Source organism: Lithobates pipiens, unplaced genomic scaffold (assembly GCF_037356315.1).
Source record: "Lithobates pipiens isolate NorthernLeopardFrog02 unplaced genomic scaffold, aLitPip1_a1.2 Scaffold_27, whole genome shotgun sequence".
In the NCBI taxonomy this organism is placed as follows: Eukaryota; Metazoa; Chordata; class Amphibia; order Anura; family Ranidae; genus Lithobates; species Lithobates pipiens.
The window spans coordinates 184436500-184508588 of record NW_027507788.1 but is presented as its reverse complement, the minus strand read 5'-3'; the positions used below and the strand labels follow the sequence as shown (position 1 = coordinate 184508588).

Here is a 72089-nt window from a genome sequence, read left to right as displayed (position 1 = left end):
CGACAAATCCCAGGCGCCAGGTCGCCGTTGCGACTAGAAATTGTGCCCTGGCGCCTGGGTTTTTGTCACTGACAGGGGCCTCTGCTACAGGGCTGGCTGTGGGGTCTTGGAAAGTGGAGGCCCTCCAGACACAGAGCACTGTCTGGTAGTCGGGATGGAGCAGGAAGAGAGCAGCTTAGCAGCCGCTGACATCCTCCTCCCTTCTCCACACACTGTTGGCAGAGCAGCGCCGCAGTGTATGAAAATATATGTAGAGAGGAGCTGTCGAAAATGAGGCTGGACAGGACCCAGCTATCCAACACCAGCCAATGGGATGGGATCTGGGCGAGCCGATACGTGTATGTGGCCACGCCCCTTTCTTAAGCAGCCCAATCATTGGCTGGATAGCTGCTGGGTCCCGCCCACCCCAGGTCCCACCTACCTCTGACATCACGCTGAATTTGTCAGCTCCTCTCTCTCCCTACAGTTTCACACACTGCAAAGCATTCAGTTTCACAGTTACACTATCGGCTGTGAAACATTCCAGTGCCACCTGCCAGTGCCATGTGCCACCTGCCAATGCCAGTTAGAGCCACCTGCCAATGCCAGTTAGTTCCAGTTAGTGTCATGTGCCAGTCAGTGCCACCTGCCAGTGCCACTTGCCAATCAGTGCCACCTGCCAGTGCCATCCAGTGCTACGTGCCAATGTCACCTGCCAGTTAATGCCATGTGCCAATGCCAGTTGGTGCCACCTGCCAGTGCAATCCAGAGCCACTTGCCAATCAGTGCCACCTGCCAATGCCAAGCAGTGCCTACCAATGCCACTTGCCAGTGTCACCTGCCAGTTAGTGCCACCTGCCAGTGCTACCTGACAGTGCCACCTGCCAATGCCAGTTAGTGCCACTTGCCAATCAGTGCAATCCAGTGCCACTTGCCAATCAGTGCCAACCAGTGCCACCTGCCAATGCCTACCAGTGCCACCTGCCAATGCCAACCTGTGCAATCCAGTGCCACCTGCCAATGCAATCCAGTGCCACCTGCCAATGCAATCCAGTGCCATCTGCCAGTGCCACCTGCCAGTGCCAACCATTGCCACCTGCCAGTGCCAAGCAGTGCCAATTGGTGCCACCTGTCAGTGCTGCCCATCAGTGGCACCTCAGTGCTGCCTATTGGTGCCCATCAGTGCCACCTGTCATTGCCCATCAGTTCCAACCTCAATGCCGCCCCATCACTGCCCATTAGTGCAGCTTATCAGAGCACATCAGTGAAGGAGAAAAAAAAAACCCTATTTGCAAAATCTCATAACAAAACAAAAGTTGTCAAGCCCTGCCTTAGCGGGTTTAGGTATGACCTTAGATAATGTTGGTGTGACCTCAGACAGCCTCAGTATAACACCAAAAGGTTGCAATGTGACCTTAGAGGACCTTTGGGTGAGATCAGAGGGCATCGGTATGATCTCAAAGGGTGTAACGTGACCTCAGAGGGCATTAGTATGACTTTAGAAGGTGTCGTGACATCAGAGGGTGTCTGTATGACTTCAAAGGGTGTCATGTGAACTCACAGGGTGTCAATATAACCCCTAAAGCTCTCGTTGCGACCTTAGAGGTCATCAGTATGACCTTAGTGGACATCTGTGACCTCAGAAAGCGTATGACCGCTAAAGGTTGTCAATGTGACCTCAGAGGACATCAGTATGACCTCAAACAGCATCATGTGACCTCAGGGGTGTCAGTATGACTTTAAAGTGTGTCAAGTGACTTTACAGTGTATCAATACGACCCCTAAAGGCCATCAGTGCGACCTTAGAGGTCATCAGTTTGACCTTAGTGAACATCTGTGTTACCTCAGAGAGCATATGACCTCTAAATGTTGTCAATCTGACCTTAGAGGAAATGGGTATGACATTAGACAGTGTTGGTGTGACCTGAAAGGGCATTGTTGTGATCCCCAAAGGTTGTCAATGTGACCTTAGCGAGTGTAAGTATGACCTTCATGTTGGTGTGACCTCAGCATCAATATAACCCCTTAATTTTGCAGTGTGATCTTAGAGGACGTTTGAGTGACCTCAGAGGGCATTGGTATGACCCCTAAAAGTTATGACATCAAGGGGTGTCGGTATGACCTCAAAGGGTGTCATGTGAACTTAGAGTGTGAATGAATGAATTAATGAAATATTTGTATAGCGCACAACGCGAACTGAATCGCCTCAAGGCGCTGTGATGAGCTTTGGTCATCAGCTAGAAGAGGAAGGTCTTGAGTTTTTTCCTAAAATTAAGGTGGTTTTCTTCCAGGCGGATGTTGATTGGTAGAGCATTCCATAGCCGAGGTCCTTGGACAGCGAATCTCCTATCCCCCGTAGATTTGTACTGGACTTTTGGCACGAGGAGGAGGTTTTTGTTGGCTGATCGAAGACTGCGGTTTGGTGTGTAATGATGTATTTTCTCAGCTAGGTATTGAGGAGCTTCTCTATGCACACATTTGTGGGTGAGGCAGAGGGTCTTGAATGTGATCCGATTCTTTACGGTTAGCCAAGGTAGGCTCCTCAGGGAAGGAGAGATTGATTCCCAGGGTTTTTTTCTTGTTATCAGCCTTGCCGCCATGTTTTGGATAAGTTGTAATCGTGCAAGTTGATATTGTGGTAATCCTATGTAAAGCGAGTTTGCGTAGTCCAGTCGTGAATTAAAGAGGAGCTGCACAAAAAAAAAAAATATTAAAAGCCAGCAGCTACTAATATTGCAGCTGCTGACTTTTAATAATATCACACTTACCTGTCCCAGGTTCCAGCGATGTCGGCGGCAGATGACGAGCGATCGCTCGTCTCGCTGCAGCCACCGCCGCCATCCTCTGTCAGGGAATCGGGAAGTGAAGCAAGAGGGCTTCACTGCCCGGTTCCCTACTGCGCATGCGCGAGTCGCGCTGCGCTGGTTCCCCACTGTGTCTCTGGGAACTGTGTGTTTCCCAGAACACAACGGGGGGGGGGGGGCGGAGCCATGCGGCGGTGGGCGGAGCCATGCGGCGGTCTGGCCGGAAGTGGGTGCAGTTACCTGGATTATCCAGGTAACTGCACCCCCCTCCCCCCCGAAAGGTGCCGATTGTGGCACCGGAGGGGGGGAGGGATAATACTAGCGGAACTTCCCCTTTAGGGTGAAGAACCGCTTTAATGATTGTTCCAACTACCACTGCTTTGTCATTCTTTGGGATAAAAGGGATGAGTCTGCATAGCATGCGTAGCAGATGGTGAAATCCACTGACTACTGCTCCTATTTGTGCATCCATTGACATTTGTGAGCCTAAAATAACCCCAAGACTCTTGGCCTTGGTCTTTGGGGAGATGGTCTGCCCAAAGACGGTGGGTGGAGTCCAGGAGGTTTTGGTTACGGAATTATGATTTGGGTGTAAGATAAGAAGCTCTGTCTTTGATTTGTTGAGTTTGAGGGAGTTGGTGGTCATCCAGTCTTCTACTGAATTGAGGCAGTTTTCAAGTTGTAGGTGGTGATCTTTTTGTCCAGTGATACGGAAATAAAGTTGCGTGTCGTCAGCGTATGAGTGGAAGCAAAGGTCTGAACATCTGATGATTTAGAGGAGTGGGTGGATGTAAATGTTGAAAAGAACTGGTGAGAAAGGTGATCCTTGAGGGACTCCGCAGGCAACTGCCCGGGTTTCAGAGAAGAATTTTCCTAGTTTCACTGTCTGTGAACGATTTCCTAGGAAGGACGGAAACCATTGGAGATCTACGTCTTGGACTCCGGCTACTTCTGTGAGGCGGACGAGTAGAGTTTTGTGGTCTACTGTATCAAACGCTGCGCTGAGGTCTAACAGTACGAGGAGACACGGCTCTCCGTCATCCGCTGCTTTGAGGGCATCGTCCCAAATCTTGAGGAGAGCTGTTTCTGCTCCATGACCCGGGCAGAAGCCTGATTGCAGCGGGTCCAGGAGTTTGTGTGTATCCAGGTGGAGTTGTAACTGTTGTACTACAGCTTTCTCCATGATCTTCGAGATGGTGTTAAGGCTTGTGATTGGCCTACGGTTGTTTGGGTCCTGAGGGTCCAGGTTAGGTTTCTTTAGCAGAGGTTTGACGATGACTTGTTTGAAGGTGCTGGGAACGATCCCTTCTTGGAATGATCGGTTTATCAGGTGCGTCATAGTGGGAGCCACGATGTCGGAACATTCTTTGTGCCAATATGGCCCCTAAAGGTCATTAGTGCGACCTTGGAGATTACTTTAGTGGACCACTGTGTGACCTCAGAGAGCATATGACCTCTAAAAGTTTTCAATGTGACCTTAGAGGATGTTGGTATGACCTTTAGGGGTCATCAGTGTGACCTTAGAAGGTGCAGGTATGACCTCCATAGTGCACCAGTGTGACTTCAGATGGTGCCAGTGGGACAAAGGATTTTAAAGCAGAACTAAACCCAGCCCCCCCCCCGCTTATCTTTTACAGCCAACTAGGCAGCCATCATAGCCTCTGTTTGATCTGCAGTTGTCATAGCGTAGCGTTGCTCCTATGCTCAGTTGTGACTCCAGCATTTGATGACTTGACGGATAAATCACAAGCAACTGCAACAATATTGACTGGGTGTAACAAGACGTCAACTGCCACCTTCTGACAGCAGGCATACTATGGCTGAGTGTAGGGTGTACCAAGATAGCAGTGCGGTGTTCTGGCAGAATGTCACTTCCGTTACTGAATCTGACGGGTCGCCAATTCTGAAGGAACACCCAGCATTTGTCTTGGGAAAACAAAACAACATAAAACTATTATTTAATATTTATTATTATAAGTTGTAGTGAGGCCAATCTGTGCCCATTACTTATTATGTCAATTGCCAATCAGTGCTGCCTTTCAGTGCCTGCCCATCAGTTCCCATCAGTGGCCACCAGTGCCACCTATCGGTGCTGCTTATCAGTACCACCAATCAGTTTGGTGCTGCATATTAGTGCCTCCTCGTCAGTGCCCATCAGTAGACTATTGATTGTCTGTATTGTGCTTTTAAAACTGTCACATGACATTATAAATAAATAGTATCAGTATCGGTACTTGTACTCGGTCTTATAGTGGTATCGGTGCAACGCTACCATTTACTATGATCAGCTGCGTCCTAAGGACGCAGCAATCACATAGTGCTCCGCCGGGACATCCTCCCAGAAAAGTAAGCCCGCGCTTTTTAGCCATCTTTCGGCTATATGGCATGCATGAGCTGGTTAATGCAGATGTGTGAATGTTTGTTTTCATTCGAAAGCAACTACAGCCAAAGTCAACAGCCTGTACCCTACCAACGTGGCTTTCTGTGTCTCATTCATGGTGGGACACGTAGAAACACGGCATAATTTCACCACCTTGGGTTAAAGGAGACTTCCAGCCTGAGCTCGTTTGGCTGGGCTTCTCCTTGGGCTGCTTTCACACTGAGGCGCTTTACATGCGCTATAGCGCTAAAAATAGCGCCTGTAAAGAGCCTCTCCTGTCAGTCCAGTGTGAAAGCCTGAGCGCTTTCACACTGGAGCAGTGCGCTGGCCGGACCCTAAAAAAAGTCATGTAAGAGCGGTGTATACACCGCTCCTAAAGTACCCCTGCCCATTGAAATCAATGGGCAGCGCCGCCGAAGTGGCGGCAAAGCGCCGCTTTTGACCCCTTTTCGGCCGTTAGCGGGGGTTAAAAGCGTCCCGCCATTGGCTGAAAAGGGCCGCAAAAACGACAGTAAATCACCGCTAAAAATAGCGGCTCTTTAGCGCCAACACCCCATTGTGAAAGTAGCCTTGGTGTCACAGGAGTGCAATTTGTGTGACCCGTTTTCAGCAGAGAGCGGTCTGAAGTTTTTGCTCTCTGCTGACGTCCCACAGATCAGTCCAGGCACCGCGGCATCCCGACTCTGGGAGTCTGGATCCGGTGTAGTGTCATATTTTGCTCCCCATCGTAGAATGCTCCGGAAGTGACATTGCGGACAGAAATTTCACACTGCGCACGCGCGATGCGTTCCAAACACTTGCGCCATGCATTCCAGAGGATTTACGACAATGCCGTTCAGTGAAACCGTCAGATAATGTCACGGAAGTGAGGGGAGGTAATTGTTACGTTAACTTTAGACAGAACGGAGAGAGAGCGGGTAACCGTGGCTCGGGGAGGGGGATTACCTCCCCTCACTTCCGTGACATTATCTGATGGTTTCAATGGTCTGCATTGTCGCAAATCCTTGGGAACGCACGGCGCCAGTGTTTGTAACGCATCGTGCATGCGCAGTGCGACATTTCTGGCCGCAATCTACGATGGGGAGCAAAATATGATACTACACAACCAGGAGCCTGGACTGATGGCAGTCTCAGTGAGCCGCTCCCCACCCCTCCACAGCTCAGCGCTCCAATGAGCGTGGAGGAGCAGGGCAGGAGAGCTGCTGATTGACAGGCAGCAGCTCTCCGCTCTGGGAGCTGAGAGAAACAAGCTATCGGCGATGTTCGGTGCCTCGGTTCTCAGTGCAGAGACGCCGGGGGGACAGATGCAGCATCCACCTAGTATGATTATGATTATGGGGGGAAAAAATTCCCATACTTCTCTTTTAATGCATCTGTGTCAGCTCTGAATTGAGCTAAGCAGAGCTGTCCACTATTGTGCACAGGAAAATGAAAAGGAGAAACTGGTTGTTGCTGTAGAATCCCAAGGAGAAATGGATTTGTTTAGATGGTAGGAACAGTTCTTCCTGCGTGAGGCCAAGTTGAGGGTGATGCACATTAATAAAAAAAAATCCTGCTCCTAAATAAATGATCAGTTTACAATGGTTACATTCTTTGTTTTCATCATTAATAAGATACGACTGGGCACCCATTAGCTAAGAGAAGCTCGGCTCCTGCACTCCGTATTCAGCTGTCACCTAAGGGTGCAGCTCTGGTTACCTCAGAACTGGATATGTGGAGGCAAAGTTCTAAAGTGTTACATCTCCTCCGTCACAGAGCGACAGAGTAACATTTCAGGTTAGAAGAAAGACTGTTATCAAAGACTGAGCTACAGACGCAAAGCACAAAGAAAGAGACGACATGCTGCAACTATTATCCAGATTGCACAAGGTTAGGTGTTGATTGGATAATGGGGTTAGTCTCAGAATTAAGGAGTAGCTATGGGCAAAATGTAAAAATGACATACAGCAAATATAAAAAGTCTACACCCCCCCTTAAAATGTAAAAAATAAAAGAAAAAATGAGACAACGATAAATAATTTCAGAACTGTTTCTGCCTTTTAACTGCTTCAGGCCCGGTAGATTTTACCTCCTTCCTGACCAGAGCACTTTTTGCGATTCTGCACTGCATCGCTTTAACTGACAATTGTGTGACGCTGCACCCAAACAAAATGTATGTCTTTTTTTTTTTTCCCACAAATAGAGCTTTCTTTTGGTGGTATTTGATAACATAACCTCTGTGTTTTTAATTTTTTTGTGCTATAAACAAAAAAAACACAATTTTGAAAAAAAAGTAATATTTTTAACTTTTTGCTATAATATCCCCAAAAATTTATAAAATTGTTTTTTTTCCTCCATTTAGGCTGATACGTATTCCTCTACAAGCATATATTGATGGGTTTGCGCAGAAGTTATAGCGTCTGCAAAATAGGGGATAGATTTATGGCATTTTTATTATTTTTTTATTATTATTAGTAATGGCAGCGAGCTGCGATTATTATTTTTTTTATTATTTATTTATTTTTTTTATATATTTTTTTTATTGTGACTGTGACACATCTGACACTTTTGTCACTATTTTGGGACCATTGTCATTTATACAACAATCAGTGCTATAAAAATGCACTAATTGCCGTGTAAATGACACTGGCAGGGAAGGAGTTAACCACTAGGGGGCGATGAAGGGGTTGTGTGTCCTAGGGAGTGATTCTAACGGTGGCGGGGGGGGGGGTTGGGCTTCAACTCACATGACAGCGATCACTGCTCCCAATGACAGGGAGCGGTGATCTCTGTCATGTCACTAGGCAGAACAGGGAAATGCCTTGTTTACATAGGGACTTTCCCTTTCTGCGGCTCCATGACACGATCGCCGGGAGACCAGCGGACATGGAGTCCGCTGATTTCACGGGCACGGTAACTTAAAGGCCCATTAGCTTGCAGTGGTCAGCAAGTGGTTAATCTGACCTATAAACTGTACAACTCAATTGAAAAACAAACTGAAATCTTTTAAGAGGGTGGGGGGGGGGGTCTCTTATAACTGGGGATGTAGCTGCGTTCAGAATTAAGCAATCACATTCAAACTCATGTTAAATAGGAGTCAGTACACACCTGCTATCATTTTAAAGTGCCTCTGATTAACCCCACATAAAGTTCAGCTGTTCTAGTAGGTCTTTCCTGACATTTTCTTAGTCACCTTCTACAGCAAAAGCCATGATCCGCAGAAAGCTTCCAAAGCATCAGAGGAATCTCGTTATTAAAAGGTTTTAATCAGGAGAAGGGTAAAAAAAACAATTCCAAGGCATTAGTTATACCATGGAACACAATCATCAAGTGGAGAAAATATGGCACAACGGTGACATTACAAAGAACTGGACGTCCCTCCAAAATTGATGAAAAGACAAGAGGAAAACTGGTCAGGGAGTCTGCCATAAGGCCTACAGCAACATTAAAGGACCTGCAGGAATAAGTAAGTACTGGCTGTGTGGTATTCTTCTGAAGAAAAACATCCAAGCCCGGCTAAAGTTTGCAAAAACACATCTGAAGTCTCCCAAAAGCATGTGGGAAAATGTGTTATGGTCTGATGAAACAAAAGTCTGATCTTAGTCCAAATTTCCAAAAGATATCTTTGATGCAAAAACAACACTGCACATCACCAAATGCTGCCATCACCATACCCACCGTGAAGCATGGTGGTGGCAGCATCATGCATTGGGGCCGTTTTTCTTCAGCTGGAACAGGGGCTTTAGTCAAGGTAGAGGTTCCAAATACCAGTCAATATTGGCACAAAACCTTCAGGTTTCCTTCAGGCTTCTGCTGGAAAGCTGAACATGAAGACAAGGTTATGGCAGCAGATAGCTGCCATAACCCCGGTATTTTCTTAAGAGGTGGGCGGTCCACTTTATGATAAAAGTGGATTCGCCGCAAGATCACTATTACTTCCCTCCACCTAAAAAGATTTCAGTTTGTTCATCTGAGTTTTACAGTTTATAGGTCACATGAACCACTTCAATACCTTAGGGCAGCCTTTCTCAACCTCTTCAACATGGAGGAACCCTTAAAATAGTTCTTCGGTCTCAGGGAACCCCTGCTAAAAATTAGAAATCTACAACTTATCATACATTAGTGTGATGGTCAGTGGGAAGAATGGTCCTTACACTTGTGGTTATTGGGAAGAATTACCTCCTTACAGATAGCTAAAAAGATCAATGATGTCAGTGGGAACTTATCAGAGAGGCAGAAATTGCCAATGCTGAAGGAACCCCTAGCAACCTCTGGAGGAACCCTGGTTGAGAATAACTGCCTTAGGGTGTCATATTATGTCCTTGGCATTGAGTGGGGATATCTGATGCTTGCAGCTACAGGCATCATTCAGATATTATTTTTTTCAAGCCGGCCATTCTGTGCATGATAAGAACAATTATAGCGTCCGTTCCACTGCTTGATCGTTCTTATAGGCGATGGGAGGGGACTCTCGCCGCCATCCGGGGCTCTTCCGTACCGATGGGGGCCTGGAGAAAGAATCGGCCGGCGCCGGATGACGACGATAGAGATTTCCGCTGACCAGATGATCACCAGTCATCTCTATGACCGTTGGAAGTAAACAAAGCCGCGATCGAGGCTATCAGCATGAGATTGGTGAATTGTTAACTTTTACTGTTTTGTTTTTTCATTCGTGAAACCGTTTTTATTTATTTTTTAAAAAGGCGTTTGACCACCATTTTATTCCCTAGGGCACTGATGGCGAACCTTGGCACCCCAGATGTTTTGGAACTACATTTCCCATGATGCTCTTGCACTCTGCAGTGTATTGAGCATCATGGGAAATGTAGTTCCAAAACATCTGGGGTGCCAAGGTTCGCCATCACTGCCCTAGGGTGTCTGCTAAAAAAAAAAACATATATAATGTTTGAGGGTTCGGAGTAATTTTCTAGCAAAAAAAATGATGATTTTTTACATGTAGGAGAAAAGTGCCAGAATAGGCCCGGTATTGAAGTGGTTAAAGGTGGAAAAGTTCTGAGATAAGTTATGTTGGCTCATTTTTTTTAACATCATAGAATTTTACATCGTAGAATTTAACGGGTGTGTAGACTTTTTTTTTTTTCAATCTTCCCAATGAGTGAGCCAACCGCCCCCACTTTCATCCACATACCCATCATATAAAAGTCGGCATCACTGGGACTAGGGTTCTCTATAGTCAGGGTGAGTTTCATTTGTCGCCCCCCCCCGAGCATGTACCTGTCTTCTGCAAAGTCTCCTTATCGGACTTTCCATTTTCATCTTTCTTGTTTGGCTGCTGCTGCAGCTTAAAGTGGATGTAAACCCAATGTTCTCCTTTCTAAACTACTGCCATAGGGGTTAACTATAAGGATATACATGCCTCCTGCATGTATCTTTACCTGTCAAATGTCTCCCCTGTCTGTTATGAGACTCTAAAAACTGCAGATTCTGTGGGTGGGTCTGTTGTCTGGAGCTGGGTGAGTGGAGTCGTGATGTCAGTAGACTCCCCGCCCACCTCTACACTCCCCTTGTCAATATGCATTTTCTCCTGTGTATTTCTTACACTGAACTTCTGCTATGATCTCTAACATCCAGTGAAAAGACAGGAAAGTAACCACATGACTTCAGCATGCCCAATTATGCTGAGGTGTGGAACATCCAATCCTGGCAGAGCAGCAGAAGAAAGGAGTGGGAGGGAATTAACAGCAAGGGGGAGGATTTGACAAAGATTTTCTCTGTTTGTCAAGATTTATCTCACTGAACAATAAAAGAGAATTGCTCGGAGCTGGATTAAATCTTTGTGGCAAGACTGGGCTCAAATGATCTTATACTCTACATCAGTGCTCGACAAAACCCGGGCGCCAGGTCGCATTTGCGACTAGAATCAGCGACCTGGTGCCTGGGGCAGCATAGCTGGGGGTATCCTGTGTCCGTGGACCCCCCCCCCCCCCCGGCGCGATCGCGTCGGGCCGCGCCGCAGGCGGCCAGTAATTGAGCCCCTGGCTTTGAGGCCTTCTGTGATCCTATGGTTCCTTCTGGAATCTGGCGCCCTCTTGTGGTGGCCGTTGGAATTACAACCAACAATGCTTATGGGATTGCCTGCCCTGCCTGCCAGTCTTTCTCCTTCCCTCTACCCCTTTACTTAGAACCCCTAAACAAAAAACAAAAAATATATATATACATATATACATATATATATATATATATAAATTTTTTTTTTTTTTTTTATTATTTATTCTAACACCCTAGAGAGTAAAATGGTGGTCGTTGCAATACTGTCTGTCACACTGTATTTGCACAGCGGACTTACAAGCGCACTTTTTTTGGGGAAAAATAATTTATTTAATAAAAAAAAATAAGACAACAGTAAAGTTAGCCCAATTTTTTTTTTATATTGTGAAAGATAATGTTACGCCGAGTAAATCGATACCCAACATGTCATGCTTCAAAATTGCGCCCGCTCATGGAACGGCGACAAACTTTTACCCTTTAAAATCTCCATAGGCGACGTTTAAAAAATTATACAGGTTGCACCTTTTGAGTTACAGAGGAGGTCTAGGGCTAGAATTATTGCTCTTACTCTACCGATCGCAGCGATACCTCACATGTGTGGTTTGAACACCGCTTTCATATATGCGTTCGCTTCTGCACGCAAGCTTGGCGGGACAGGGCGCATTTAAAAACATTTTTTTTTTTCTTATTTTAACTTTTATTTTTATTTTTTTTTCACTGTTCTGTGTGAATGTGTGTCACTTTCATTCCTATTACAAGGAATGTAAAAATCCCTTGTAATAGAAAAAAGCATGACAGGTCCTCTGCTGGGACTGTGATGTCATAAAGGGGTGGGGTCACCATGTGACATCACCCGGTGACCACGCCCTATACCTATATAAGTCACTGCGTACGTCGCACAAGCCAGTACAGCAGAAGACAGCGCTGTGTCAACATTGGAAGAAGGACAGGAAACTGGGCTCCTCCGCTAGTAAAAGAGCTCAAAGAAGACAGCGGAGGAGCCCGGAAGAAGACGCCGGAGAGCGGGAGTAGAGGCCCGAACAGAGCGGAGAAGTCGGAAGAAGACCCCCGGAGCTGATTAATTACTTTTAAAACTTGTGTTGTGTTTTTTTATTGACACTTTTTCCCCAGGTGAATGGGTAGGGGTATGACGTACCCCTTACTCACATAGGGTGGGGTGCCTTATTAAAGGGGGCTCCCGGATTCCGATAAGCCCCCCGACCGCAGACCCGACAACCAACGGCCAGGGTTGTCGGGAAGAGGCCCTTGTCCTCATCAACATGGGCACAAGGTGCTTTGGGGTGGGCATGCAGCCTGGTACGGTCGGGGGGGGGGGGGTGCCGCTCGCTCGTCCCCACCCCCTTCCTGACCGGCCAGGCTTCGTGCTCAGATAAGGGTCTGGTATGGACCTTGGGGGGGACCCCCACGCCGTTTTTTGCCCTAGGGGGGTTCCCCCTAAAATCCATACCGGACTTAAGGGCCTGGTATGCTCCCGGAGAGGGAGCCCATGCTGGATTTTTTTAAAAAATTTGGCGTGGAGTTCCCTCTCGGGAGCTGATTATTCTGTGAGAGTCTCCTCAATATAGATGGAGATCCAACTTGCAGGCGACTTCCATTGAAATCAATGGGTACCAGTTGCCTAGAAGTTGGATAGGAGTAGTACAGGAACCTTTTCTAAAGACGGAGCAACTTCAGTAGTGTGCATTAAGATGGCTCTCATTCACTCACATTGATTTTTACATGTAACGCGACTAGGGGCGACCTAAAGTCGGATCCTGAGTTTCCCCTGTGTGAACGGGCTCTTAGGGGTGTACTCACTTTTGTTCCCAGTGGTTTAGACATTAATGGCTGTGATTTGAGTTATTTTGAGGGGACAGGAAATGTAGACTGTTACACGAGCTGTACACTCACTATACATTGTAAAAAAGTGTCATTTCTTCAGTGTTGTCGCATGAAAAGAAAAGAATAAAATATTTACAAAAATGTGAGGGGTGTACTCACTTTTGTGAGATACTGTATATTTGCAAATATGAAAACGAAACCCTTTTGGTTTTAATGTGAACTGTAAGACCCCATGTAGATGGGATGTTTTTACAACTCTCCGGAACGATTTAAGTTGACAGATAGTAACCCACGTTTAAAACATTTGTTTTGCGTTAAATTATAAGCGTTTCAAAAATGGGCAAAAACTCCTATAAATGAAACGCGCCTAAATGCTGGTTACCGCGTTTAGGCCGGGTTCACACCGCTGCGATGCGGGAACGCCGCGAATCCGCGCAGTTTTCCCGCATCGCATTACTCCCGCCGGCAGTTCACACTGCCCTATGCGGACGGCTGGGAGTGTCAATGATATGTTAATGACACCCCCAGATCCGTCCGCATATTGCAGTGCGGTCTGCCGACTCGCACAGGAACCGGATCGCATGGTGTGAACCCCCATGCGATCCGATTCTGTTGCGGACCAAAAAAAGGGTCCCGTGCGAGTTTGCTGCGGGAGCGATGCGAATTCAGCCATACTATCTGTATGGCTGTGCTCGCATCGCTACGGAGATCGGATGTGATTTGCGGTGCGAATCACATCCGGATCTCCCCCCGCAGTAGTGTGAACCCAGCCTTAGTCGCGTTTGGTGTCTGGAAATCTTCGCCGTCTGAACCAATTATTATTTTTTTTTTCTTTAAAAGAAACGCTGTTAAACGCAACTGCCTAAAAACCGCAATAAGCGAGACTGTGTACATGGTCACATAGGAAAACATGAGTGAGTTCAGGGGCAGTTGAAAAAAGCGTCCAACTGCCTCTGAACGTACGTTTAGCAGCGTCCCATGTACATGGGGCCTTAGACAGGGCAATTCAGTTTATTGCAGGCTGGCTGGTAAGTGAGCTGGGAATTTTCGTTTGTTCTTTTTTGACATGCTTCACCTTTCCATGGTCCCCTTTGCTACAATGGCTAGTCATAGATTTGGGTGGTTGCCATTTGTTTGTACACACCTGGCACGACATTATATTCTAACAGAGGGACAGCCTGCTGTCTAGAATATACTGATCACCATCTGCAGGCAATAGACAAAAGTTTATTATTGTGTCTATTCAACATAAGTTGATCTAAAGATCGACTTTGGTTGAACATGGATAACCACACGCAGATTGAAATTCATCATTATTCCTGCTGATCCAGCAGAATTTCAATCCATCTACGCCCAGCTTAACCCCTTCACGTCAAGCGTACGTCAATATGTGTCCCCACTGGACTTTTTTTACTTAGGGCTGCATATTTGCGTATCCACTTTGTGTTGGAAGCATGCCACAAAGTCTTACCAAGAGCCCTGGGCCCCGTACTAAGGATCGGGACCTGAAATTCCAGATTCTGGGTCACCTGATCGCTGTGATAGTCTCTGATTGGCTATCCTAATGATCAGACATTGTGAAGCCCACTCCTGTGTTTTCTCTCTCTGTGAATGAAGGAGAGAGATGCATAGTATCTTTCTCTCTCCTTACAGAGAAAAAAAAAAAGTTTTATGTAATAAAATACAAAAAAAAAAAAAAATACCTAGGTCAGTGCCAGGATTAGTGTTTGATTCAAGGTTAGGGTCACTATTTATTTTTTTGACAGGATTTTATTTTTTAAATTAGTATCAGTGTGTTTTTAGGTAGGATTAAAAAAAGCAAAATGTGCACTATTGTTTTTGAGCTGTACAAACAACAAATAACATACACATATGAGAGCTGCACAATTAATCGCCAAGAATCGTTATTACGATCTTGACTAAAGTGTTTTACAATTCTTTCTATGCAAAGAATTCTCTCTTTATATATATATATATATATATATATATATATATAATTTTTATTTATTTTTTAGTAGACACCCTAGAGAATAAAATGGTGGTTGTTGCAATATTTTATGTCACACTGTATTTGCGCAGCAGTCTTTCAAATGCAATTTAAAAAAAAATAAAAAATACGTTGCGAGAATCTTGAGAGAATCATGATCTTTTTATTCTAAGCAAAAAAATCGTGATTCTCATTTTGGCCAGAATCTTGCAGCACTAATATGTGGTATGGCTGCGATCATCAGGAACGTGAAAATTTATTTTGAGTTCTTGTTTGGTGGAAGGTTATATTAGTAGCAAAAAATATACTGCTAAATTAAAAAATATATATATTCCGTATTTATCAGTGTATAACACGCACTTTTTTTCCCCCTTAAAATCGGCAGAAAATCGTGGGTGTGTGTTTATATGCCGATTTTGAGCCTGTGGGGGGCTTTTGGCCGCCAAGGCTGTTCTCGGTGGCTTTCGGCCAAAGGTGGCTGAAAGCAGGACATCCGGCTCTGTATCTCAGCGGCGCCATTTTTAAATGGCAAAGCAGAAAAAGACCCTGACAAGGCTGCAGATGAACACTGACGAGGCTGCATTAATGGACATTTAAATGTAAGGTGTTTTTTTTTTTTTTTTCCTTAAACTTATAATTTTTTTTTTTTTTTTTTTTTTTTTACTATTTTGGGCCAGTTTTCCTTTGATGATTAAAAAAAAATCCAGAGATATTCATTACCGTTTACCACCAAATGAAAGCCCACTACGTCCTGAAAAAAAAAACGCATTATAATCCACCTGGACACACACAGTAGTTGTGATGTGTACAGTTTTGCTAACACATGTCAAAGTTGTAAAATTGTGCTTAGGCATTAAGATTTGTTTTACCCTTTATTTCCCATCCCGCGAGCGCACCTCCCCTCGGGCTTTCACACTTGGAGGCTGGAGAGGCGCTTTTTAGGTGCTTTACAGGTGCTATTTTTAGCGCCAAAAAAAGTCGCCAAAGCGCCTCAGTGTGAAAGGGGTCTTGCGGTGCAGCAGGAATGCTAGTGGGAAAAAATCTCACAGTTGGAGTCCCCAAAAGAGATAAGCCGGCATTTAATTCACTTGCCAGCAACCATTCAAAAAGAGAAACGGCTGAAACCTCCGTTTTGAATGGAGTACGGTTTTATTCCAATTTTTTTATTGCTTTGGCAAGGTGCCATTACTTAATCAGCTTACTTTGATAACCTTAGTTCCAGATATTAATATCTCCCGGAAAATGAAGACTTTGAAAACAAGGTTTCAGGTTAAGAGCAGGAACTGTGAACCTCCTCTTGCATTATAAATTAAGATGGGACAACAGTATGCAACAGGAAACACGATAAAGGCACTCGGGTGAATTATTCAGAGGGTGTAACACGAGCGTCGTCGTGCATTAGTGTAAATGGATGATGGAAATTTTGAGCGCATTCCATCAGTAGTGATTCCGTAAACCAAAGGGCCAGCAAGGAAGCGAGACCTCTGCACAACTTCTCTTTTGGAGGATTTTTCTGCAAGCGAAATGGGGAAATGGATTATGGACTGAGAGGAAATTGTCATCTCAAGGCAATCTTGATCGTCCTCTGTGCTTTCCCAAGTCTTTCCTTTGGTGAGTAGCTTATGGTTAATTGATTTATACAGAAGAATCTATTTGAGTGCCTCTTGCAGAAAAAGTGTAAAAGAAAAGAAAAGGCGTCAGGTGCCAAACAAATGAGGTAGTCAGGTGCAAATGATTATCGTTTAATATAAGTTTATATCAAGTGCATTTTGGGGGTAACAGAATCCTCCTCCTTCAGGGCTTGGAAATAGGGAAGCCTGATTGACTTGGAAGTAACAAGTACATCCACTTCAGCAAATGTCTGTCTGCCTTTCTGGTTATTGAAGTTTTGGTTGAAAAGGTGAGTCAGCAACCCAGAATGTGACATCTGTATTGACCCTCTATAGCAGCCTCTCTCAACCTTTTCAACAGAGGAACCCTTGAAATAGTTCTCCGGTCTCAGGGAACCCCTGATAAAAATTTGAAATCTATAACTCAAGATACATTAGTGTGATGGTCAGTGGGAAGAATGGTCCTTACACTTGTGGTCATTGGGAAGAATTACCTCCTTACAGATAGCTAAAAAGATCAATGGAGTCAGTGGGAACTTATCAGAGAGGCAGAAATTGCCCAATGCTGAAGGAACCCCTAGCAACCTCTGAAGGAACTCATAGCAACCTCTGAAGGAACTCATAGCAACCTCTGGAGGAACCCCAGGGTTTCACGGAACACTGGTTGAGAATCACTGCTCTATACAGTAATTGTTTGTTGTCTTGTACTTCCAAACCCCGTTAATCCCAGAAATGCATTAAATATCAACCAAAAATTGTAATCAAACAAAATGATTTGCACTTGCCTCATAATTTTTTTTTATTTTATTATTTTTTTTTTTTTTTGAGACTCTTTTTGCACCTGAAATTTTCACCCAAGGTAAGGTAGCTCAGTGAGTAGAGGAAACCCCAGTTTGGAAGCATCCTAATTTGGATACGGACACCTTACATCAGTGGTTATGTGATATGAGGGACCTTAACTTTGGCCTCTGGCATCACTAATGGACCACACCTAATGTTCATTGTGTGTGTGTGTGTGTATATGTATATGTATATGTATATGTATATATATATATATATATATATATATATATATATATATATATATATATATATACACTATGTTAACAAAAGTATTGGGACGACTGTCTTTTTGCGCACATGAACTGGCACCCCAGTCTCAGTCCGTAGGGTTCAGTCCGTTGAGTTGGCCCACCCTTTGTGGCTATAACAGCTTCAACTCTTCTGGGAAGGCTGTCCACAAAGTTTAGGAGTGTGTCTATGGGAATGTTTGACCATTCTTCCAGAAGCGCATTTGTGAGGTCAGGCACTGATGTTGGACAAGAAGGCCTGGCTCACAGTCTCGGCTCTAATTCATCCCAAAGGTATTCTATCGGGTTGAGATCAGGACTCTGTGCAGGTCAGTCAAATTCCTCCACCCCAAACTGGCTCATCTATGTCTTTATGTGGACTTTTGAGTACAAAAGTGGTAGTAACGGCGCTCTCCTACTATTAATTATGCCTGCAGGAGGCTTACCTGCTATTAATTGTACTTAATCTTTACGTGGGGGGGTGTAAGAATAAACAGTGTAACTAAGAGCTGCTTATGTGCCAATATCTCACACCAAATATTATTATGATATTGTTATAAAAAATAATTTTTTGAAACAACAAATAAATTACTAAAAATCGCTGGCAATATGCGTAAGGAAACCCTGATTCACATTACAAGAACTACAAAGTAACTTATTGCAATATTAAAAGTGCAAATGTGCATGTGTGCAAAAAAAAGCATTTTTGGCTGTGCGTCTCCTGGGGATCGCAGGAGTGCAGTGCAGTTTGTTCTGCTAAAGCCCGCTGTCAGCTGATGTCACTCATCTGGTCCAGGCTCTGGAAAGATCCCGACTTTAGCCTGGGTCCACCCAGATGCCTAGACTAGCAGATGGCTCAGCCTCTCGGAGAGCTGCTGAGAGACTGATTCAACCAATCCATCCCCCTTCACAGCCCAGCGATCCACTGGAGACGGAGAGCTGAGTGATCAGCGGTCTTTGATCGCTCAGTTTTTGGTCTTCGAGCCAGTGGGGGACTGATGCTGCATCCACCTAGGCGAGTATAAATGTTTTATTGAAAGCCATGCTTCTCTTTTAAGTCCTGTAAGTTGTGAGGTGGGCCTCCACGTATAGGATTTGGTTTTCCAGCACATCTCACAGATGCTTAGTTGGGTTGGGATCTGAAAAATCTGGAGGCCAAGTCTATACTTTGAACTCGTCGTTTTCCTCAAACCATTCTGGAACCATTTTTGCAGTGTGGCAAGCCGCATTATCCTGTCAAGAGGTCACTGCCATCGGAGAATATTGTTTCAAAGAAAGAGCGTGTATTTGGTCAGCAACAATGTTTAGGTAGGGGGTACATGTCAAAGTAACAGCCACATGAAGGGCAAGACCCAAGGTTTCCCAGCAGAACGTTGCCCAAAGCATCACACTGCCTCCGCCAGCTTGCCTTCTTCATCTCTTCCCCAGGTAAGCGACACACACACACACACACACACACACACACACACATACACACATACACACATACACACACACACACATACACACACACACCCCAATCTTCATGATGTAAAAGAAAACATGGAAATTGAGAAATCCCTCAAAGGGTAGGACTATAGCTGCACTGGTCAATAAGTAGTAAAAAATATATCAAATTTTATCACAAACTATACAAATACAAACCACCAAGTCAAAATGTAATTGATGGCAACCATGCATCGATTTTGAAAAGAATGGATACAGACAACTAACGCATTTCGAGACTCCTTCTTCAAAGGGGTCCTGAATTTGACAGTACATATAACTTTCTGCAAGATAAAATGACATATTAATATCCACTTATATTTATCAGCACATATATAAGCAGAACCAAATAATGCAACTGCACTGACCCAAATTTTGAGTGATATGTCATAAAATTATGTCCTGAAGCTTCAAAGCATGCATCAGCGGGCCAAGCGTTGTTGTTCTCTGGCACCACACCTGGTATGACCGAAAGTCCACTCAAAATGGTCCCACAGAGATTCACCCAAAATGCAGCCCAGAGAGACAGGAGATATATGGTGTTGAGAAATGGGTGTTGTCACAATGGGAAAGAGCAATAGGACCACTGTGAATGTAAGAGATCGCATAATCCAGGTTGAAGTCAAGTCCAGATATGTTGTTAACTAATGAATCCAGGTGGTCGGTATTGCAATACAAGTCCACACCCGAGTGAGCTTCAAAATACAAACCACCGTCCAGCAGATCAGAAAGCCCTGGGGAGGATTGCACTCATCCACTACAGCCATATTACATATTGTGTAAAATAAAACATGATACATTAGACCAGGCTACATCCTTCCATTGCTCCGTGGTCCATTTCTGATGCTCGCGTGGCCATTTTAGGCACTTTTGGCTGTGGACCTGGGTCAGCATGGGCACCTTGACCAGTCTACAGCTGTGCAGCAATACCCATTTTTCTGGTTTCAACACATCAATTTCAGGGATAACATGTTTATTTACTGCCTAATATATCCCACCAACTTTCATGATGTTTTTCACTTAACCTGTTAGTGGTCAAAAAGTGATGGCTGATCCGTGTATTTATTTTCTTTTTTATTCAATTTTGGTTTTCATTTTGAATAAAGTAGGGAAGGGTCAAAACCCATGTCAGGTTTTTCCTTTCTATCTGTGCCATACTGGGGAGATATCCCTTTACTTCCTGTCTTCTGTTGACTACAGGAAGTTAGAGAAAATATTTTCAGTTGTCATTGGAACAAGTTTACTGGTGTCACTGGTAGGTGAATCATCCCCAACAGGGACCCAGACAGCAGTAGAAAGCAAAGAGTTGTCCTCTCTTCTATAATTTATGAAAAGGTTTGGCTTTGCAAACAATTCTCTGCAACTTCCCCAAGTGCTATTTTACTTGTGCCAACTCCTATGGAATATTCACAGTGCAGTCTGCCGGGAGTCGTACAGCCGCCGCTTCAGAAGTCTCCTGGCCAGGCACTGCCCTCAAGAATCTCTGTGTATGTCTGTGTAAAGGCTGTCTACCATTGGGACCCATAATAGACAGCCCTTTTCACAGGTATTAAACTCCCTGGCGGTATGATTAGTTCTGGTTTTAGGTGCTGAAAGCGGTACAATTATTTTGCATGGAAATTTGGTGTTTTATATTGTAATTCTTAGGAATAACTCTCTTAAATCTGTTCAAACCAGAGTCTAGCAGACATCCTAGGTATGATAGCATTTATAATATAATAAATAATAATAAAAATTATTCAATAATGTAATCAAATCCAAAAACACTGAAATTTGCAGAATTGTCGCTATCATTAGATTTAGTGTTTGATGATGAATTTCCCCAGAAATCGCTATCGCTCAATTCTGCAAGCGATTATAACTTATCGCTGGTTTTTAGCTGGTCTAAAATCACTCAGTTTTTGGTTGCTATGGGCAATCTCCAAATTCCAGGCAGAAAAAATATTTTTGATAATATAAAAGTGCATGCAGGTCACTGGACAGACCACTAGGGACAAAGGGGGTGTGTAATATTTTTATACAGTACTGTAATCTGTAAGATTACAGTACTGTGTGTGTGTTTTAACTTTTATGAATTTGGCGCCGATCTCCGCTCCCCGTGCGCCGTAACGTCGTAGGGAACGGAGCTCGGCGGCATTCAGGCACTGTGTGAATGGAGCGGAGGACAGCTCGATCACACAGCGTGGAGGACATCGCTGGATTCAGGGGACAAGATAAGTAACTTCTCCCTGTATCCAGCTATGCGATCCCGAGTCTGGCTCGGGTTTACCGCTTATGATAGTAAAATCCTAACCCGAGCCAGACTCGGGATCACCGCTAGGGAGGTTAAAGGAAAAGGAGAAGTAGGAGTCGGGCCATAGACTTCTGGAAAAGAGAAATGCAGCGCATAAATGTCCATAAAAATACAGAAAAAGCCCATCAATCCCAGGAAGCACCCAATAGATGAGTGATTCTTGACTTATAGGTGAGCAATAATCTTCCACCAACACCACAACAAGCCAAGCCTCTTACTTTTTAAGAATGGACCACTAAATTATAGCTGGTCATTAGAGCCCAAACACCAATCTGCAATCCATCACAGACTGCTCCAATATGAATCCAGACATCTCTCCTCATGTTAAAAGGTGAAAAAACAAATGCCACTTCATGGTGTGGTGGAAGATTATTGCTCACCTATCAGGTGCTTCCTGGGATTGATGGACTTTTTCTCTCTTTTTACGGACGTTTATGCACTGCATTTCTGTTTTGCATACTTGTAGATTGTTGCCTACAATATATGCTAGCTGCCATCCGCTTGTTATTTTTAACCTAAGTGCAGTAATTTCTATTGTATTTATATTTATTCAACTTCTGGAGCAGATGCTGTGTGGGACTGGTCTTGGAGGAATGGGATAAATAAGTGTAGGACTGGAGGAGTGATCATAGCATTTAAAGGATAACTATGCGAGAATCAGAGGGCTGGGGGAGGCTGTCAGAATTTTTATTTTTACATGGCTGGAGCCATGTAATGCTTTTCAGTTATGTTAATGGAAACATGTAATAAATATAAAGTAGGTGTGATCCCAAATTGGCTGCAAAAGTGGATAAACAATTTAACCACTTCCATACCAGCCTATAGTCATATGACACCCTTTGCTTCTCGCTGCTACTGTGGGGGCCCGCAGCGATCGCCATGAGGCGTGTCCCTCGGACACAGCCCATCCCCGATCAGGGTAAAGAGCCAATAAAATTAGCTCTTAAGCAAGTGACGGGCTGTGTCCAATCACAGCCGGTCACAAATGTCAACAAACGGCTGTAGCACCGTTTCCAGGTTCTCTTCCTCAGTGTGTGAGGGGGAGACCTGGAGGAAACCATTCAGTCCACTGCCTGATCTCCCCCCAAATAAAGAGTATCTGTCACCTGCCCCACCAGGTCTGTAAAGAGTACCTGTAACCTGCCCCACCAGGTCTGGGCAGGATGGGTGTATAAGTGCCCTGTATTGAAGTGGTTAAGGATGCATCAGCCCTTTATTATGTGTACATATGTCAAATTGTCTCATTTGTAAAGTGTGTGGGGGACAGATCTTATACAAATTTGTCTTATTTCACAGATCTAGGCCAGGTTTCCTCTGTCTTCGAGCAGTAGCATGGACTGTGTGAGACCAGACTTTCTTATTATAAATTGAGCCCTGAGTATTTACAGAAATTCTTTGTTCTTTCTTCCAGGCCTGAACTTGAATACGCACCCGGTCACACAGACACTCTATGGAGTACTGGACCAGTCTGTGGAACTCAGATGTTTGGAAATTAACTCTTCGGTCACTTTCATCTGGACCTTTATTACGCTGGGAACTAATCGTTCTGTCCCCATTGCTTGGGGAGATTTGATCAGTGAGGACGCTGCACAGCTGGGAGTCGTCAGCCTGATAGACAGCACCCTGGTCATAGACAAACTGACTCTGCAGGCTGAGGGGCAGTTCTCTTGTGTGGTTAGGAAAGGAGTCTTGCTTACAGTTGAAGTCTACATTGACCTTGTAGTCCTAGGTAAGGAAACCTTTGCTTCTAATTCTAGTGATTCTGTATAATTAAAGGCTGATGTCAGGTGTTTATGGCTATCTGTGTTCCCACTGGAGGATATCCTCTCTAACTCTGTTCTGGTGACAGCCATTTAACAGGTTGGCAAAACAAATGGCAAAGGTACAGTGGGTATAGAAAAGAATCACTCCTCTTTAAAATAATCAAATTTTGTTGCTTTGCCACCTGAAATGAAGACACAGTTTTTGTTTTATCCAGCTATGTGCAACTTATAACATCCAAGTGAAAGAGAACACCATGTCAGGGGAAAAACAGAACCCCCCCCCCCCTTATGACAGTATTTTGTTGGACCACCTTTTGCTTTAATTCCAGCCTTTAGTCTGTTGGGATATGTCTCTACAAACTTTGAACATCTAGACTTTGCAATATTTTCCCACTCTTCTTTGTAAAACTGCTCAAGTTCAGTTAGACGGTGACAATTTGTGGACTGCAATCTTCAAATCATTCCACAGATTTTCGATGGGGTTTAAGGTTGGATTCACACCTATGCATTTCTTGTGCTTTTTGCATTTAGCAGATTTGCACTACAGAACGTGTTCCATAGGAAACCATGTTGAATGGACTGTAGTGCAAAATGCAAAAACCACTAAAACTGCATAGGTGTGAATCCAGCCGTAGTCTGGGCTCTGACTAGGCCATGCAAGGACATTCACCCCTTTTCTCCTTCAACCACTGTGCGGTCATTTTTGCTATGTGCCTTGGGTCATGTTGGAAGGTAAACCTTCCCATTGACAACTTTCTGTCAGAGAGCAGCATGTTTTCCTGAAGAATTTTACACTATTTTGCATCCATCCATGCCCCAGTCCTTGCAGCAGGGACTGGGACACTTGTCAGTGTAGTGCCCACCACTTTAGGTGGGTGCCATTCGTTTAAAAGTTAGGCTAAATTGCCAGTGCCTTAGTGTATTTTGTACAGGCCTGGAGGTTTGTTTGGGTTAGGGTGGAGTTATAGGTTAGAGGGGGATGTGACCACCCGTTCATCAGCCTGGGAGAACACTACCTTGCTCTCCAGAGGAATCTTCTGGAAAGGAGGAGGGTCAGGCTCTGATGGACAGGCAGTGTGTATGGAGCTCTTGTCCAATTGTTAATTTGCTTGGTCCGGGGCTCATACATATACACTGGGGTCACATGTTCCCTGAGGAGTTGGAGATGGGATGAGAACTGATCCACACAGGCTTAAAAATGTGACATTAAGGCCTAGGGCTGGAAGGCCTGGAAGTTCAGAGATCCCAGTGCTGGATAGCCACAGAGATCTTCACCGGAAGGTGATGGAGTTTCGGAGACTCCAGAGCTGGAAGGTTTCCACCATGTTCCGAAGCGAGAAATAGCTGCAAACCGACCGGACTGAACCAGGGTTGGCCTGGACCTTTCCGAGCTGGCCTGGGAGGAAAAGGGCAGGATGAGAAGGCAGGTGAGGCCTGGGACTGATAGCATTTAAATACCACATGCTTTTCAGAGGGGCATGCGTGTCAGCTCACCATAGAGGGGACTATTCACTCACACAGACATTTCAATCCAGAGGCAACTTCTATTCTGTGCATCACTGTGGTGATAGTACCTGCCGGAATCTGGACTAAAGCTCAAGTTTGTACGTTTCAACCCAGAGGCAAAGTATATCTGTGCATCACTGAGGTGATAGCTCCCGCCAGAATCTGGAATAAAGTTAAAGTTTTAAACTGTTCTACACGTGTCTGTGCTTTACTACAGCGGGGGTGGAAGAAGCGGGGGTTAAACCAGCCATACTGTATGAACTACTAGCAGCTCCCAACGGAGTAGTGTGCTTCATCAGGACAGAAGAAAACAGACAGGGCAAAATACCATCAAATTCTTGAGGAAAATCTGCTGCACTCTGCGAGAAAGTTGTCGATAGGAAGAAGGTTGATCTTCCAACATAACAGTCATGCTCCTTCATCAGGAATGATAACCAAAAAATAGTTGCATATCCAATACTGCACTCAAATGGCGCTGCTTTTTTCTGTTTTTTGTGTTGCGTTTAGCTCTTGGAGCAAGCAGGCACTGGGCTTACAGTGTTGGACTAGCCTTTATGGTCTTAAAGTGTTACTAAACCCAGGACTCTGCATTCAGTATATCTGCTCTCCCACGGTACATAGAAATGCAAATATTTTAGCCAGTCTAAACTTCTAGATACCCTTTCTCATCAGCAGTATATAGCAGTCTTGTGACTTCTATCAGTGTCTGGTTAAAGTTTATAGGAGACGTTCCCCCCCCCCCCCCCTGTTGATCTATGAGGCTGCTGGACCCCTGACCCTCTGTCTGGATAGTGCTGATTGGCCCTCTGCTGATCACATGCACCCTTCTGAGAAAAAAAAAAGAAAAAACTCTAGCAATGCACACCAAACTGCGCATGTGCAGTTTTTCCCCAAGGCTATGTTCTCTCAGCAGATGTATTGGGGACAGTGGAAGAAGGGGAGGTTAAAGCGGAGTTCCAGACTTTTTATGTTTATTAAAAGTCAGCAGCTACAAAAAAAAGTGTTGATATAAAAAATGTAAAAAAGTAAAAATTGTAATAAATATTTAAGTAAAATGGTAAAAGTAATAACATAATAAAACCACTGACACTGTCTAACACTAAATTGTAAAAAATAACAAAAATGTATTAAATTCTAAAAAATAAAATTGTAAAAAAAATAAAACACTACTGACAGTCCATGCTTTATTAGTGCCACTGTTACATGATATTAAAAAAATAAAAAATAACGGTAATCGATTTCGGTGAGTACTTGAAAAAAGTATTGTAAGGCCCCTTTCACACATGCGGATGGTATGTCCGTATTTCATCCATCCGTTTGCGGATGAATTACGGGCATACATTCATCCCTATGGGATAGTGGGTGTCTGCGGATGAACATCCGCAGACACCCGATTTCCTCCGCCTCCGCAACAGTCCGATTCTGCAGACGGAGGAAAATCCTATTTTTCTATCCGTCTGCAGAGCGGATCGGATGAACACGGACACACGGTCCGTGCTCGTCCGATCCCCATAGAGGAGAGCGGAGAGCTGACAGGGCGGTCCCCGCACAGTGTGCGGACACCGCCCTGTCCGCAGCCGGCTCAGCGGGGACAACGGAGCGATCCCCACTGAGCGAACGGATCATCACGGGGCGGATCATTACTGATCCGCCCCGTGTAAAAGAGGCCTTACTTGTACTCGGTCTTAAAAAAGTGGTATCGGTGCAACCCTATTTACAATAAAAAAATAAAAATTGTTTAGTGCTTAAATAGTTTTGCTGCTCTTAAGTAAATAAAGCCATGTTAAAATGAATTGGGGGGGGGGGGGGGGGGGCTCCAGTTGGACAGACCAGTCACATCATTGGAATTTTTTTTCTGGCTGCCTGGGGGGGAGTGGGTACTGCCTTCTATAGGAAACTGGCTGCTAAATCTTGTATTATTTTGTCTGAGTTTGAATAAAATAAGAGACTGTGGAAATATTATTTATTTAAAGTTTTTAATTTTGCACTTTTGTTTTTCAGTGCCAGTTGTAACCCCTACTTTCACAATCAATAAAGAGAAACCGATAGAAGGAACAGAGGTTCATATGACGTGTACGGTAGAGGTTGGAACAAGGCCTGTTACATACATCTGGCAGAGACACACTGTTTTTGAGGGAACATCTAAAGTTCAGGAGGGCACAGATAACATGTTTGTCCTATCACCAGTCACCAGAGCACACACCGGCTGGTACACCTGCACCGTGAGGAACGTGGTCAGTGAAAAGACCAGTGGAAGACTGTCCCTGGATGTTGTCTGTAAGTGAAGTCTTTGTTTGCATACATTATAATAGAATGTTTTTTTGAATTTAGCCAGTTGACAGAGACAGCCGCATAGAAATGTGTATTGCCTTCACCAACATGCTAGCCATGAGCAGAATCATGCCAAGACCTTATATCTATCTGCAGATGAAGTTCTCTGGATCAGGGGAACAAGCAAAGCACATCAGGTAACTCGCTTTGCCCCAGTCCAGAGATCTTGCGTTCTTAGACTTCTTTAAAAACTTAACTCCAGCTTTGCTATCAGTTTAGTTTGTGTCCAACTGGCCCAAGCTATTTCCTTCACTAAGAAATTAAGTTGCTCTTACTGTTTTGTAAACTGTATGTAGCATCAGCTATATACGTTCTACAGCACTGTGTTTTGTCAGCAGTTAGGGACTTCCTGCCCCAATCCTTGCACAAAATTAAATCATACTGAGCACTGCTCGGCCATTCACAAGAAGTCTTGTATTTTTATGAATAAATAGAAGGCCTCCTCTGATTGGCTGTCATGCCTACCCCAGCACAGGTGATCAGACACTATAGCTGGCTTCTGTGTTCTTCAGCTATAGCAGCCTCCTTTCCCATAAGGCAAGCAGGCCTACCGGTACTCGGTTGCACCTACCCCCCCCCCCCCCCCCGTCTTTTACACAATGTTATAGTGCCTGGCCACCACCCCGGGGAAGGTTCAGACCTGAGCACAGTAAACAGGTACTTGTGGTTGGCAGACAGGCAGAGTGGTTCAGTGATAATCCAGGTACAAGGCAGGCAAGGATGAGAATAGTCTGTGTCCCAACTGTAGTCAAAAGGCAGGCAGAGTTCAGAGAATAGTCCAAGTTCCAATCTAAGGTTATAAACAGGGGAATCTAAACAGCAAAGCAGGGCAGATAAACGGGGAGCTTGAAGTGCATGTAACAAATGCTCTCAGAAGCATGAGACTGCAGGCTTGGCTTGGCCCGAGGCCGTCATATGACATCCTCGACTTTCAGTGGGAACAGCTGCAGGCATCATTCAGATATCCTCTTTTTCACCCAGCGATTCTGTGCACCGTAAGAATGATCAGAGTGGCAGTTCAGCCGCTAGATCGTTTTTACAGGTGCTTCTCCAGGCTCTCCCATGCCATCGGGGACCAGGAGAAAGAATTAGCCATCGCCGGCTGATGATCATAGAGCTTTCCGGTGACCAGATGGTCACCAGTCATCTCTATGACCGTCAGAGGCCCAGGCGTGACGTTATGATGTCATGTAAATCGAGATCGTGGCTGGAAACCATGGGATCGTGTTTTTTTTTATTTATTTATTTTTTGATCTCCTGCTTTTCAGCCTGGAGGAGAGATTACAAGGGATGTTTACATTCCTTGTAATGGGAATAAAAGTGATCAAAAGAGAACGTGTAAAAATAAAAAAATAATTAAGTAAAATAAGCAATAAAAAGGAAAAAAATATTTTTAAATCGCCCCTGTCCCCGGTAGCTCACACACTTAAGTCCCACCCACATATGTAAACGCCATTCAAACCACATGTGAGATATCGCTGTGTGCATTAGAGCAATAGTTCTAGCACTAGACCTCCCCTGTAACTCTAAACTGGTAACCTATAAAAAATTTTAAAGCATAGCCTATGGAGATTTTTAAGTACCGAAATTTGTCGCCATTTCATGGGTGTGCGCAAATTTTAAAACGTGACAGGTTTGGTATCTATTTACTTGACGTAACTTCATCTTTTTCACATTATACAATAAAATTGGGCTAACTTTACTGTTTTGTTATTTTTTTTTTATTCATGAAACCGTTTTTTTTCCCCAAAAAATTGTTTCGCAAATACCGTGCAACATAAAAAGTTGCAACAACCGCCATTTTACCCGGATGCTGGAATGAGACCAGCATCTATCAAGGAGCAGGAACGCTACACGCTACAAGCTACATTGGCTAGGGTGGTGATTATGACATCTACCTCTCTACCTCAGCCAATCGCGGGAAGCTTTGTACAGTATTTATTCATAAAAATACAAGGCTTACTGTGAATTGACAAGCAATGCTCAGCCCAACTCAGTTTTGTTAGGGGAATAATACAGGATGCCCCGTACTGCTACCATAATGCAGTGCTATATACTGTAAGTAGGTAGCTCGTGCTATATGCAGTTTTGTAAAGCACCAACAGCAGCTGCATTTCTTAATGAAGGAAATTTTTTCTGGCCCAAACAAACTATTAAAAGTGATTAGCAAAGCTGAAGTTAGGCTTTAAAATGAACTATAGACAAAACAAAGTTACATATACAGTGCAGTCTGTCACTAGCATTAACATGGTCTCTTTTTTTTTTTTTTTTTTTCATAGGAGTTCCCCATAACATAATTTTTTCACCTGTAGATCCTGCCAGTAGATCCGTTGTTTTTCTACTTCCTCTTAACAGGGTAATAGCACTGTTCATTGTGCAGTGATAACACAGAGCAGTGGATTTGCCATTCCAAACCTCCACTCTTATTACTTGGTCTCTTACATTGCCCCCTTGCCACTTCTACACTTCATCCAGGAGTTTCCTTTGAGTGACCTTGGACCTACAGTGCCTTGAAAAAGTATTTATACCCCTTAATATTTTCCACTCATGTTACAACCAAAAACTTAAATGGCAAAGTGGCACATAATTGTGACGTGGAAGGAAAATGACAAATGGTTTTCAAATTTTTTACAAATATGTGAAAAGTGTGGTGTGCATTTGTATTCAGCCCCCCTGAGTCAATACTTTGTAGAAACGCCATTCACTGCAATTACAGCTGCAAGTCTTTTTGGGTATGTCTCTACCAGCTTTGCACATCTAGAGAGGGACATTTTTGCCCATTCCTCTTTGCAAAGTAGCTCAAGCTCTGTCAGATTGGATGGAGAGCATCTGTGAAGAGCAATTTTCAAGTCTTGCCACAGATTCTCAATTGGATTTAGGTCTGGACTTTGACTGGGCCATTCTAATGCATGAATATGCTTTGACCTAACACATTCCATTGTAGCTCTGGCTGTATATTTACGGTCGTTGTCCTGCTAGAAGGTGAACCTCTGCCCCGTCTCAAGTATTTTCCAGACTAAGAGGTTTTCTTCTAAGATTGTCCTGTATTTGTCTCCATCCATCTTCCCATTCACTCCGACCAGCTTCCCTGTGCCTGCTGAAGAAAATCATCCCTGCAACATGATGCTGCCACCACCATGTTTCACGGTGGGGATGGCGTGTTCAGGGTGATGTGCAGTGTTAGTTTTCCGCCACATTTTAATTTTGGTCTCATCTGACCAGAGCACCTTCTTTCACGTTTGCTGTATCCCCCACATGGCTTCTCGCACACTGCAATCGGGACTACTATTGGCTTTCTTTCAACAATGGCTTTCTTCTTGCCACTCTTCCATAAAGGTCAGATTTGTGGAGAGCACGACTAATAGTTGTCCTGTGGTCAGATTCTCCCACCTGAGCTGTGGATCTCTGTAGCTCCTCCAGAGTTACCATGGGCATCTTGGCTGCTTCTCTGATGAATGCTCTCCTTGCCTGGCCTTGCTTTAAACTTCTCCACAACTTTATCCCTGAACTGTCTGGTGTGTTCCTTGGTCTTCACTAAGGTTCTCTAACAAACCTCCGAGGGTTTTCCAGAACATCTGTATTTATACTGAGATTAAACTACACAGAGGTTGACTCTATTTACGAATTAGGTGACTTCTGAAGGCAATTGGTTCCACTAGATTTTAGTTAGGGGTATCAGAGTAAAGGGGGCTGAATACAAATGTACGCCACACTTTTCACATATTTATTTGTAAAAAATGTTGAAAACCATTTATCATTTTCCTTCTATGTGCCACTTTGTGTCGGTCTATCACATAAATAAAATACATTTATGTTTTTGGTTGTAACATGCCACCCTATTTCTATACCTACCTTACCTTAGTTACTCCCACAGAAATGCCCTTTGAAGACCAACCCAATCCTAGCCCACTCCCTATTGGTCTGGGGCTCCATTGAATATTCAGGGAAACTACTGTCCCCTCATTTACCCCTACTAGGAATACTTCTGCTCAAATCTAAGGACTCCTATGATATCCTGTTGAGGCTTCATTGATTGCAGCCCGCAGTATATATGGATGCAGGCTGGTGTCTGTTTTGCTGGGCGGTGAGGGGGTGGTGCGAGTTACTACTTCAAGTCCTTACACTGTTTAAATTTTTTTTCTTCTTTTTTCTTTTAATTTTTTTTAAAGTGTCACAAAATTACAGTTCATTAAAGTTCATGCACCACAACTAAGCTTTCAGCATGTCTGCATTTTGCTTAACAGCACCGCACAGCTATAGTGTGATGTGAACGAGGCACACAGAAAACAATGGTTTTCTGTGTGCCCCAGCAGTGATCTGCATTCTTGTGCAGAGAATACAATTCACCACTTATAATGCGATCTGAAGAAACACTTTCATTGCCTGCAAATAGACATAGAGCAAACATGCAGCAGCACACAGTACTTTGTGTGTAAGCCAAATGGATGGTTCACAAATAGATCCAGAGGTGAAAAGAGACTGTCTTGCAGCTCCTAAAGACCAAGGAGATCCAGAACTGAAACCCAGGTGTCCATTCACTAACCGTTACCGCATGAGTCATGTGACTCATTTGCATAAATTAGTGCATGCAGTAAAAAAAAAAAGTAAAAGATTATGTGGTATTTAACCACTTGCTTACTGGGTACTTAAACCCCCTTCCTGCCCAGGCCAATTTTCAGCTTTCAGCGCTGTCACTTTTGGAATGACAATTGCGCGGACATGCAAAACCTGTATCCAAATGAAAATTTTTATAAAAAATTTTTCCCCACAAATGGAGCTTTCTTTTGGTGGTATTTAAGCACTGCTGGGTTTTTTATATTTTTTGCTAAAAAAAAAAAAAAAAAAAAACTTTTTTATAGCTTGTTATAAAAATTTTCAAGCAGGTAATTTTTTCTCCTTCTTTGATGTGCCCTGATGAAGCGGCACTGAAGGGCATTGATGGGTGGCACTCATGGGCACTGGTAGGTGACACTGATTTGAGGCACTGATTGGTGGAACTGATGTGTATTGGCAAAGGGCGCTGGCAAGTGGCACTGGTGGGCACACATGAGGCCGGCTTTTTTTTTTCTACTCTCTGTCAATGTGAGGAGAAAAAAAAGTCGATTACCGATCTTCTGTTTTTAATCCACGGAATCAGTTGTCATTGGCTGATTGACTCCGATCTGTGATCAGCCGAGTTTCATTGACTGCTTACAGAGCGCACCCCGCAGGTGTTGCGCAGGTAGCTCATGCACGGGAGGATGTCTATTGATGCTCTCCCGCCAATTAAGTCTTTCAGCTATAGCGCGGGTGGGAAGTGGTTAACGAAAAATGTGGCGGTAAATATTGCAAAAAGAAACCCATTGCGCTAAGCTATTAAAGTAGAGCTCCACCCCAAGGGGACAGCTCTGCTCTGGTGCCACATTTGGCACCTTTCGGGGTGGGGGGGTCAGAGCCGATACCTGTCAAAACCAGGTACCCGCTCCCACTTCTGGGTAAGATCACTGCAATCGTACGGCGATCTACGCAATTTCCAGCCCCTCCTCACTGGGCCTCATCTCCTTAATCTGTGCCATCTATTATGTCTCCCACAATACACACCCAAGCAGCCTACTAAACTAAATAGGAAGCTAAACTGGGGACATCTCTACAGGAGTGGCAGGTGACCTGGGCAGTGATTATCAAAAGTTCTACAAATGTTTTACGATTAGAAAACTCCTACAAGGTCTTATATAGATGGTTTTATATTCCACCTGGCTTGGCCAAATAAATTCCCACTTATCTATCCACTTATTTCAGGGCTTTTCTGTATCAGACTCGATGGTATGCATCTGGTGGCCCTGCCCACGAGTTAATAAATTATGAATAAGGGTTTACAACCTCATCGGCTCTCTCCTCAATACCAGTCTATGCAGGAATCCATGGGAAGCACTTCTCTATAAGCCTGTTTGAGATATTTTCAGAGTGAAGAGAACCCTAATTACAAATATTTTTATGGCCACCAGGTTGACCATCGCTAGAGTTAGGAAGACTCCCTCCTTGAACTTCGCCGAAGTCAAAAATCGAATAAATGGCATAAAGATAAATAAGAAACTAACAACCATCTCAACGGATACACACAGAAAAAAAAATTCAAAGTATCTCAGCCGTGGATAATGTATTCACAGCCTACAACTTCCAACAACGTCTTGTTAATTATTTAAACATCAGATGACTTTTGCGTTCTAATATTCTATGACACTTTTTTTTTTTCTTTTTTTCTCTTTCTCTCTCTCTCTCTTTCTCATCTCTCTTCTTCTTCCTTCTCTTGTACCCTCTCCCTCCTCTTCTTCTCCTTCCCTCTTCCTTTCCTGACCCTTTTTACCACTCCTTTTATCTTAATCTAACTCCTCATTCAGCTGCCCCTTCCCCCCCACCCTGCCATTTTCTCTGCAGGAAAATGTTTAAAGCACCCTCTGAAGCCCCCTTCACAGACCAAACCACCACTATGTAGCCCTTCAAGACCTCTATGATTTCCCTATTTATCTTCTTAACCTCAATACGACGCACTTCCATGCATCCCCTTAACCCCCAAAGTTGGGTTATTGCTCTACTTTATGGTTTACAGAATATATATATGTTTTTATGATGTTTTCATAGATTTTCTCTCAAAATGTCTCCTACGTAGTTGTCTATGTATGCTTTGTAAACTTTAAAATTAATTTAATAAAGTCTTTACAAAATAAATTACACAGCAGTGTTTGATTAACTTTTGCCTAAGAGACAAAGAAACTAACACCTGTCCAACGTTTGGGGGACAGCTTAGCCTGTTACAGAAAATGGTAAATTAATGGATCTACTGGCAGTATTGATGGGTATTAAAACCATGGGGGGAAAACAAATCTGCTGTGTTAATGCTAGTGACAGACTACATCATGGTTGTAATTCTTAATTATTTAGTCGTATTATATAGAGTGCGCACTCTTCAGTTTATAATCGTGTGTTATGTGCAGCTAACTTCAGATAATTGGACACCGGCAGAAAGGAAAGCTGTAGGGACTTGGCTTAAGTGATCCCACCCACTCCCAGCAAGCCTCAGTTTTTGTTAGTGTCCTTAGGTGTTAGATTGCTTCTCTCTACTAAGAAAAGCTTACCGCTTTTAATTGGAGGTATTTTGCTCACAGGATTCTTCTGCCAGGATTTCTGGCTGCACCATAGGCAATGCAGCTCCTTTCTGAAACTTCGACTCTTCAGCTGAACCATGGTTGAAGGTACCCGGACCCTGCCTAAAGAACATGCAGGGCCAACCTGTAAAGTTACTTTTACACAAGGCCTTTCACCCTCGCTACTCTACAGTGTGTCTTTAAGTGACCCTGGATTGTAAATATCCCTTGCTGAAAATGTCTCACTTGCTCACTGTCGGTGGCCTCTGGTGACCTAGTCAAAATGACCATTGTTCCTCCTGCCTTGCATTGGCCCATGAGTGCCTTTTGTTGGGTACTGTTTTATTTACATACTCTTGGGGTGCATGAACAGCCTTTATCTCCTCCTGTGTTTGTTCCTAAATTACACTTCCTCACTATTGGTTTGGTGGCCCACTGGGGCCTTGTCACAATTAACCAGCCATTTCTCTCTCCTGTTGTACTGCTTGTACTTTAAATACATTTTGATGGTACTATTTAAGTGCTATTTAACATGCATACTGTTTGTATGCCGGCCTGAGTTTACTTAGTCAGGACCTATAACTCAGTTGGTCTGTGAGTTACCTGTTGCTAACCCCCTTGCAGGCAGTTGTGCAGGTGATTTATTCTCACTATCTATCTATCTATCTATCTATCTATCTATCTATCTATCTATCTATCTATCTATCTATCTATCTATCTATCTATCTATCTCTCCCACTCTGCATCTGGCTCTTGAGTCAACCATGTATGTGTTTATGTATCTCTGTTGCCTTCAGAGTCTAAATTCTGAGGTGTACACTCTTCCTTCTGATGCAGTGGTACATGCAGGTGTATCAGTCTATGGGCATTTCTCTTAGCCTGCAGTTATTTGCATCAGCTATTCTAGGCCAAATTAGTCCTTAGTAGGCCTCTTCTTCATAATAATCCCAGGACTTTCAGACATTGGGTCTCACCCCCTTTTAGGTTGGCCAACCGTTGCAATGCTTATATACTGTTTCTCCCCCCTGCATCTATTAGAGGGGCGAGAAACCGCAAATAAGCAATGTGAAGGTTGGCCAAATCAAAGCTGTCTGAGACTTAATGTGGGGCATATGCCCCGTACGCCCTTCATTGGGTACAAAGTCCCAAACGTGGTATTTTCTACCCTTTGTGGAGCTTGTAAAATGTCTATTGCCTTTCGTTTTTTTTTTCCACAGTGACCCTATGCTTCCTACATCTCTTTGCTGGTAACTGGCCTTTTTTCTAAGTGTGATCCTTCCTTGGGCCTGTCAGCTGCACCTGAGGTCTTCCCAAGGCACTACCTCATGGGATATTGGACATACTGCATTTGATGGCATGGTTAATTAAGACTTTACTATCCAACGTACATTGGACTGTGAAGACCCTTCAGAGTTTCAGGAGGAAGCCTAGACCATCCTTCATCTAATCACTTAGAGTACCCAGACCTGATTCTAGTATAGCCTTTTCTTTTTTTTCTCTCTCTCTCCCACTGTGTTTGGCATGGGGTCTTGGGTCTAATGGGGTCCTCCCCTTGAGGCAGTCCTTTATTTTCATTTTCATTCCAGTCTGTTGCTGTTCACCATTCTGGCAGTGTGGAACTTGAGGGTGCAGTCTCTGAATCGTCCCATTCTCCTGTTTGGCAGGACTAGGCTTGTCCTAGAGTTTGGTGATGTATGTGAACAGAATTCCTTCTGCTCAGTGCCCTACAAACATCAGCCCATAATGCTGGGGAGCAGCCCTACGTGCTTTCTTAGTACAAAGGACTTGTTGGGGAAAACTTGTCTTCCCAACAATGATCCAGAACTAAAGTCAGTTTGGTTATCCCTTCAGCGCTGGACCTCTCAAATACAAGGTCATCCCATGTGAATTCTGTCTGCCTATGCCATGGTGATGACTTACATCGACCATTAGGAAGAGAAGAGAAATTACTTTGGAGGACTTTAGAGGCTGATCCTCCCCTGTAGGTGTTTGGAAACTCTATCACAGGTGCAGATATTCTGAATGTGACCTTCCTAGCTTCCAGGTTCAGCCATGAACTGCCTTGCTTGCCTCCAGTTCCAGGGATTCCTAGTCAATGCAGTAGGAGGCACTGAAATTCGTAGGTTCAGTTTATTCCGACCTACGCTAAGGGAATGATTTCTCATAAAGTCTGCCTTCACTCTTGAATGCTTTTTTTCTCTTGATCTGGAACCAGGATTCCTTTCCAGACTGTACTCTGTGGGACAAATCTGGCTTCTCCACTCTGGCATGGGTCAGCACTGGACCTTGTGGCCCATCAAGGGTCTATTCTTGGCCTTAGCACTTCCTTTCATAGATCAATTGCCACTCGCTTTTTGGCAGAGCCTTTGTACAGGGTGTTACTTGCATTTGTTCTTCCTGAATTTTTCCTAGTGATTCGCTGGGATCTCAACCTTGTTTGCTGTCAGTTTCTTTGGACAGCCCATGGAATTTGACAGGGACTTTTCCCTGTCTACCTTTTACATGTGTGATTGTCTTTTCATTACCTTTGGTTCTGCATGGCAAGTTCCAAGCTGAATAAGGTTGTTTTGAGGCCATAGCCTCTTTTCTTCCTAAGATGTCTTCGTCTTTATTCACCTGAACCAGGGCTTGGTTTCAGTTTCTCTCGGTCCTGCTCTTGTACAACATCTGGATGTGGTATTCACTGTTATCTCTCAGCTGCTACTCCCTGCTTGTTCTAGCTTCTTCTGTTCGCCCCCTTCTTGCTCCTTTTTGTACTTGGGGCTCTTGGCATTTGTTTGCTGTGTTGACCACCCCTCAGTTGGACTGTTTTTGGACATCCCTTGGTTAAAGACTAAATATCCTGTGTCCCATACTGTATGGTTAAGAAAAGGTGTTTGACTTAGCAGTATAGTACAGGGCATCGGTCCCTGCCCTCTGTTCTTCATGATCTCCATATTGATTGCTACAAAACTAAGGGTTTGCTGGAACTGGGAGGGGTTATATAGTGGGTATTCCCAGCAGCTTTACCTTTTGTCATTGTCCAATTGCCTGAAGATAGCTGCATATGATACATGGTTAAAACTCTGTCCAGTACTGTGCTCTAAGAATTGTGTTTTACTGATGAGGCAAAAATGCACTTTAACACCAATTTAGACATGCATACATACACCTTAGATCTTGTCAAAGGCATAAGCTGGTTAAATGTTATTTCTTTATCATCCTCTGAGGAACACAGCTTGGTGATAATTAAGCAACGTTGGGTTACATTGTTGACTATAGAAGAAATGAACACTAGGGAAACTGCAGGCCAACCTTCTTGCCAGTTTTTCTTTGTATCCTCAAGAGAATGGATTTTTCCTATACTTCTCTGCTGGATTTTTGCTTTCTTTAGAAGATTTCTACTATCAAAATTTACAGGTAGACTTATGTTGGATATTGAAAATCCTTAGTCACTCCAGGTAGCCAACAAGCTCAGGTTTTCCCAGTTTTTGTACCAGTGTTCCAGTTACTCAGAACTCTTTTCAGGTCAGGCCAGTACACCTGGCAATTCCTTGTGGAGTTATTCTGACCAGAGCTGTGGCAGTGCTCACCTGTCTAAGTTATCTGAAAGCTCACCTGTTGTGAATCACTGATGGAGGTCTTGGCTGTGTTGCCATTTTTTTTGTTCCTGTGTTGGATTCTCTCATTTTTATTCGGCTTTGGGGCTGCATACAGGTATGACCTCATGCACATAGACGTTTATTAGCTTGCAATATCTTAAACGTAAAATACCCAATGCTTTCCTGGACCTGGGGAGCCACGGGTGCCATGTACAGCCTCCAATATAAGTGAATTGCTATTTTTGGCTGCACTTGTGTAAACGACGGTCACTTCTGCATCAGCGCTTACCCAAGTATGTGTTATTAGGCACATTTCACCTATGGTGGCACTTTTGAGTTTGCAAAATTAAGTTGGCTGTAAACATGTGGATAATTGCAAATGCAGAAGTGGTTGGTTTTTTCACAACTATGGGTCATCTACAGCCACTAGTAGTAGCAGCTGTACATGGCACCTGCAGCTGCCCTGGTGTGGGAAGGTGCTGGGGATTTTATGCTCGGAAGTTCAAGCGTTCCCGACAGCAGTTTTATTGCAGGTACCTTTTAGTCAGTTTTTTTCTGTCCTCCACAGTCCAAATGTGCAGATGCTGATGGGAACATAGTATGTGCTGTGACCAGCTAGAGTAGGGACAGGATGAAGCCCCTTTCTCCTTAACACCTCTGTGCCCCACATTGTGATGGTGGCAAATGCCGGTGCACAGCTTCTTTGTAGTCACTGGAATGCCTTGTCTGCAGCTTGCACTGGACATTTTGCAACTGATCTTCTGGTCTGTTCCTGCTAATTGAAGAAACACATTTTTAGTGTTGTGTTTCATGCCCCTATTTCCCGTTTTCGTTTTCATATTATCGGGGATGGAGAAAAATGTACTGTTGTCATGGTCTCCTATAAAGGCCCAACCTATTCTTTCTTGATTGTACACATTTTTAATTTCAACATACTGTTCTCTGAGCATTTATAGCACCAAGTTATTGTAATGTCTATACACAAAGTCACTTCAGGCATAGGGGGAAAATGGTTAATTTTGCACTTTGTACAGATCCCAGTTGGAATCATCTGTGGCGGAGGCCATTTTGCTCACCCTTTTTTTATTCTTCAGGTGCTCATTACTCTTTCTCTAGGTATATGTATTCTGTTCTGTTATGCAGGATTTTTGTCTTATTGCTCTCCTGATCACACCTATTCCCATCACCTTCCCCAATGAGATCGTCTGCAGAGATGATTAATATTCCTATGTCTGTCAAGGATTTTCCAGAGGTTTCTTTTTTGGACGCAAAACCCTTCCCTTTTCTAGGGTGGGAGATCCCACCAGCTGAATTTTTGGTTAACATTTCTAGGATTCCACCATTCCTTCCTCTACCACAGGCTTGGTTCTCATAGCCCTAATACTCTAAAAGATACGCTAATGACAAAGTTGGAAGAAATTTCTTGATTATTCTGTTCCTTGGTGGGATCTGCCATTCAACCCATGATCCCCTCTGCACTCTTTTCTGACTTTAGTTGACTGGTCTAAATCATTAAGAAATGATCTGCTGGCTGCTGGTGTTGACATTCAGGTTACAGTATCTCTTGCATTGTCTGGATGATTATTCCGTCAAACTTGATGTGCAGAGATGGGCCTCTCCATCAGGAGCTGTTTCAAGACATAACTGTGTTATGGAGGATGCCGGATGTGTATCTGCTAGCATCTCAATTTAACAAAGAGCTGGACAGGTTTGTCTCCAGTTCGAGGGATTTGATGGCAGATGCAGTGGATGCTGTTGTAGCGCCATGGGATTAATATGCATTTTATCTGTTTCCTGTGCAGAAGCTACTATCTTGTATTTTAATCATTCTCATAGCTCTTAATTGGCTTTGCAGAGTGTGAAACTTCGACATCGTCTGTCTGTTATCTGGCCCTCTGTGCCCTTTACCAGATTGACCGAATCTGTTATTCCAAGGACTGATCTTTCACCCTGCTTTTTAATTGTTTGCTTTGACAACTTGACACTTGAATCCCGGTTTTGGAAGACAGAGGCCTAAAGCTCATATACTTTCCATAATGTATATCATTGGATGTGGAAAGGTTTTCGTTTGGGTTTTTTGCTGTTGTGAATCTTTTGGTTTTTTCCCCCACATGTCTTTTTCAGTGTGCTTTGTATTGTCTTCTTACTCTAAGAGGTATTACAACATTATAGTCCTTAGCACCATCAAAGATCAGGTGTCTACCTGGTCTGTACATTTCAACATGCTCTTGCTTTTAATTAGCACATTTGTATTCTCTTCAGGGGGTTGCACACAATGTTATTCCTGTTCCACTCTATGGAATTTAAACCAAGCATTGTCAGTGTTCCAAAAGCCCAGTCTGAAACTATTCAGGAAATTTCCTTGACAATATTATTCTGTAGGGTAATCTTTCTTTAAGCAATCTCTTCAGCTATAAGGGGCTCCAGTTATCAGCATTTTACCTTAGGAAGCCTAAAAAATAAAAAAAGCAAGGACCTCTTTTTGCCCAAGTTGGTCTTTACTTCACAATTCTGGTTCACCCCAATGAGATCTCTCTCCATTGTCTGAACATGATGAGAGATGTTAGGATTTATCGTTGGGACCTGTTTGTTGTTCCAAAAGATGCACTATTTCTCAGTGGATTAGGCATGTTGGTGCCTAGACATTCCATGATCAAGCGTTTTCTTTTCCCGCTTAAGCCTAGATGTCAGGTCACCTTGAGGCGAGGTGACAGATGCACACCATATGGATCCGGAGTGCACCGCAAGGTTGTGGACCCTACGGTTGACTGTTGCAGATGGGGGACAGATCCCACTGGGGTTAGAGCATAAGATTCCCTGGGGCGCAGAGTCTAAGAGCCAGCAGGTGTTCACCAGCGCCTCTGGTGGTGAGGATGGACTTGGCTGCAACTGGCTCCAGGTCTCGTCCCCCAGCTCACACCCACAGTAGGCAACAGGAGGATAGGGATGGTGAGGGACAAAGCCAAGGTCGGGGCCACAAGCAGACAAGAATAGTCGGACACGCCAAAAGGTCAGGATCACAGGCAAACGGATAGTCAAAGACACGCCAAAGTCGGTAACGGAAAACAGTAGAAGAGCACACGGCAGGAAATAGGATGCTAACACACAAATGAATACACAATGGTTGATCAGCACTGATGGCCTGCAGTGCACAGGTTAATATAAGGTTCCCTGATAGGGCCTGGGGTGGAGCCATGCTTAGAGGAGAGGTTATAAAAACCACCAGGTGGAAGTGGCTGACCTCTTAGCCTGAACACATGAGGGGAGGTAAGCAAACACAGGAAGATCACTGCATAACCATGACACTAGAGAATTGAGTTCCTCTTGGGCATTTTGCTGTCAGGCTTCTGTGACTTAGATCTGTAGGGCTGCGACCTGGTCTTCTGTTCACATTTTCTTTTGGTTTTTGCAAGGTCAAGGTACCTGCGTTGCAGATGCTAGTTTGAACGATATGTTCTGTAGGCAGCTGTTCCATGTCTTTTTTGTTTTCTCCTTAAGGCCCCTTTCACACTGGGGTGGTGCGGCCGTCGGCGGTAAAGCGCCGCCATTTTTAGCGGCGCTTTACCGTCGTTTTAGCGGTGATCTGTGGGCGCTTGCGGGATGGTTTTAACCCCCGCTAGCAGCCGAAAAAGGGTTAAAACCGCGACGCTTTGCCGGCGGTATTGCCGCGCTGTCCCATTGATTTCAATTCAATGGGTAGGAGCGATTTAGGAGCGATGAATACACCGCTCCTTCACCGCTCCAAAGATGCAGCTAGCAGGACTTTTTTCACCGTCCTGCCAGCGCAACGCTCCAGTGTGAAAGCCCTCCGGCTTTCACACTGGAGTGAAAGGGGCCCGATTTTTCAGGCGCTACACAGGCGCTATTTTTAGCGCTGTAACGCCTGAAAACCGCCCCAGTGTGAAAGGGGCCTAAGAGGTTTTTTTTTTCTTGGTCATCATCTGCATTGTTTTGGCTTCCCCACTGTTTGGACTGCTTTTGGACATCCTAATGTTACTTAATTATCATCAAGCTGTCCCCCCCTCAATGGACAATCTTTTTCTCTAGGTCCATTGAGGAACACGTCCTTCATCTCGTTTTTCTATTTGAACTGCTTGTTACCACTGACAAGTTGTAAGGTGGGAGGGGTTATAGCCTTGGGGGCTGGCCTTTATTTTCTATGTACCTAGTGTCCATTTCTCCTGCAGGTGGTGGTAAAATCTGATGCTGCTCCATTATCGTTAAGCTGTTGCCCTCAATGGACTCAGAAAAAAAGATTTTACACTGAATACAAAAATACTGTAATCTTACCAGCAGATCCAGGGGGATAGACCAAACAAGTGTAACTCCAATTTTGTTGAGAAAAAAAAAATCCCTTCTGGGTGATTGATGTGCATTGTAAGGATTTTAACAAACCCTGTTGCCTTATTCTGCCTAGTTCAGCTCTGAAGGAAAATCTGTTTGTTTCACCATATCCTCTGCAGACTGATTCTGAATGGGAGAGGCTGGTTCATTATAATCCCCTCATAAGCTCGCTGTAGATTGTAGATTCCTTTTTTTTTTTTTTTTTTTTTTTTTTTTTTTAATTAGCCAACAGGCTGAACAAAAAAATAAATAAAAAAAAAACAGATTCCTCTGTCCACACAAGTGAGATGGATGGAGGAATCATTCCTATTGTGACTTGTATTCTGACAGCATTAATTGTATCAATTAGGTGTTCCTACAAAGTGCCACGTGACAACAATAGTGGATGATGTATGGGTGGGAGATATCGTGGGCGAGACATTCCAATAAGGCTATTTAAAAACAAGAAATATGTCATGTATTCTGACAGCAGGACTCTGTGCGTGTTAGAATTCACTCATCAGAGGCTGCAGCTGGTTGATCGACAAACCTTTTTCCACAGGCCTGTTTAACAAAAGTTGATCCAACTACTGACTTCTGTTGAACAGGCATTGAAACAAAAAAAAAATCATAGTGCGCACATCTCAAAAAGTTATATAAACACTCCATGATGGGTGGCAGGGATTTTTTTAGGGCACCAAATCAAAAATGACACCAAAACATTTAACAAAGATTTATTACAGGGGTATCCAAACTTTTTTCAAAGAGAGCCAGATTTGATAAAGTGAACATGCATGAGGGCCGACCATTTTGCCTGACATTCTTTGAACCTTTAAATTCAGTCTAAGCCCTTGTACACACGGTCGGACATTCTGTCAACCAAATCCGTTGGATTTTGTCCGACGGATTGTGTCTGAAACTGTTTCATACACACGGTCAGACCAAGTTGTCGGAAAATCCGATCATTCAGAACGTGATGACGTTATTTCGTTACGATGGGACTACATTCAGGCTAGTAGCCAATAGCTTTGGTGTAAGAATTTGATCTGAGCATGCATGGCACTTTGATCAAAATTCTCTACACATGATCGGAGTATGTCCTATCGGACCAGTTTGTCGGAAAATATTTCCAACATGTTGGAAAATTTGGTCCGATGGATATTCCGACGGAATCAGTCCGATGCATACCACACACAGTCGGATTATCCGACAACACAGTCCGATAGGACACATTCCGACGGATTCTCCGACCTTGTGTACAAGGGCTAAGTGTGTTTGTCCTAGCACTAATAAACTGCCCAACAAAAATTCTCTTGCCTTTGTGGCTGTGTGTGGTGAAGAGATGAGCTTGGGTGTATTATTGGGAGATAGATAGATAGATATCTATCTATCTATCTCTTTTGTGGCCCCCAATGAATCCCGAAGCGCCGCTCAGGAATAAGGATGAGCTTGTGCATGTTGGATATACCGTATTTATCAACATATAACATATAACGCACCATCACTTTAAGATGTAAGTTTCAGGAAAAACTTACATTTTTTAAAATAAAGAACTGTGACGCAAAATAAGGGTCAGTGCCCATCAATGCAGCCTCGCCATTGCCATGAGTGAAGCCTGATCCATGTCCATCTGCAGCCCCCAAAGTAGACAAAGAGGGAGGAGGGCGGGACTAGCGCCAACAGATTACATACAGGAGAATCTCCTGTTTACATGGCGGCCTCTTTAATACAAAGTTCTGCCTCTTATGATAGACAGCACAGTCGTCCAATGCCAGCCCAGGAGAGGGGACTTCCTATTACAGACACCGCCGAGTAAACAGAAGATTCTCTTGTATGTAATCTGACTTGTCTTGTCTCCCTGTTCCCTCCGTGGCAGCGCAGATAAAGACAGTATATATCTTAATTACCAGGGGGTTGTATTAAATCGAAACATGGGCCGCGAACTTTGGACATGCCTGCTTTTATTACTTCAAAGTTAAAACACATGCATTTGCACAGGCCATACATTATTGCATCTCATAGTTTGATAGTATTAAAATATCATATCATATAGCCATAGAAATGGCACAAAGGGCAGCAAATAAATCCAAAACATTACAAAAAATGGTGCCAGTACTACTTATGAAAACTATAGCATGCCCACATGCCTGATGCGTCTCAAGACTTGCTCTTCCTCAGTAATAATAAACAGGTATAGGGCCCACCACATTTACATGTTTCTACATCACAGTGACATAGCTACAAAATTAAGTAGTAGATGAAAAATGCAAAGGATATAAGAAAAAAATAGCCTGCCTTTAAAGTCTAAAAATCAAAAAAAAAAATCGAATGTATTCCCATCCCAGAGCGAGCCGAGAGGAGAAAGGGGAAGGCCAGCATATAACCACAGGGATCCCATAGGAGCTGAAACAACATGAACAAAAAAAATATAAAAAATTAACAAACCATGCAAATATAAAAATAAAACTGAAATATTTAACCCCCCCCCCCAACTGTTCAAACATATTAACAAAAAACAATCATTAATTACTAACACAAAAACAAAAATAAGTAAAGGAGCCATCTAGCAGCATGACTGACCACCACCACTAAAAGCCAGCAATGTCAGCTATACCACAGGAGAAGCCCCTTGAAGCTCGAGAAAAAGGAAAGGGGGAAGCTGCTGGTGGAAGTCACATTACCACAAAGGTGTGGCCCACTGGCTAGACAATCCCCATACAGCTCCCAGTCTTCTGAAGGCACACAGCAGCCCCCACTGGTGGATCCCTAGGCTGTCACACATGTGCCCAACATGGTCAAAATGGCCAGGGTGACGTTGAGCACACACGTGCGAGGGCAGCACATTGTGGCCATCTTGGAAAGGCTGTTAAACAGGCATTGATATACATGGATATAAATGTGTTTGGCTTCTCCAGCTTTAGTGTTCTGATGAGAAAAGCTGCACCACTTTAGAAGTATTTAAACTTTGTAAAGTATAGGGTTGAACAAAAACCACTATTGCAGGGGATACATAAAACTTCATCCAGAGTTGGGAGAATCAGCGAGTCAACCACGCAAGCAGAAAATGACACTTCTGTGGGTGTTCTCTACGGAACGCTTCTAAGTTGCCATATTACATTGCATTTTACATAAAATTACAGTTGCTTCAGATTGAAAAGGAAAGGTATTTTTTTTAATGGCATTAAATTTATTATATGGCTTGTGCAGCAATTGTAAATGCTATTATATATTTTTATTTGCTTTCTGTTTGTTTCATAAAAGTTAAGTTATCCTTTGTATCAACAATTGATATAAAATGACACACGATCTCTGCACGATCTCCCTGTTACAGAATGTCCCCTTATGACTAAAATACTACAGCTGTAAAAAGAACTAGTTGCTGACTTTATACATGTGGATTCTGTCCTTTTTAGATGGTCCAGATGAGCCTACTATTACCATTGAGCCATACGCCATAAGTGAGAACGGTTTTGCTGCCAACGAGATGGAGAAAGTCATTCTGAACTGCACAGCGTCTTCTAACCCTCCATGCGAGTATATCTGGTTCTACAATAACTCTCAGCTGGACACAGGACAAATGTACATCTTTCCCAGGATCATACGGACCCAGACGGGACTATACACTTGTTTAGCAAAAAACTTGCATCTCGACACGCGCACACAACTTACCATCAGGCTGACCGTCTACTGTAAGTAGTGTGCCTAGTGATTTTTTTTTATTTGTTTTAAAAAGGAGCTCCAGTCCAATGAGAAACACCTTGGCTGACCATCCCCAGTGCCCAAAACATACCATTGTAAAAGCTGGTGTGTATGTGTTCAATTTCCCCTAATGGGGAAATGTGCAGAGGCTGAAGGAGTCACCCAATCCTACTGTTCTCCTTTCCCCATTTTCACAGCAAGTGGAGATACCACAGTATGTCCATGCTTTGGAATATTGAAATGTAGAGATTTGGCATAAAAAAATTATACAATATTACTAATTTGGTTGGCCCACATAGCCCGGCACCATTGCATGGTATGGGTATTTTTGGTGCTATATGCGGCAATCCCCTGGATTCCCACATTTGTAACCATCGGTGCAAGTAGTGCGGTTTAGTGCCAATAGGGGGATACAGTCAGCTCTCCTGTACAGGTTCCAGGCCCCAACAGATCGTCAGGGGGCCCAGGGGCAGTGAGGGGACTATTAACTCCTTTTTTAGGTACAGGCAAAGTAATTCTGCATGTCGTGGCTCACAACAATTTAAAGATTCTACATTATACTCACGTTTGGGGTGTAGGAGGGGGGACCGGTCAGACAGGCTTTATGGGGCCCCAGGATTTCTACTGGCAATCCTGCATGTAGGGGCTGGTGGAAGAAACTACTGAGCACAGTGTGGGGATAGAGAAAATCAACACTTCTAAAAGTCAAATTTTGCAGGATTTTCAGCCAGCAGTCTCACGTCTTTAAAAGGAGAGGTTTGAATTAAATGTCTTCTTTGCAAGGACCCCCGGTGTCTGAAGCACTTATTTTAGTGGCAGTCGCTGTAAGAATTACATTTCTGTTTTATCATTTATATGAGATCATTTATAGGAGAATAATTTTTACTTTTTCAAATCAAATGCGTATAAACACGAAACTCATAAAAGTGGTTATTTTATTATGGTTACGTGATAGTTTGTTTTTGGGGTTATATTCCAGATGTACAAAGAGAGATCAAGCAAACACTTGTGGGTATAACCTTTAATTAAGTTATTATTTAATTTTTTTAAAGGAGCCTAGAAAGCATTAAACCCACAATCAGTAGGTCACAGGTGCAATGTCAGGCTCCTGGAGACTCTTCCTCCTCCTCTCTGCCCCGTTCTAATTTACTGAGTATATGTGAAGATTTACATACATTTTAAGGTCTCTGTATCTGAGTTCCCAATATTGCCCCTTGCTAGGGAGATACTAAGGGAGTCATGCTGTTTATACCTTTTTCTTTTACATTCTTTGTGTGAATTTTGGAGTTTTAAGTAAAGCCCTTTACTGTCTAAAGTTATTAAAGATCAAGCTTTAGAACAAGTTATTTAATAACGCTCCAAGAAGAGGTTGGATGACGAAACGCGTATATGGGGCAGGGACACTGGCGTCACCATGCTCATCAGTTTGTACCTGTGGCTTGCAGCTTCGGCTGGGGATGAATGGTAATGCAACCAAGCGAGATTCCCCTGATGTCGGGTTGACACTTGGCAAATGTAAGAGTTCTTAAATATTTTTTAAAAAACTTGTGTATTTTACGGATTTACGCTATGAGAGCCTTCCACGTTTCACTCGATTTATATGCCTGATTTGGATCTGAATGTGAGGACCCACTGAGAAAGGATCGTACGGGGAGATAGCATCTGGGAGTCCACTAATCTAATGGGAACCGTAACAAACGCAGCAGCTGGTTATAGAAGACCAGTTATTAACTCTGGTGAGTCAATTTAGGGTGATCGGTTAAGGATATCACTGGGTGTCACTGTATTGTTTGGACTACAGCACCTCTGAACAAGATTCGTCACTTTGCCTTTTGATTCTCTATGGGACTTTCATTTTTTTCATCTTGTATCACTGAGGATTACAGTGGGGATGGAAAGTATTCAGACCCCCTTAAATTTTTCACTCTGTTATATTGTAGCTATTTGCTAAAATCATTTAAGTTCATTTTTTTGAACCCCATATTGACAGAAAAACACAGAATTGTTGACATTTTTACAGATTTATTAAAAAAGAAAAACTAAAATATCACATGGTGCTAAGTATTCAGACCCTTTGCTCAGTATTTAGTAGAAGCCCCCTTTTGATCTAATACAGCCATGAGTCTTTTTGGGAAAGATGCAGCAAGTTCTTCACACCTGGATTTTGGGATCTTCTGCCATTCCTCCTTGCAGATCCTCTCCAGTTCTGTCAGGTTGGATGGTAAACATTGGTGGACGGACATTTTTAGGTCTCTCCAGAGATGGTCAATTGGGTTTAAGTCAGGGCTCTGGCTGGGCCATTCAAGAACAGTCACGGAGTTGTTGTGAAGCCACTCCTTTGTTATTTTAGCAGTGTGCTTAGGGTTATTGTCTTGTTGGAAGGTAAACCTTCGGCCCAGTCTGAGGTCCTAAACACTCTGGAGAAGGTTTTTGTCCAGGTTATCCCCGTACTTAGCCGCATTCATCTTTTCCTCTATTGCAACCAGTCCTGTCCCTGCAGCTGAAAAATGCACTTTTTTTCTTTGGTTTGTTTGTTTTATATCTGGTTTAGTCTGGTAGATAAAAAGGGGTAAAGGTAAAGGAAAAATACGATTGAGTCGGGTTTGAGAATATAAGGGAGATACTATGCAGGTTATTGATTTGAAAGGAATTATAATAGAAATAGATTGAATGAATTGCTGGAGGATATAAAATTATATTCCAAGTATATATAAACCTGTCAAGATATGTTTATTCCTTTTACTTTTCCCCTAGTTTATATATATGTGTGTGTGTGTATTAGTGTTTTTAATATGTTTGAAATAAATAAAATAAATAATTCGGAAAAAAAAACCACCCCCACACCACCACGCATCACTGTTGGGACTGTGTTGGACAGGTGATGAGCAGTGCCTGGTTTTCTTCACACATACTGCTTAGAATTAAGGCCAAAAGTTCTATCTTGGTCTCATCAGACCAGAGAATCTTATTTCTCACCATCTTGAAGTCCTTCAGGTGTTTTTTTTTAAGCAAACTCCATGCGCTCTTTCATGTGTCTTGCACTGAGGAGAGGCTTCCGTCAGGCCAATCTGCCATAAAGCCCCGACTGGTGGAGGGCTGCAGTTATGGTTGACCTTCTACAACTTTCTCCCATCTCCCGACTGCATCTCTGGAGCTCAGCCACAGTGATCTTTGGATTCTTCTTTAACCCTCTCACCAAGGCTCTTCTCCCCCGTTTGCTCAGATGGCCAGCTCTAGGAAGGGTCCTGGTCATCCCAAACATCTTCCATTTAAGGATTATGGAGGCCACTGTGCTCTTAGGAACCTTAAGTGAATCAGAAAAATCTTTTTGTAACCTTGGCCAAATCTGTGCCTTGCCACAATTCTGTCTCTGAGCTCTTCAGGCAGTTCCTTTGCCCTCATGATTCTCATTTGCTCTGACATGCACTGTGAGCTGTAAAGTCTTATAAAGACAGGTGTGTGGCTTTCCTAATCAAGTCCAGTCAGTATAATCAAACACAGCTGGACTCAAATGAAGGTGTAGAACCATCTCAAGGATGATCAGAAGAAATGGACAGCACCTGAGTATGAGTGTCACAGCAAAGGGTCTGAATACTTAGGACCATGTGATATTTCAGTTTTTCTTTTTTTATTAAATCTGCAAAAATGTCAACAATTTTGTGTTTTTCTGTCAATATGGGGTACATTAACCACTTGCTTACTGGGCACTTAAACACCCTTCCTGCCCAGACCAATTTTCAGCTTTTGGTGCTCTCACACTTTGAATGACAATTACTCAGTCATGCAACACTGTACCCAAATGAATTTTGTGTCCTTTTTTTCCCACAAATAGAGCTTTCTTTTGGTGGTATTTGATCACCTCTGGGGTTTTTATTTTTTGCGCTATAAATGAAAAAAGACCGAAAATTTTGAAAAAAAACACATATTTCTTTGTTTCTGTGATAAAATTTTGCAAATTATAATTTTTTTTTCATAAATTTTGGCCACAATTTATACTGCTACATATCTTTGGTAAAAATAACCCAAATTATTGGATATTATTTGGTCTTTGTGAAAGTTAGAGAGTCTACAAGCTGTGGTGCGAATCGCACAAAATTGATCACATCTGATGTACTGGTGGCCTATCTCATTTCTTGTGACCCGAACAAGTCAGGAAAGTACAAATACCCCCCAAATGACCCCTTTTTTGAAAGTAGACATTCCAAGGTATTTACTAAGATGCATGGTGAGGTTTTTGATGTTGTCATCTTTTTCCCACAATTCTTTGCAAAATGAAGATTTTTTTTTTTTTTTTTTTTTTTCTCACAAAATTTTTAATGTAATAGGTTATTTCTCTCACATGGCATGTGTATACCACAAATGACACCCCAAAATACGTTCTGCTACTCCTTCTGAGTATTACGATACCAAATGTGTGAGACTTTTACACAGCCTGGCCACATACAGAGGCCCAATATTGAAATAGCACCATCAGGCGTTCTAGGAGCATAAATTACACATTTCATTTCTCAACCACCTATTACAGTTTTGAAGGACCTGGAACACCAGGACAATGGAAATGCCCACAAAGTGACCCCATTTTGGAAAGCTAACACCCCAACGTATAATCTATGAGGCATATTGAGTCGTTTGAATGGTTCATTTTTTTCCAGAAGTTTTGGGAAAATGTGGAAAAAAAATGAAAACGCATTTTTTTTACGCAAAGTTGTCCATTTATAAGATATTTCCAACACATAGCATGTACACAGCAAAAATGACACCCCAAAATACATTCTACTACTCCTCCTGAGTATAACGATACCAAATGTGTGAGACTTTTACACAGCCTGGCCACATACAGAGGCCCAATATTGAAATAGCACCATTAGGCGTTCTAGGGGCATAAATTACACATCTCATTTCTCAACCACCTATTACATTTTTGAAGGCCCTGGAGCACCAGGACAATGGAAATGCCCACAAAGTGACCCCATTTTGGCAGATGACACTGACAGGAGACGCTGATGTGGCAGGTGACACTGACAGGTGACGCTGATTTGGCAGGTGACACTGACAGGTGACGCTGATGTGGCAGGTGACACTGACAGGTGACGCTGATTTGGCAGATGACACTGACAGGTGACGCTGATTTGGCAGATGACACTGACAGGTGACGCTGATGTGGCAGGTGACACTGACAGGTGACGCTGATTACAGGTGACACTGACGTGGCAGGTGGCACTGACAACACGTGGCACTGACAAATGGCACTGGAGGCAGATGGCACTGGAGGCAGATGGGGCTGACAGATGTCGCTGACAGATGTCGCTGGCAGATGTCGCTGGCAGATGTCGCTGGCAGATGTCGCTGACAGATGTCGCTGACAGATGGCACTGGCAGATGGTGCTGGCTATTTGCTCTGGCAAATGGGGCTGGCAGATGGCAGTGCGGCTGGCAGATGGCGCTGGCAGGTGGCACTGGCGGCACTGGCACTGGCGCTGGTGGCACTGGCGGCACTGGCGCTGACGGTACTGGCGCTGACGGCACTGGGGCTGACGGCACTGGGGCTGACGGCACTTCGGCTGAAGGATGGCACTGGCGTTGGCAGGTGGCACTGGCAGGTGGCACTGGCACTGGCACTGGCAGGTGGCGCTGGCACTGGTAGGTGGCACTGGGGTGACGGCACTGGGGTGACGGCACTGGGGTGACGGCACTGGGGTGATGGCACTGGGGCTGACGGATGGCACTGGCAGGTGGCACTGGCGCTGGCAGGTGGCGCTGGCACTGGCGCTGGTAGGTGGCACTGGCGGCACTGGCACTGGCGCTGACGGCACTGGGGCTGACGGCACTGGGGCTGACGGCACTGGCGCTGACGGCACTGGGGCTGACGGATGGCACTGTCGCTGGCACTGTCGCTGACAGGTGGCGCTGGCAGGTGGCACTGGCGGCACTGGCACTGGGCTGACAGATGGCACTGGGCTGACAGATGGCACTGGGCTGACAAATGGCACTGGGTTGACAAATGGCACTGGGTTGACAAATGGCACTGGCACTGGGGCTCACAATTGGCACTGGGGCTGACAATTGGCACTGGGGCTGACAATTGGCACTGGGACTGACAATTTGCACTGGTACTCAATACGGATACAATGTTTCACTCACAGATCCTCTCTCTCCTCACACGCTGTCTCTGTGTGAGGAGAGAGAGACACGGCAATGGGAGATGATCTCATATGTTTACATTTGAGATCATCTCCTATTGGCAGCTTAGATCGCTCTGTGAACGGCCGCTTTGATTGGCCGTTCACGGCGATCTGTATTCGCCTGTCTCCGGGAGACACGGCGAGTGCAAAACTTCCGCGATGCGCGCCCCCGGCGGCGCGCATTGCGGAAGTAAACACCTGGCCGTCCAGGGACGGCCAGGCGAGGGAAGCCGCCCGCCCGAAGGCCGGCATTCGGCTATAGGGCGGGCAGGAAGCGGTTAAGGAGTAAAAAAAAAAGAACTTAAATGAGTTTAGCAAATGGCTGCAATATAACAAAGAGTGAAAAATTGAAGGGGGTCTGAATACTTTCTGTCCCCACTGTATATTCGATTTTTCACCTTATAAATGAATTTTTTATTTTTTGTTTTATTCCATTAACTCTTTTGTAATATAGTTTGTATTGTGGTGCACTGCATTAGTAGTTTATCTTTTGCTCATATTGCGCATTATGGTACAATGCAATGCATCTGGAAAGTATTCACAGCACGTCACCTTTTCCACATTTTGTTATATTACAGCCTTATTCCATAATTGGTTAAATTCCTCATTTTTGCTAAGTGGAGCGGACCCGGACCTGTCATCCGCCTGCTCAGCAGGGATCAGCAGAGAGATCCACACACACACAACGACCTCCCTACTTCTATATAGCGCCAGTACCCCACCTCTACCTCCGCAGAGCACCAGTGCCCTCCTCTCCCTCTGTAGCATGCCAACTGCCGATTCAACCCATTAGATACATTCCATTATCTACTCTCAACCACAAAGTGGTGTTTCTTGTAGCTATCTCCTTAAGTTAAATGTCTGAACTGGCAGTCGTATTCTGCAAGAAACCCTTTCTGATTCTGTGTTGGGACATGGGTGGCCTTGAGGCCCTGGACTTCCCTTGTGCCTAAGGTAGTTTTTGCCTTTTTTTCCTCAACTAAAACATGATATTTTTTCATCCCTCTTTCATTGGCTTCAGTTCCCCGGTGGGAAATTTGTACTGCAGGCAGTCCCAGGTTCTGTTGTATTTTGTGGGTCTGTTGGTGTTTTTTCTCTGCCTCCCAGTTGGACTGCTTTAGACATCTCAGAACTCTCCAAATTATTATGTCTCAATGAGCTGCAATCACCAATTTTCCGATGTTCTCTTGGGCCATTTAATGATTGTTTTCTGTGTTGCCGACCTCTCAGTTCAACTGCTTTTGGACATCCCAAAAGTTTAATACTTGTGGTCTCCATGAATGGACAAGAAAGTAAGTAGGATTCTTGTGCTTATCATAAAATGCTTTTTCTTGGAGTCCATCCCATCCCTCTGAGTTTATGATCGTGCTCTTTGTACTGCCTTGCTACAAAGCTAAGGCATGTTGGTGGTGGGAGGCGTTATCCTGAGCTGGCATATAGTTATGTTTTTTTATGTTTTTGCCATTGTCCAATCTTCCTGTAGGCATTAGTAAAATCTGAAGATTTAAGACTGCCTGTATTTTTCAATGGATCTCAAGAAAATAATATCCAGTGAGCACAAAAATCCTATTTTTGGTGTTTTTGGTAAAAGGGCCTCTCCCTCTTCACCTAAATGCTATGGCATGAAGAATGTTGCTCTGAAAAACCCTCCCCATGCTGACAGACTTCCTTTGTGGGATTTCTGCAATTTTGCAAGACCTCACAAATTTCTATGTGTATGTGAAATATGAGGCTTCAGATGCAGTGGACTCCATTTAAACATTCCATGCATGATCAAAAATGGCAGCTACAAAATATGATTTACATAGGGAATGCAGAACATGTGAGGACCAGATAGTGGCACATACAGCTCTGGTGTATAACCGTGACTGTAATGTAAGAGCCTTAAAAATTCAGCCCGTCTGCTAGGGTTGCCACATGTCCAGGATTCACTGAAAAAAACAAGAAAAAGAGGCACCCCTGGGTGCATACTGTATGATAATTTTAATATAACAGGTGGTTACAAGTATAACTCACATTTCAGTAGTTCTGACAGGGGGGGCAAGTCCCCTGAACACACTGGTCAGCGCTCACAGCCGTCAGCTGCTGGTTTTCCAGCATGCTCTTTCAACAAAAGCTGGTCTTGGTTTCTGTCGGACTAGGACCTGTACACATGGGCCGAATGACGGGTGGTTTCTACTATACCGGCTGATTTCGGCTGATATTGGGCCCAAGTGTATGGGGCTTTAAGACCCCTTTCATGCTGGGGCGTTTTTGAGACGCTTTAGCATTAAAAAAAAGAAAGAAGCCTCATCTACAATCCCAATGTGAAAAAGCCCGAGTGGTTTCACACTGAGGCGCTGCGCTGGCAGGGCATCAAAAAAGTCCTGCAAGCAGCTTATTTGGAGCAGTGAATACACCACTCCTAAAGCGCCCCTTCCCATTGAAATCAATGGGAAGCGCCTGCAAAGCGTCTGCAAAACGCTTTTGGCAGCAGTGCTTTGTGGGCGCTTTTAACCTTTTATTTGGCCACTAGCGGGGGTTAAAAGCGCCCTGCTAGGGCTCAAAAAACGCTGGTAAAGTGCCGCTAGCGCTTTACCAGCGTTTTTCGGGGGCGCTGGCAGTGTGAAAGGGCTCTTAAAGCACTTGGGCTTTCATAGTGCCTGAAAAACACCCCATTGTGAAAGGGGTCTAAATCATAATTCTTTATGGCCAAATATGTACAAGCCTGAATCTGATTGAAAGCATTATCTTTGCATGTAGGCTATCTTAAGATATAGAAAGTTGGATTTGTTTTTTTTTTTTTTTTTTTTTTTGCTTGGTATTCCTCTTTACATACTACAACTGCTTAAAAAATTAGTAGATGGGTTGAAATGATTTAACACATAATGGGTGTTTCATCTTTTCGTGAAACATGCTTAAAGTATAACTAATGTTTTGTCGTGGAAGTGAAGGGAAATCTCCCTAATGAGATGGCAGAAAGAAAAAAAACTGACAGTGCTTTTAAGCTTCACCTACTCTACTCCAAATAAAAAATCTAAGTTTTGATTCAATTATTCTACACAGTGGGTCCCACAGACCCGATGTCCTCTGGTACCCACTGATCGTTCAGTACACAGGCAGAACTGTGGTCTGCCTATGTAATCAAGGCAGATCACTGTTCTGTCAGTAAGGAGGGCATGGATCCTGTGTTCCTGCAAACCAGGGACATGGATCCATGCCTTCCCCTAGTAAATGCACCTCCCAGACTACAGTAAATCACCAGCTAGGCACAGTTTACCCTTTGATTGCCATTGATGTTAACCCCTTCCCAGCCAGTGTCGGTAAAGTGACAGTGCATATTTTTAGCACTGATCACTGTATTAGTGTCAGTTAGTGTCCAATTCGCCTGCCGCAATATTGCCGATTGCCGACATTACTAGTAAAAAAAAAAAAAAAAATTCCATAAATATATCCCACAGTTTGTAGACGCTAGAACTTTTGCACAAACCAATCATTATACTCTTTTTTTTTTTTTTTTAACCAAAAATATGTAGCAGAATACATATTGGCCTAAATTGATGAAGAAATTTGATTTTTTTTTCTTTAATGGATAAATTTATAGCAGAAAGTAAAACAAATATTGTTTCTTTTTTCAAAAGCTCCTAAAAACATTTTTTAAATAATATTGTAAAAAAATTGTGAAAATGTATTAAAAAAAGTGGCAGAACTACCAGGGAGGGTCACAAAGATTGCATTTGCGACTGGACCCTGGCGTTTCACCATCGGGCTCAGAGGGAAGGGCCCCAGCCAGGGGTCAGGGGGGCCCTTCATGATTTCTTGCATCAGGACCCTAAAGGTTCTAGTTACACCACTGGTTAGTAGGTTTTTGGTAAAATAAACTTCCTAAGAGATGGGTATATGGGCCCAAACATACAGCACAAGGCTGTGTTTAATCTGATTTTCAATAGGACATGTTGCGTTCAGAGAAACGCAAAGCAGGTCAATCATGGCCTCCAAACTACCATCTACACTGTACTATTGAGGTAAATGGGAATCTGGTGACCTGCGCTTGGAGTGCATTTCGCCCATGTACACAAGGCTTCGGTTTTTTGTGGCACTGCCTGTGACAAGTATGCAGTGCAGTCTAATGTGCATGGAGTGTCTGGCCTACATGCGTAAGATGGCCAGAATGGAACTGGATGCTGGGACAATGTAACTCCCACACCTCCCATGTGCAACACTCCAGAACAGGGTCATTGGCTGCCCTATATCAGATGTAGAAGGAGACCAAGAGAAGATGGAGTGATGAGGTGGAGGGTAAGTCTGCCATAATGTACAATAATGCTTCTACATTTAAACAGGCCTTGTTCATGGTTTGGAGATGTGAAAATGGTTTTCTTTGTACTGTCCTTAAAACATGACCTGTAAGACTAGAGCAGTGGAAAAATCACTAGCAGTTACCTTGGATTGAAACCTGAAGTTCTGTAATATTTCAGGGAACCCCTTTTCTTCAATATTTACTGCTGTTTTCAGGACTTTCATAGGGCTTCTCCTACATAAATTGTACTTGTTTATATGCAGTCATCCCTTCACAAAGGAACAGAGATGAGGTTGTCAATCACCTGGAGGTTCCTCCCCTGTCACTATTTATCTCTTGGTGTCCGGAAAACTTATCAGAAGTGACTTATGCTGATAGCAGAGGAATGAAGCAGCAGACAGAAATTACACTTAGTGCTCTGGATAGAGATAAGTACACACTATAGAGAAGTAATGGCGAGCCTTGGCACCCCAGATGTTTTGGAACTACATCTCCCATGATGCTCATTCACTCTGTGCTGTAGATGAGCATCATGGGAAATGTAGTTCCAAAACATCTGAAGTGCCAAGGTTCACCATCACTGCTATAGAGGGATATGCTTTGTTCATATTTCATGTGAGGTTTACAACCACTTTAAGCTTAGGTTCATCAGTTAGTTACTGTAGATTTTATATTCTTTCTGCTATTTATCATTGAGCTGAAGCAAAGTGATTTGTTTTTCGTTGTTTAGTGATAGGTTTATGTTTTTTTTGTTCTTTTAGCTCATTGTTTCTCTTACCTTCCTATTGGCTGAACACAGTTCTATACTTAAAGTGGAGGTCCCAGAAAACAAGGGGGCCATTCACAAAGGGCCACGCGACTCGCGCATGTGCAGTAGGAAACGAGCAGTGAAGCCGCAAGGTTACACTGCCTGTTTCCCTTTGTTAAGATGGAAGCGCCGGCAGTCGATCCGATGGACGGATCAGCCTCTGGCGGCTGTCATCGCAGGCTTGCTGGACAGGTAAGTATCCTTGTAGCTGCTGACTTTTAATAAAAAAAAAATATATATATAGCGGCCGGAATGCCCCTTTAAATTGGGAGCACTGGTATGTTAATTGGGAAAGTTTAAATGATTTAGCATTTTTCATGAAAGACTATGAAGAGATACAGTACGTAAAACATAAGACTCTGGCTGTATATTAGGGCAATTTTCAAAAAAAATCTTCAAAATTCATCCAGCTTTAGTCTGTTTGTTTGTTTTTTTTGGTGATCAGAGCCTGGTAGAAATTGTTAGAAACCTGTCCCAGTGTATGGGCAGCTTAATGCATAGGATGCATTAAGGTGAAAATAACTTCTGACACTGTCAAGCCTCCATTTTACTCCCCCGAGCCTGTTCGTTCCCTCCTCAGAGACACACTGTTTCTCTCTGCCGGTTGTTGGCTCTTGATTGGATAGATTGATAGCAGCGCAGCCATTGGCTTCTGCTGCTGTCAATTAAATCCAATTATGTGGGCGCCAGGGGGCGGGGTGTGTATTCTGTGTGAATACACACAGAAGCAGGACTCAGGAGCGCGCAATTAAAAAAAAAAATGGCAATGGCAGCTGTAATATTTCTGGCAGAATACCAGAGCTGAAAGGGTGCAGGCAATTTTGCTGGAAACAGGACTTTTCTCAACCCATTTATTAGAGATGCACAATTCTGGGCAAAATGAGAACCACAATTTTATTTCTTAGAATAAAAAGATCACGATTCTCTTGGGATTTTCGCAATGTAAAATCTTTCATATTATACAAAAAAAATGGGCTAACTTTACTGGGTAGTTTTTTTTTTTTTTTTTTTTTTTTTATTTAAAGTATTTTTTAAAAACAAAATTTGAAAGACCACTACGCAAATACGGTGGGACATAAAATATTGCAACAACCACCATTTTATTCTCTAGGATGTCTACTAAAAAATATATATGTATAATGTTTGTGGGTTCTAAGTAATTTTGTAGCAAAAAAAAATTATTTTAACTTGAAACCAACAAATGTCAGGAAAAGGTTTAGGGCCGGTTCACACAGCGAGGCGCGGCGAGGCGTCTCCGACTTGCCTCGCCGCGACCTGCGGGGACCTCAGCGGCGACTTGCAGAGGACTTCTGTATAGAAGTCAATGCAAGTCGCCCCCGAAGTCGCCCGAAAGTAGTACAGGAACCTTTTTTCTGAGTCGGAGCGACTCGAGTCGCTCCTCTCAGAACGGTTCCATTGTACAGAACGGGGGCGACTTGCGGGAGCGAGGCGAGCCGTGTCGCCTCGCATCGCCTCGCTGTGTGAACCGGCCCTAAGTGTTTAAGTGGTTAAACTTTTTTCATTTACACACACAGTCTATTCCATTGACAAATTGTTACAATGTTTATACTTAATTTCAACTGATAAAGAATGTTTTGATTCTTGGCAAACTGCCCAGTTTTTCTCTTCCTTTAGGCCTCTTTCACACGGGGCGGATCAGTAATGATCCGCCCCGTGAAGATCCGCTCGGTCAGCGGGGATCGCTCCGTTGTCCCCGCTGAGCTGGCTGCGGACAGGGCGGTCTCCGCACACTGTGCGGGGACCACCCTGTCAGCTCTCCGCTCTCCTCTATGGGGATCGGACGAGCACGGACCGTGTGTCCGTGTTCGTCCGATCCGCTCTGCAGACGGATAGAAAAATAGGATTTTCCTCCGTCTGCAGAATCGGACTGTTGCGGAGGCGGACGAAATCGGGTGTCTGCGGATGCTCATCCGCAGACACCCGCTATCCCATAGGGATGAATGGATGTCCGTATTTCATCCGCAAACGGATGGATGAAATACGGACATATCATCCGCATGTGTGAAAGGGGCCTTAGTTTGATGGCTGTGGCTTCAGAAGAGCAGAGAGAATTCTTTGCATAGAAAGAAATGTGAAACACTTTAGTCAAGATCGCGATAATGATTCTTGATGATTAATTGTGCAGCTCTACCATTTATGCCTGAGGTTGACAGGTTTTTAATTTGTGCATAAAACATATGTTACCCTAGAGCAGTAGGTTATAAATAACAACCACGTCACTGCTGTTCCAAAATTGGAACATGAGGCATTAATGGGTGAATAAGAGCAATTTGAGGCCAATATAATTATGAGGATGTTGTTATTCCCAGTACTGTTGTTATTCCCAGTAAGCATGGACCAATGCAACCTGGTGAAGGGAGAATTTAGGATGCTGTGTTTATGAGCGCATTCCCAATCGCAGCGCATTGGAAACCAAAAAATAATGGTTGCCTATGAATGCAGTTCACTCCAGCATGTTGCATTGCATTTGCCCAGAGCTGAAAAAAGTACAGCATGCACGACTTTTTTCAAATGCATGCAGATGCACACAAATGTGCATAAACGCAATGGCAATTGAAGGCAAACCAGGCTAAAAAATAAACAAAACAAATACATTGTATGTAAAATGCAGGCCAACACATTACAATAAATGAAATGCAACGCAAGGTGCATCTGTTAACGCATGCATTGTGGTGTGAATGAACGCTTAGATAACCCCAGAACTAGGTTCATGTTGGAAATTTTTTTGACCTTCTGTTGATTTAACAAAATATCTTCTTCTTTTGAAACTAGGCAGAGGACAAGCTCAACTTTTGATACAAAATTATTCTCCTATAATATATTATACAAAATATACTTAATAAACAATAATGATATAAATTCAATTAAAGTGCAGTGCAAGTACATAAAGTGCAATTAAGCCCAATAAAAGTGCAAACTGCATAAAGTCCAATACAAATAGATGTGTAGACTTTTGCTGTGAGGATTCCAGTGCCACTCCATGCTCCCCTTCTGAAGATGCCCAGTGGGAGGGGCGAAACGCGTCAAGAAGAGATCAAATTCACGAGGATCAGGGGCAGCTGGCGGCAATTTTTACCTGTATGCCTTTCTTTGATGTCAGTGCATTTTTTTGTGTGAGTTTTATCAATAAATTTTAGCAATATTACGCTATGTGCATCTCTCTCTTCATTGGTATATGCATTGTCCATACCACTGCAATGGAGACCTAACAATGGATTAGGAAGGTGATATCCTGGCCATAGAGGTGGATCATCATCTTGGAGTCCTTTATAATCAATGGTAAAAAGGAGATATCCTGATCGTTGTAGAATATTGATCTTGCGTGTTTAACTACTTCCTGCATGGCCGGCTGTCATATGATGTCCTTGAATTTGTGCAGTGATATCTGAATGATGCCTGTAGCTACAGATATCATTCAGATATCATCTTTTTCAGCCTTTTCCCTACACCATGAGAACAATCATAGCAGCTGTTCAGCCACTAGATCGTTCTTACGGGCGATGAGAGGGGAGGACCCTGCCGCTGCCCTCTGGTGCTTCTACCGACTCACCGCTGCCATCAGTGAATCGGAGACAGGATCTGCCAGCCCCGGATGTTTACCATAGTTATTTCCGGTGGACCAAATGGTTGCTGGAGTCTCTGTGATCGTTCAGGGGCCGGGCTCTGAACGTTATGACGTCATGCCTGGCCTCTACATTCAAACAAATGGTGTCACCTCGGCTGGGAAGCCAAGATTGTGTTTTTGTTTTTTTTTGTTTTTGCTTTTTTATCTCAGGCTTCCCAGCCTAGAGGAGAGATGTGGGGTCTTATTGACCACATATCTCACTGTAAAGAGGACCTGTCATGTCATGTTTTTTTCTTTTTTTAAAGTGTCAACTGAAAAAAAAATATTTTTTTTAAAGCACCCCTGTAGCTTGCACGCAGAAGCGAGCGCATACGCAAGTCCCGCCCACATATGAAAGCGGTGTTCAAACCACACATGGGAGGTATCGCCGTGAACGTTAGAGCGAGAGAAATAATTCTAGCCCTAGACCTCCTCTGTAACTCAAAACATTTAACCAGTAAAAAAATGTAAAGCATTGCCTATGGGGATTTTTTATGTACCGAAATTTGGCGCCGTTCCACAAGCATGCGCAATTTTGAAGTGTGACATGTTGGGCATCCATTTATGCAGCGTAACTTCATCTTTCACATTATGCACAAAATTGGGCTAACTTTACTGTTTTTTTTTTTTTTTTTTTTTTAAGGCATTAAACTGTTTTCTTCCCCCACAAAAACACGCTTGAAAAATTGCTGCTCAAATACTATATATAATGTTTGGGGGTTCTATGTAATTTTCTAGCAAAAAAAATTATGATTTTTACATGTAGGAGAGAATTGTCAGAATTGGCCTGGGTAGCAAGTGGTTAAAGGGGTTATGCATTAAGGTGAAAAAAAACCTGGCTGTGACCGGCCCCCCGTTTTACTTACCTGAGCCCTGGAATTTCATCCTGTGGGGATGCGCTCTTCCTCTGCCTGGGGTTCTCGGCTCTTGATTGGATAGATTGATAGCAGCGCAGCCATTGGCGCCCACTGCTGTCAATCAAATCCAATGACGCGGGGGGTGGTGCCCGAATCCTACATTCGGCGTCTATGGACGCGGAATGATGGACTCGGGAGGGTGCCCGCAAGGTAACCTCCCCGGACACAGCGCTTCTTCTAGGGGGTTATACGATGCGAGGAGGGGACGCCAAGGGACCCCAGAAGACGGTGTTCAGGGCCACCCTGTACAGAACAAACTGCACAGTGGAGGTAAGTATGATATGTTTGTTATTTTATTTTTATTTTTTAACTCAAAGCTTTACAATCACTTTAAAGCTTACTGCTGGTGAGTGGGGACCCAGGGGGGAGCACAGAGTGGTACTGGAATCCTCACAAGCAAAAGTCTATACATCTTTTTGAATTGAAAGATCTTTATACGGTCTGCACTTTATGTACTTGCACTGCACTTTGTTTAATTTATATCATTATTGTTTATTAAGTATATTGTATATTTTAGAGGGGAGTGGAGTAATAATAATTTTACCTTACATGTTAGCAGCAGCTCAATCACTGTTTGTTTATTTGGTGTACTGTGTTTATTTATTTATGTACCACAGTGCAGGCACTTCTACATTTTCAAGCTCAACTTTTGCAGATAAAATTGAAGTTTGTATTTAAATCAGAACTATGCTGCATCTGAGCACCACAAACCAAAAACTCTATTTTATTAATTTTTAGTATTCAAAGCAAACTCCCCCATCCATCCATGTCTCCATGCTTTATGTTGATGAGAAATCACTTTGAAAACCATCCTCCTATCATTTCTGGTCCTGCCCATCTTGAGTAAGGACTTCATGTACCATTTACTTTCTGGAATTCATCTGCCCTTTGCTCAGGCATGCGGGCAGAAGGGTGTGCTTAGCTGAGAAAACCTCTCCTCCTCTCTACCCCTCCTGAAGACTCCTGGGATGTATGACATCATTTGCCTAGGCCTGGAAACCAGGAAGTAACTGAAGAAATGTAAAGCAAAAGTTTTAAACAAGCAAATATGATATACTTTCCTATCTATTTACTAATTCTAGGAGCATAAGGATTAAAAATAGTCAACGTTGAGTTCTGCTGTAACATCAGCTGCCTATATCTCATTAGCTTACTGATTTGTTTTACTTTAAATGGCAAGCATCTCTAAACCCTTTCATACATAATGATGAATGTTTTAAAGCAGTGGTCATCAACCCCGTCCTCAGGGCCCACTAACATGCCAGGTTTGCAAGATAACTGAAATTCATGACAGGTGATATAATTTGCTGCTCAGGGATTGCAGTATTCTAGTCTGCATCTCCTCCAAGGTAATGCATAAAACCTGGCCTGTTAGTGGGCCCCGAGGACAGGGTTGATGACCACTGTTTTAGAGAATCTCTGTACAATGGTACAGTGTGGCCACATATATAGATATAATTGAGTTTGAAATCAGAAAACATTAATGACTGAGTATATGTTTAAAGGCTAAGTTAACCTTTTGTTCACCTTTTTTTTCCCCTAAATTCCAGCTCCCCTATGTACCAATATAGCATTAATGTACTTGTTTTGCATAAATAAAACATCTTTGCATTTATTCTACACACGCTTACCTCTCTGTCCTCATGGCTGTTTGAAAACACTGCTTGATTACTTCTGCCTTACTTCCTGGACAGACTTTTTTTTTTTTTTTAACAAAAAGTGAACTTTATTTGAACAAAGAAGAACAAACAGGTCAGCTTAAGACATACATTCCGTCAAGAAAAAGGGAAATATCCATATACATACACCAAACAGGTCACTTATCACAAAATAAAGGATATACTTCAGATCTGTGCATAGAATTAACCATTCTCCTACACCAAAGTGAGCGGCGTTTGGTAGGGGGAACCTGGACAGACTTTAGGTCATGACACAGGAAGGAGTTTACCATACCCTCAGCTGGTCAACTCCTTCCTGTGCCATGATTTAAAGTCTATCACATTAATGCTATATTGGTACATAGGGGAGCTGGAATTTAAATAAAGAAAAATGTGAACTTAGCCTTTAAAGCATTATTACTGTTAGATTTACCTATGTTTTTAGATGTGGTAAATCCTTAAAAACTGTTAAGTTTAAAAATATTTTTTTCTTTTGATAGGATGCCATAGGATCCAGCAAAGAAATCTGTCTTCTACATAATGTACACTTTGTTCCTTTCTTATTAAACACTAGAGATGGGCTTAGGCGTGTTCGGGATTGTAGTCGCAACCCACCTGAAAATTCTCACCAGGAAGCTGTCATTGCACACCACCAATCATGAGCAGCCTAGTCAGGGTGTGTGTATGTGCAGCTGCGGGCTGGGAAATGCCTCACTGCCTATGACTGGTGGTGTGCAGTGACGGCTTCCTGGTGGGTTTTCTCTGGTGGGTTGGGACTACGATCCAAACAAACCTGAGCATATCTCTATTGAACACTTCTTTTCACATTTAGAAACAATTGAGAATGCAGGCCTCCTAAAGCAGAATTATTTGTGGTTGTATTTTGTTTCCAGAATATTTTCTCCTTACCTTGGTTTGTGGTTTTCTACTTAGTGGTGAGAATGGACCATTGGCTATGATGGGGAAGCTACAAAGCTTGTCCTGTTATTGTGAGTAGTTTATCTGAGTATAGTTGGCATTTTATGGAATGTATCAAGCCCTTGTGATGCCAAAGTTGCACATTGCTTCATATTAGGTGTATTTCTCATGATGGTGCACCAACTGACAGCACGTTTCTCCGAATACAGATTTGTGACTAGCCATTCAAAACACCTGAATATCTCCAGTTAGGCATCAAACACCAAAAGCCTTATCTATGTGACCCTCCCTAACGGGGGCACAGACACAAACCTAACATTTGTTCTAATCAACTTCCACTCTATCCAAAACTAAAAAAAAAATAGGATTTTTTGTACTCACCGTAAAATCCCTTTCTCTGTAATTCACCGACCGACACAGCTTCTCTATTAGCCATTGGGTTGTTATGCCCACCACTAGGAGAATACTAGGCATTACTTTTTATGTAACACTCAGAACTCTTCAGTTCCGCCCAGGGGGCGGTCCCTTGGGCAACAACCCTCCAGCCTGCCATGCAGTCATCAGTACGTCAACAAGCAGTATAACATAAAGAGAAAAAGGAGGGACAGGTGCTGTGTCGGTCCGTCAATTACAGAGAAAAGGATTTTACGGTGAGTACAAAAAAATTTTTTTTCTCTTATATTCACCGACCAACGCAGCTCCTCTCTCAGCCATTGGGACGTCCCCAAGCAGTGGCAAACGAGGGGTGGGAAAACAGCATAGAAACTTCATCCACCATGGCAATTGGGAACTAGTGAAACTTTTACCACAAAAAAACAACCGTGATTGGAGAAAACCAGGATACCCTCAACAGGAGTGACTACCCACAACCGCACTAAAAACTGCGGAATGTAATGCAACAGCGCATTAACTTAACGGTACTGCGTTTTTACCGAAAAAAACTGGAAAAAAATATATTGCATATTCAATTACAACTATAGGGCCGCCTGCAAAACTTTGCGGCCAAAACAGAGCCCTAACCACGTCCAAAGCGCGAAGGGTCACTTCCTTAGGGTGTTTCGGCTTAGGACACAGAGATGGTAACACAATGTCCTCATTGATATGAAAAGCCGAGACCACTTTCGGCAGAAAAAACTGTTGCAGACGGAACACAATCTTATCCTTGGGGATGACCAGATAAGGCGACTTGCAGGACAAGGCCGCCAGTTCTGAAACCCTCCTGGCCGTTGTGATGGCCACTAGAAAGACCACTTTCTGGGAAAGAGTCAACAGAGGAATCTCCCTGATATTTTCAAATGGCAGTTTTTGAAGTTACATGTCGCACCCCCTGAACAAAGGTACTCACTAATGAGTGAGACGTCAGGGGTAGCTGAAAAAAAGACAGCCAAGGCTAATATTTGCCCCTTAATGGTGCTTAACGCCAGTTTCTGGTCTACTCCTTGCTGAAGAAACAGCAAGATCCTGGATATAGGAAAGGAGCGCGGATGCGATGCTTTCTCCTCACACATGGATATGTAAGCTTTCCAGGTACGATGATATATCTTCCAAGAAGAAGATTTCCATGCCCTCAGCATAGTTGGGATCACTGAGTTTGACAGACCCCGGTTCCTCAACACCTGGCTCTCAATAGCCATACCTTTAAAGCCAGCGATGGTAAAGCAGGATGGAGAATCGGACCCTGAGACAGAAGGTCCTCTCGCAACGGCAGTCTACCACCAGGCGTACTAGATCTGCGTACCAAGGTCGCTGAGGCCAATCTGGGGCGACCAGAATCACTGGGATCCCCTCGACTTCCACTCTGCGGAGGAGATCATAGTTACTTTATTTAACCTGGATACTGGGGGGTCCACGACCGGAGAAGCCGACCGCTTCTTGAGAAGGCACTCCTCAAAGGGTTAACGCACCGCCATGGCTTTGGGGACCGAAAAGGTCTGTTGCAGGCAACCCCATTCCTTGTAGATTAACTTGTCAAAATAAGTCAGATACGGGAACACCTTAGGTGAACATGCTGGCTTGCGGGACCCAAAAGGGACTGCTACATCAGCAGAGGGATCTGCTGGCTCTTGAATCTTCAGGGTATCGCGCACAGCTGTGATAAGTGCTCCAACAAGCGCTTTGTTGCGCATGTACCCGGACGGGTCTAATCCTCACTGTCCAAGCGGTCCTGGTCAGCGTCATCTGACAAGACAGAGCAAGGGTCACCAGACTCAGCAAGGCCCGAGTCTGCATCAGAGCTCTCCCCAGAGGACGGGGGAGGCAGGGGCCCCTTTTTTGCACCCTTTTGCCCACGTGCCACCTCCATCTTGGCAACAAATTAATTGAGGACCGCCGTCAGGGTGTCCAGGGGCACTGCGCAGTCCACAGTCGACCCTGTTGCAATTGCCTGGATTTCGGGGGAAGAAACACCAGTTTCTGAAGCCATGCTGACCCTACCCTGTCTGCCACCCTCCTTACTGCTACTGGCTGAGGGGCTCTTTCCTGCAGGACTCACCACCCTGAGGGGTTTTGCGCTACTCAGCAGGTAGTGCCTGTAGTCTCTGTTGGCTCCCAGGTGCAGAGGAAACAGTGCTGTGTCGGTGGAAGCAGCTGAAAATGGCGCTGAAACCGCTCTGAAGTGTGCTCAGGCTTCAAGAAAATGGCCGCCTAGCATCCAGCACAAGGACATAAAAAACAGGGAAAATGGGCGTCAGAGCACATGACGCTGCTAGAGAACACTGGAAAATGTGTTCAGGCTTCAAGAAAACGGCTGCCAGTGTCCTGTCTAGGGACAATCACAAGGAAAATGCTGAAGGCCAGGAGAGCATGCTTTCCCTTGCCCACATCTAAGATGGCCGCCGAATTTAAGATCTATGAGGGACAGGGAGAAACATTGGCAGTGAGTACAGCGCAGCACATGACACCAGCATAGCTTCACAGACACCTCCAGGGACAGGAAAAACAGGACTCGGCCAGCCAGCGCCACCCCCCCCCCCCCCCCAGGTGAAAGCCCCCCCGGAGAGGCCGTGCACAGACACACACACACTGCTCAGCAGCATCCCCCCAGGGAGGAAAGGGACAGGGAGAGAAGAGAGGGAGGTGAGGGTCCCCCAAATCGACCTCCCAGGGAATGCTCAGCTGCTCAGCCCCACCGAGGCAGGGAGAGCTGTACTTACCAGTCCTGCAGAGCTGGGAGACATTCCATCACAGACCCACTCACTGATCAGTACAGGGTGGCTGTTGGCCTGCCTAGCACGTAGCTGTGGCCTGCACACTCTCGATCGCCGGACTGAGGAAACTACAAGGATAAGGGTATCCAGCCTGTCACCCAGCCTGCTGTTGATAGCAGATCACAGGATCAATCGTCTTGCCCAAAAAGTCACGCTTCTGCAGAAAAAAAGCACGGACCGATTGGCCCGCAGGGTTCCCAGGTTCTTCTCCTTCACTAGACAAAATAAAACTGATGACTGTATGGCAGGCTGGAGGGTTGTTGCCCAAGGGAACGCCCCCTGGGCGGAACTGAAGAGTTCTGAGTGTTACATAAAAAGTAATGCCTAGTATTCTCCTAGTGGTGGACATAACAACCCAATGGCTAAGAGAGGAGCTGTGTCGGTCGGTGATTATAAGCCCTTGTACACGCGTTCTGACATTCCAACGGAAAATGTCCGATCGGACCATGTTGTTGGATAATCCGACTGTGTGTGGTCTCCATCGGACTGTTTCCCTCGGAATATCCGACGGACAAAGTTTAAGAGCTGGGCTATAAAACTTTCCGAGAACATGATCCAATCGGACTTTGTCCGATTGTGTGTAGAGAATTCCGATCGGACAAAGTGCCACGCATGCTCAGATAAAATTCCTAGACCAAAGCTATTGGCTACTAGCCTGAACGTAGTCCCGTCGTATCGAAATAACGTTGTCGCAATCGGATTTTCCGATAACTTTGTCTGACCGTGTGTATGCAACACAAGTTTCGGCCAAAATCCGAAAAATGTTGTTGTCGGAATGTCCGACAGTGTGTACAAGGGCTTAGAGAAAAAAGTTTTCCCTTTTGTTATCTTTTAAAATACATGCAGAGCAAGATAGAAATGGTCAGGACCAGGTTCATAATTTCAGCTATCACACCGTGAGAAAGAGCTGTACCATTGCTTAGCATATTGGGGTGATGTGATAACTTTAGAAGAATAAAGAATATGTGAGTTTGCAGCGAAATCCCAGGTGTCATCCATCTCAGTCAAGTTGAGAGCCATCATAGTGTCAGAACGGGGTATTGACATCACACCATCTTCCCTGGATGTGACTTCATATGTCCTGCTTTATTACCTTTTAATTATCTTCACAAGACCATCTCTGTCACAGCTAGCATGGCATTGTTTGTCTGGTGCATTCTCACTATTTCTTGTGCAGATCTGCCCGAGGGCCAACCCAGCTGCACAGCGCTGCCACACGACCGCTACCAGAACGTGGCACTCTGGTGCTCGTGGCCCGGAGGGCTTCCATTGGCCCAGCTTTACTGGATGAAACAAAGTGAGGGCGACAACATTATTGTGTCAAAGTCTAATGCCACCCTTATAAAGAGCGGGGCTGATATGAAGAATCGCACCACATTTTACTGCTCTATATTCCACCCGTCCCTCAAGAAGAACCTCACATGCAGCACCACCGTGGGTAAGTTGAGTTCACAGTAACAAGGGAGGTGATATGTATTTAAATATTTTCTTGATAAAACGAGAAACAAATCCTTGATTTCCACATTCCAATTCTTCTACTTTCAAAGTAACTACTTTATTCTTTATTCGTTTTTAAAAATATTCTTCACTGTAAGGTTGTGGTTATTTGCAAACACTGCAAATATATAAATTTTTTATACATTTTTCTCGCACTTCTTTTCTGTTTGTTCACAGGCCATACCATCTCTTCCTTGTTAGAAATCTTAGTTTACTAAATGCATTGCTTTGTTAAAGTAGAAATATAGGCATGACTTTTTTTCATTTTGGATAGAGCAAGAGAGGGTTACAACCCCTATCAGATTTATTTTTGCCATCTGTGTTCCATTGCAGAGATTTCCCTTCACTTCCTGTACCATAGCCTAAACAGGAAGCGACAGGAAATCCTGGCAAATTAAGGGAATTTCTTGGGGACCCCCAGCTCACCAGTACTACTGTGCCTATTGGAAGATTTCCACTCTATTACTTTTCTGGGGACAACCCAAAATTTGTGATTTTCTTTTACTTTCACTTGCAATGAAAATGGTAAACAGGACAAAAAGAGCGGCCGAATCTGCTTTAACCAGTTCCCGACCGGCACACGCCGATGTACTTCGGCAGGATGGCACAGCTGGGCAAATGGGCGTACCTGTACGTCCCTTTAAATTTGCCGCCGTGCCATCGCGCGTGCCAGCTGGGACCTCTGTGAGCGGGTCGCAGGTCCTGCGGACTCCATGTCCGCGGGGATACCAGCGATCGTCTCATGGAGAGAAAGAACGGGGAGATGCTAATGTAAACAAGCATTTCCCCGTTCTCCCTAGTGACAGTGTCACAGCTAGCCCATCCCCCCTACAGTTGGAACACATCCCTAGGACACACTTAACCCCCTACAGCGCCACCTAGTGTTAACCCCTTCACTGCCAGTCACATTTACACAGAAATCAATGCAATTTTAATCGCACTGATTGCTGTATAAATGTGAATGGTCCCAAAATCACGCAAAAATTGTCCATGTCCGCCATAATGTCGCAGTCACAATAAATATCGCTGATCGCTGCCACTACTAGTAAAAAATATAAAAAGGCCATAAAACTATCCCCTATTTTGTAGAAACTATTTTTTTTCTTAATGTCCGATCGGACCGTGTTGTCGGATAATCCGACCATGTGTGGGCTCCATTGGACTTTTTCCGTCAGAATGTCCGACCAACAATGTTTGAGAGCTGGATATAAAATTTTCCGACAACATGATCCGATCAGACTTTGTCCGATCATTTGTAGAGAATTTCGATCAGACAAAGTGCCACACATGCTCAGATCAAATTACGAGACCAAAGCTATTGGCTACTAGCCTGAACGTAGTCCTGTCGTACCATACAAACGTCATCACGCTTCGAACGATCAGATTTTCCGACAACTTTGTCCAACCGTGTGTATGCAACACCAGTTTCGGACAAAATCCGTCGGAAAAAATCAGATGGATTTTGTTGTTGGAATGTCCGACCGTGTGTACAAGGGCTAATAGGCTTTCTATGATGCTAGGTGTGTTGCTTGGAAGTTCTTCTATGACTGTACTTACCCTCCTGTTTACTACATTGTAAAATTCTGTATAGCAATGTTGTAATCCATAGTAATTTGTAATGCATAGCATATCTTCTTGTTTGTCAGTGATGCCTTCAGGCGGCCCAAACTGTTCAGCAGTTGCCACCAAACTGAATGAATTTATCATGCTAACGTGTGAATGGACAGGCGGTTTACCACGTATTACACTGGCATGGAATTATGGCATAGTCGGAGATATTAAAGAATCCTCAAACATCTATGTTTTTAAACCCGACCGAACGTACAATGGCAAGTTATTCATCTGTGCCGCCCTTCATCCCATGATAAAAGAACAGACAGAGTGCCATATCCAACTTGGTAAGATCAATGAATGTATTACTCTGAAGGATGAGATTCTTTCATTGTATGTAGCAACAAAGGTCCTCAGGGTCATATTTGAAATAAATGAATACGTAGGGGCTTAGCATTAAGTCTGGAAAAAAATAACACCTGTTTCCAGTTATTTGATAAGGTTTATTAAAAGCTCATCCAATGTAGAATACGTGTATTGTCATTGTTAGCTATAAAAATCCTCTTTGTAGCAGTCTGCTTTTCTTTTCAGTAGTTTCCATAGAAACCTTGTTAATCTTCAGAAAGGTCTATTATTATTGGATGAAACGTTGAGTTTGATTTATTAAAACTGAAGAGTGCAAAATTCGGTGCAGTTCTGTATAGAAACCAATCGGCTTCCAAGTTTCTTTTGTCCAAGCTTAACCACTTGGGATCCGCGCTATTGCAAAATGACGGCAATAGCGCGGACCCACATTTTCGGGACTACGTCTATTGACGTAGTCCCGGTTACGAGCGGCCTGCGCGCCCCCTGAGGGGCGCGCGCGGCGCGCTCTGTGATCGGCGAGTCCGTGAGACTCGCCTGATCACCGATCCGTGTAAGGGGTCGATCCCGACCCCTTATCACGTGATCAGCTGTCAGCCAATGACAGCTGATCATGTGATAAAACGGAGCCGGTAATCGGCTAGTATTCCTCCTCGCGCTGACAGCGCGAGGAGAAAAAAAAAAAGCCGATCGCCGGCGGCCGTGTTCGGGACATCAGTCCCGATCACGGCCAGCAATTTAAAAGGACACCTGCCCCCTGCCAGTGCCCACCTGCCACCCGCAGTGCCATCCTGAAATAAAGTAAGTGCCCCCCTGTCAGTGCCACCCAGCAGTGCCCATAGTGCCCACAGTGCCACCCAGCAGTGCCCACAGTGCCACCCAGCAGTGCCCACAGTGCCACCCACAGTGCCACCCAGCAGTGCCACCCAAAATCTGCCTCAGGTGCTGCACCCCAGTGCCGCCCATCAGTGCCCAGCAGTGCCGCCCATCAGTGCCCAGCAGTGCCGCCCATCAGTGCCCAGCAGTGCCACCTATCAGAGCCACCTATCAGTGCCCATCAGTCCCATCTATCTGTGGTACCTATCAGTGCCCATCCGTGCCACCCATCCGTGCCACTTATCCGTGCCACCCATCCGTGCCATCTTATCTGTGCCCATCTTTGCCCATCAGTGCCGCCTTATCTGTGCCCATCGGTGCCGCCTTATCTGTGCCTATTAGTGCCGCCTTAACTATGCCTATCAGTGCCCACCAGTGCAGCCTATCAGTGCCCACCAATGCAGCCCATCAGTGCCCACCAATGCAGCCCATCAGTGCCCACCAATG

At 44.0% G+C, this 72089-nt stretch overlaps 1 protein-coding gene across 1 annotated transcript; it reads left to right on the top strand.

Moving 5' to 3' along the window:
• Positions 1–16346: 16346 nt before the first annotated feature.
• VSIG10L2 (V-set and immunoglobulin domain containing 10 like 2) lies at positions 16347–70750 on the top strand (the record flags this gene model as incomplete). Its single annotated transcript, XM_077457994.1, is given in 6 exon segments — positions 16347–16591; positions 22850–23167; positions 26709–26984; positions 45477–45752; positions 68533–68793; positions 70499–70750. Coding segments are annotated over 6 exon segments (1462 nt in total), but the record flags the coding sequence as incomplete, so codon positions are not given.
• Positions 70751–72089: the final 1339 nt, after the last annotated feature.